This window comes from Lytechinus pictus, chromosome 17 (assembly GCF_037042905.1).
Source record: "Lytechinus pictus isolate F3 Inbred chromosome 17, Lp3.0, whole genome shotgun sequence".
Taxonomy (NCBI): Eukaryota; Metazoa; Echinodermata; class Echinoidea; order Temnopleuroida; family Toxopneustidae; genus Lytechinus; species Lytechinus pictus.
The window spans coordinates 2,048,485-2,112,948 of NC_087261.1; the positions used below are offsets into that span (position 1 = coordinate 2,048,485).

General features: G+C 36.2%; 2 protein-coding genes across 2 annotated transcripts; both read left to right on the plus strand.

The window, feature by feature from the left end:
- The first annotated feature begins 7,173 nt into the window (after window positions 1–7,173).
- Window positions 7,174–20,784, plus strand: LOC129280767 (zinc finger protein 91-like). Its single transcript, XM_054916773.2, has 5 exons — window positions 7,174–7,351; window positions 8,615–8,719; window positions 10,572–10,651; window positions 12,730–12,997; window positions 14,073–20,784. Exons 1-5 carry the CDS (start codon window positions 7,231–7,233, stop codon window positions 17,282–17,284), a joined length of 3,786 nt encoding a protein of 1,261 aa, XP_054772748.2. The 5' UTR covers window positions 7,174–7,230; the 3' UTR covers window positions 17,285–20,784.
- Window positions 17,953–45,132, plus strand: LOC129280556 (uncharacterized). The gene is made up of 5 exons (XM_064112147.1): window positions 17,953–18,893; window positions 35,326–35,687; window positions 41,456–41,543; window positions 42,036–42,322; window positions 42,988–45,132. The coding sequence occupies exons 1-5, from the start codon at window positions 17,953–17,955 to the stop codon at window positions 43,554–43,556; spliced, it is 2,247 nt and encodes a 748-aa protein (XP_063968217.1). The 3' UTR covers window positions 43,557–45,132.
- The last annotated feature ends 19,332 nt before the right edge of the window (window positions 45,133–64,464 follow it).

Below are 64,464 nucleotides of genomic sequence, written 5' to 3' on the forward strand. Positions count from 1 at the left end.
CTTTGTGCGAGGTTAGTACCACTCATCCTACGAACGAGGTTATAATATAACCTCGTTCTCGGCTGTATACCTCTCAATAGCTAAAATATACATTGCTCATTTCCCCCCCCATCCGTTGCCCAAAGCATCGCGAATCAGTTCATACTTGAACTGATCCGTTGATGCAAACTATTATTTTGACGGATATGACTTAAAATTAATTAATATGATATAAAAAATGAATAAAAACTCACCGATTTTTCTACGTGAACCTCATCCAACTGCCTCCATTACGTCTATGGTGTTTGACAGTGACAAATCGAAAAAGAAAAAAGATCTCACGAAACCATAGAGGCTCATCAACCCGTTTGGACCACTGACCGTTGAGGTTTCGACGAAACTTTGCTCGTAAAGCATTCTGGTAAGGAAGTCTTGATAGCCTCAATCAAGACAAATTTGCAATTTTGTTTCGTATTGATACAAAGTCAAAAGTGATTGATTCGAGTAGTTGTGAAACTGAATTGAAATAAGACATTTTTGTATTAAATAAAAAAATAAAGGAGAAATTCCGTTGTTTCTATTTTGTTAATTTTCTGTTATGGGACTCTTGATGAAGAAGCCCCTTATTCTTTTCTGATTAATGAACCTGACGATAGAAATACTTTTAACAAAGTTAGGCATTAATTTCCGAATTATTAATGTAACAGAAGTTCGGAATAACAAACTTTACTGTGGGTCTAATCAGGGGAGAATCCAGGATTTTCCAAAGGGGGAGGGGGTGGTTTCTTTTACAGAAAAAAATAACAAGCCCCCCCCCCCCCCCCGTGAAGGAGATTTATGTAACGAATAATTTCACAATTATGATAACAGCTCCTCGCTATACAGTATGAAGTTTCAAGTTTGTTTTCATTGATTTAAAATCCAAACCTAAAGGATTTTCATTAAAAAAAAAAAAAAAAAAAAAAATCTCTTACCACAAAGGCCTATTTAGGGGCAGATCAAAATTTTCAAGGGGGTGGGCGGGAAAGTTTCAAGTTAATTTAATTGATTTCAAATCCAAACATAAAGGATTACAATCAAATGAAATTAACAATTTATACAAATTATCAAACAAAATGGATGCAAAATAAATCTGTTCTATGGCTTTCGAGGGGGTGGGCACGAGCCTGATGTGCTACCCATCCTGGATAAATAAAAGAAACTCATTAACAAAATTAAACGTAATTATGTTCTGTTTTATCACTTTGTCTTGAGTGTCTTGCCCCGTTCATTCTTTTCACATTTCACCCTTTACCCATATTAATTCCAGGATGGTACAAAATGTGGGCTTACAAAAGTGATATGATGATGAAAATGAATATTCCACAACAATATGAAAAATGATATAAACCAAAATAATAATATTAATAATTAACCCTTACAATGATAGTACTCAACAAAAAGAGAGGGATCGGGGGATCGAGAGAAGAAGCAATAACCCCCCCCCCAAAAAAAAAGGCATCATATTTCCTTTCACCATACGACAAGATACAGTTCATTATAGAATAAACTAAGCTGATGGCGCTACAACAATTATTCTTGTGTATAAAATAATTTAAAAAAAATATAAAAATAATTTTAAAAAAATATAAAAATATAAAAAAATATTGTGTGTCAGGGGAGAAAGAGACTACTATCGCTGGATCTCGGAGATCCGAAATAGAAGCATCACCGGAAACAGGTATCTGTGGTGACAAGCATTTTTATACAGCTCTGTAGAGGTCAGTGGTGTGGTCGCTTCCATTAGCTTTCTTTAATTGAGCACAAGAGGGCGCGTTACATCCTCTACGTAGAAGTCTATGCGCTGCTGAGGATCATGACAAATTTCATCATACATTCCGACAATTTCCCGAAGAGTCTTCAAATAAATGACAATATATCGTTGAGTCCAAGATAAATTACAGTAACAATGGAAGCAAGATCATCCCCTACCTTTTGCTGTATGGCAAATGGAAGCAAGATCATCCCCTACCTTTTGCTGTATGGCAAATGGTCGGGGATGACGAGTGGTTAGTACAACTAACCTCGCATGCTTTTGTGAGTGATCAAGCCCAAGCCATCAAGAGGCAGAAGAGGACACACTTGACAAGGCAACAGCAGTACACAAACTCAGACTCATTTGCCAATTCCTTCTTCATCCTAACTATCAACCAGTGGAATGGCCTTCTACCAGAAACTGTAGACCAGCCATCAACGACAACTTTAAAAAATGCCCTTACCATTAAAGGGGAATCCAGCCTTGGCCATAAAATGTTGTGATGGAATGGAGAAAAATAAATTAAACAGAATGGTGAAAGTTTGAAAGAAATCGGACAAAGAATAAGAAAGCTACAGCTGCTTTAAAATTGAGATCACTAATACTATGTAGATTTCAAATTGGCAACTGGGTAAGTAAATTATGACAAGGGGCAAGGACAACTTTCCCATAGGCCATGTACTTTATTATCAGGGATTTGTGGTTTTCTCTAAAGTACCCATTCCCCTGGGGCAGTAATCTAAATATAACCCAGGTAGTATATTGTTTTATGTCTTCATAAAAGAAAAATATAATTTGAAATAAAACTTTTGGGAAAAATGACATTTTAGCCATAATATGTATTGGAGTACATGGAAGAGTAGTCCTTGCCTTACATCACTATGACATCCCATATGCGGCCAATTTGAAGTGTCCATGGGTATAGTGATTACCAATATTTACAACTTTTAAAAATTCATAACTTTCTTGTTGTTTGTCCAATATTGTTCAAACTTTCACATATCAACTTGTCTGATTTTTCTTTTCCTTATAATAACAAGTTTTTATTTGGGTTGGATTCCCCTTTAAGACCCAATTATTTACAAAAAACTAGACCACACTCTCCGGCACACCTCCAGTTAAAACTCTTCTTGGAGTATTTCGGAGGAACATCATACCAAGTACACCCTCTAGAGGTGGAAAGTAATATTTCAATATGGCAAGACAATTTTCATTTTTCAATCTCTATTTTTGATTAAGAAAAAATAATTTAAAGAATCAAATTTACCAGCTGTATTGGAAACTGACAGTGTAAGAAAATCAAGTATTTCTTCCATAGATAAAGAGAAAATAAGCCAAAATTGCCACTCTTATTTTGCCACACATGGAGATGTAATTGAGAACAAGGTTATATCTAACCCAGGGAGCCCAGGAGCTCACCGTGCATTTACTCATACTCACGGGACTAGGGTAGATTGTGGTCTCAATAACTAGGAAAGTAAATTGTGAAAACAGAAATTATGCACTTACATGTACCACGATTATATGGATGAAGGTCTATCGGTTGGCAGTATCCTGACATCGAGGCACAGACTGGAACCTCAAAAAACGAAAAGTTCTGTCGCGGTAGCTCTTCTTCTTTCAAAATTCAAAACAAAATGGCTGATCGAGACCCAGGCTATAGCACTAGCGCATGTAGACTTGGTCAAATTCGCGCATGCGCCTTACACCCTCGGTACCGGTCTCGATCGGCCATTTTGCTATGAATTCTGAAAGAAGAAGAGGTATCGCGACAGATCTTTTCTTCGTTTTTTTGAGGTTCCAGTCTGTGCCTCGATGTCAGGATACTGCCACACGATAGACCTTCATTCATATAATCGTGGTAAGTGCATAATTTCTGTTTCACAATTTACTTTCCTAGTTATTGTGACCACAATCTACCCTAGTCCCGTGAGTATGAGTAAATGCACAGTGAGCTCCTGGGCTCCCTGGGTTAGGTTATATCATAACCTTGCTCATTGAATGAGTGGGATCTGACATGTCTGAATTGTTTGTTACTTGATTATTGATAATGTTGTGCCTTTTTCTGAAAATATCTGTCATACCGCACTCAAGGGTTCATTACCATCTTGCCTATGGGGAATATACAGGTTGGACTATGGTATGCCAATGCTGTACACAGCACACAAGATAAAAAATCATTAAAATATCAATTTTGTGACCAAAAATACTTATTTCCATAGAGTTGCAATTTATTTTTCATTAGTAACTTGGGAGTAAGTTTTGTATTCACCAGAGCGCTCAAAAACATGAATTTTGGCATATTTTTGTGTACGCCCTCTATTGATGGAAATTAATATGGCAAGACAATTGTCATGTTTCAATCTCTATTTTTAATTAAGAAAAAATAATTTAAAGAATCAAATTAACTTAAGAGCCAAGTTATATGATGAATAGCTGTATTGGAAACTGACAGTGTCAAAAAAAAAAACAGCATTTGTCCCAAAGAAAAAGAGAAAATAAGCCAAACATTGCCAACCTTATTTCACCACACAGGGAGAAGTAGCAGAGAACAAGGTTATATCATAACCTTGTTCATAGAATGAGTGGTCATACCGTAGATTATTATTCTGATATTGATTTTAATACATACATTTTGTCACAAAAATATTTTTTCCTCCCAAGTTAAGAGGTGGTTGATTTTTCAATCATATGATTCATCATTTGGAATTGGAAACTGGATTTTCTTTTGGAAGTGGAATATCAATGTTGACTTTTTAAAATGCAAAATATATAAGCCTAGTGTTTATTTTTTTTCTTTTGCAGATACAAATATATATTTGGAAACTTTTGAATCATGTTTCATTATTTTGAGGAAATTTGAGACTAGATTTGCTTTTGAAAGGGGAATATCTGTTGTCTTGTTGACTTTTTTATTAAAATCAAATGCAAAAATTATGCTGCAAGGCCCTCGCTGCCATTGAGTATGCATGGCGATCGCGCCACACGTAATTTAATTTTGGAGATGTAGCACCACGCGTAATCATTAATTTCATTGATGAAGTGCCACGCCTAATTCCACGAGCGCCACGCCCGATTTGCGCGAAGCAAGTGCCGGGCTGACCGCTGCCATGCATGCCAGCGCGCTGCACTCCGCTCACGATCACACACTCCGGCACACCATGACATCACATTCACCGCCCTGACACTCTGACAGTGTAGGCATGGCAGTTGTGGTGAGCGCGTTTACGTTACTTGCCTGCATGGTGAGCTGGTATAGCTGTCGCTACACATTTTCTCTCCATATACGATGTATAACACAGGTACATGTAAACACACAATCAATGACTGAGAAAGAATGTATTACAGTGAATTCGAGTATCCTCGAAGTCTGTGCATGATTGAGTATTTCAAAATTAATTTTTGTCTCACCTGCATAGCAGAGTGAGACTATAGGCGCCGCTTTTCCGACGGCGGCGGCGGCGGCGTCAACACCAAATCTTAACCTGAGGTTAAGTTTTTGAAATGACAGCATAACTTAGAAAGTATATGGACCTAGTTCATGAAACTTGGCCATAAGGTTAATCAAGTATTACTGAACATCCTGCCTGAGTTTCATGTCACATGACCAAGGTCAAAGGTCATTTAGGGTCAATGAACTTAGACCATGTTGGGGGAATCAACATCAAAATCTTAACCTAAGGTTAAGTTTTTGAAATGTCATCATAACTTAGAAAATATATGGACCTAGTTCATGAAACTTATACATAAGGTTAATCAAGTATCACTGAACATCCTGCTTGAGTTTCACATCACATGACCAAGGTCAAAGGTCATTTAGGGTCAATGAACTTTGGCCGAATTGGGGGTATCTGTTGAATTACCATCATAACTTTGAAAGTTTATGGATCTGATTAATGAAACGTGGACATAATAGTAATCAAGTATTACTGAAAATCCTGTGCAAGTTTCAGGTCACATGATCAAGGTCAAAGGTCATTTAGGGTCAATGAACTTTGGCCAAATTGGGGTATTTGTTGAATTACAGCCATAAATTTGAAATTGTGTTGGTCTAGTTCATAAAACTTGGACATAATAGTAATCAAGTATCACTGAACATCCTGTGCGAGTTTCAGGTCACATGATCAAGGTCAAAGGTCATGTAAGGTCAAAGAACTTTGGCCACGTTGGGGGTATTTGTTGAATTGCCATCATATCTCTATAAGTGTATTGGTCTAGTTCATAAAACGTGGAAATAAAAGTAACCAAGTATCACTGAACATCTTGTGCGAGTTATAGTAGTTTTCAAAATCAGCACTGCTGCTATATTGATTCGCGTGATGCAGGTGAGACGGCCAGAGGCATTCCACTTGTTGATGGTTGTTTTGACTGACTTGATAAAAAATTAACTCCATCAAATGTTATATGTATAATTTTGTTTTCCCCTAATTCCAAACTACTTTTTCATCTTTGTCAAGTTCCACAACTACAGGATGTTTGTGTGTGTTTTCTTAATCATATCATGGGCCAATAGGGCACGATTCCAAAATTTTAAGGGGGTGGTTGTGTCCCCTAAATTAGACGAACCTTCCCCTCCACTAGATAATAATGATTTTTAAAAATGCCATCACTCATGAAGTAATTTTGCCCCCCCCCCGAAAAATGACAAGCAAATGAAATAAAAAAGGTCATCAATTCCAAACTTGTATGGGGTACATGTATGCACACACCCCACCCCTGGATCCGCGCCTGTCTTATTATAATAAACCTGAAAAAAAAAAAAATATTTGTTTTTTTTTAATGGTGACTTAAATTGATTTTAAAATTTGTCATGTCGCTAATCTTTAATTTCTCTTTCTTTGATGGTACCCGTGACGGTAATGAATTATCTGAACATTCACAAAATAGAAAATGCCGACTTATATATTTTACATGCAGTTGGCCTTCACAGGGTAGTACGTACATTTGTACACAGGTCACATATATCATCATTTCTTCCTAAATGTTTTTTTTTCTAAAGATTAATACAAAGAAAGTCGATGTTTGCAATTATTAGTGTATAGCAGGAAGAGGGCTTCTTAAAACGGTTAGTGGAGAAAGTAATAGTCTATGGTACGTATAGGAGCATGTAGATGTCTAAGACATTATTGTATTGGTCTATTTCGATTTGCTTGTTATTTCAGGGCCGCGGAACGGTTTTCAAAGTGGGGGGGGGGGGGGCTGAGCATGCAAAAAATCAAAATTGTATGGTCATTTTTACATTTTTGTACATGGTTTTAGAAACCCCCCCCCCCCCCCCCCCCGCTTCTGCGGCCCCTAATAATACCCCCAAATCATCGTGCACCATGAAGCAGGAGCGAAAAAAATTATTTGAGAACGTTTCTTTGCTTTCCTCATCCTCACTCCTCATCTGGTAGACTGATACAGCAAAGGTTTTGTGCTTCTAGTCTGAATTATATCACCATGTCCTGTTAGAGATGGATCAACAATTAGATGTCCAGGTTTACTTCACAGTTGAGGAATGGGCAAAGATCAGCTATTATGAGAAGATTTGTATCAAGAACATCAAAGAAAACTATGAGATGATGCTAAAAGTTGGTAGGTACAGTCTTTGTTCATTTGCGAATCTATTGTTGAAGGTAGTCCCATTCCACTCTTTCATGTAGGACTCGTTTTCATTCTTGCAATAACCTAAGAAATTATGTTAGAGCTTATGTGGCTCATGTTCTTATGTCATACTGTAGGAAGCTCACCGAACGTTAAAGGGGAATCCAACCTTATAGAAATCAAAAATAAATATCAGAGAAGGAAATATACCGTGTGAGTCAAATTCACAAATTCCCAAGTTAAGGAAAAAATATATCATCATGGTCATGAACACATAATTATTATACAGTGCGTCCCACAAAAAAACGAAACCGAGATTTAGCAATGATTTATCATAACTTCATCATGAATACAATAGACAAATGACCTATCATTGTAAAGCTTAGAATCTCCACTTTCAGCTGGTGTAACATACAGGATTTATCATTCACGTGTGAGTGAGTAAAGCAATTTGAAGAAAGGATAGCAAAAAGTAATTTGGCAGGGAGTATCAAAATTTCAAAAAGAAAATCACATGCCTAAAAAGTTCAATATCTGCTCTTTAATTTGATAGCTAAATCGCAGAAAATTGTCAAGAAATAACAAGGTTGTGTTTCTTTGAAACAATGCTTGTATTTCCATACATGTAGTTTCATGAAACAAACATGTTTTCACCGGTTTCCCACCTAAGCTATCACACAGTTACCAAAATCCTTTTGGATGGCTGATCGTCAACAAAACGGAGTGTCAAGTAAGTCTGAAAGCTATCATGTAAAACCTCTCCATTTTATGATATTATTGGAATTCAAGCCTTATTTTTTTAAACTAAATAGAACTTTGTTATTTTTTGACCGTTTTTGCGTAATTGAGATATCAAATTAAAGAGCAGATATTGAACTTTTTAAAAATGTGATTGTCTTTTTGAAACTCAGATATCACCTGCCAAGTGAATTTTTGGTTTCCTTTCTTCAAATTATTTTTGCTCACTCATGTATGAATGAGGAATAATCTAAGTTATTTCAAACAAAAGAGGAGACTCTAAGCTTTACAGTAGCAGGTCATTTGTCTATTGTATTTGTGTAAGAGGCATGATCAATCATTAATAAATCTCGGTTTTTGTTTTTTGCAGGATGTACACTACATGGCCTGAAAGAGTTTGTTCTCCCAAATAATATTTCTGTGTTTCTTTGATCCAAGTTCTCCAGGCCACATGGTTAAATCTTTGATATTTTTAAATAATGACACACTTTGCTTAAATTATTTTTGTGTACACAGGATTGGACGTCAGTCCACCAATGTTCATGCGACGACATCAGAAAGAAATTAAGAAAGAGATCGTAGAGGATAATGATGGCAAGAATGGGGACAAGAAATCACAAGGTTTGTGGAGCAATCCAAAACAATTGAGAAGTTACACAGTGGTAGTAAGAAAATAATCACTGTTGGTGAAGGTGATGATGGGCAAACTCTCACTTTTAAGGCAAGCTGGATGTCGCTATCTGTCCAAAGCAAAGCTGAGGAAAGATAGTTTGCCTCCTCACCACCTGAATTCAAAAGGTGATTATTTGCTTTATATTCCGCATCGGGATCCACTATAAATGAAGAAACCGATTTCAGTACTTTTCTATAAGAAAAGTTTTGATTTGATTTGAAAAAAATAAAGGTTTCCTTTGAAAATTAAATCCATTGAGACGATTATCATGCTTGTTTTAATGCTAGCGCATATGTAAATAAATAAAAAAATTGTGTGAAAGATGGTGCAAAGGTCAGTTCTTAGAAAACAATGTACTTTTGCCAATGTGCAAAACATGTAATTTTGTTCAAATCTGTCGGTACAATTTTATGACACACAATTACATTGTAAGCAATAATGACATTAAAAAGTTCATTGACATAAATATTGCATAGGTCTTTATCTGATTGTTTGTCTCTTTTGGTTGTGGGATGTAACACCATATACGTTCCTTCACCCATTTTGTAATCAGACAAAGAGCTCCCCTCGTATGTCCAACAATCTGAGCTTTTTGTAGTGCTCCCCTACTGCTCCCCTGAAAACTTTTAGGAGAGCTTTTTATTGCTCCTCTCATAATTATAAGTCCCTGCTAATCTAGACCTTTGCAGATACGAGTGATGAAGCCGTATCTAATTTGGGGTTAAAGGTTGAAAGAGGTCATTGGATATTGCAACAACAGGTCCAAATGATAGATTGAAATTGAACTTGGTTCATTATTTAAAGGTCAAGTCCACCCCAGAAAAATGTCGATTTAAATAAATAGAGAAAAATCAAACTAGCATAACGCTGCAAAATTTCATCAAAATCGGATGTAAAATAATAAATTTATGATTATTTTACAGTTTCGCTTATTTTTCACAAAACATTGATTTGCACAACTCAGTGACATGCAATTGAGATGGTCAATGATGTCCCTCACTCACTATTTCTTTTGTTTTCTATTGTTTGATACAATTTATCATTTTTTACGGATTTGACAAAAGGACCTATTTGACTGAACCATATAGTATTAAGCAATGCTAATTCCACATGTTCAGGGAGGAATTAATATTTGTTTCACTAGACAATAAGGAAAAAATTCAAATATCTCATATTTCATATTATAAAATGCAAAAGAAATAGTGAGTGGATGACGTCATCAGTCTCCTCATTTGCATACCGACAAGGATGTGCATATAACTGTTTTGTGAAATTAAGCGAAACTTTAAAATATCATAGCTTTCTTATTTTACATCCGATTTTGATGAAATTTTCAATGTTATGCTTGTTGGATTTTTCTGGTTTTATTCAAAACGACTTTTTGTTGAGTAGGACTTGTCCCTTAAGAATGATGATTCGCTAAAATTTACATAAGTTGGAAGAAAAAAATGAAGTTAAGGGTACATGCAGGGTTCGACATTAGCAGTGGCCCGGGGCAACCAGAAATGAGAGTCGGGCCACCAAATTTCTGTAAAAGCCCACACTTGGTGGCCCTTCACGCTACCAAAGTTTTGATAAATTGTAATTTGTTCTATTGTTTTAGGGCCACCAAATATGCTTTGTAGGCCACCAAGAATATGAAATTAATGATTCTGGTGGACCGATTGGGCCACCAAGAAAAATAGTTTGTGTAGAGCCTTGAGTACATAAATTTGATTTGCAATGGAGGAAGCATGAATTCAGATTTTGACCATTTTAATTGAATAATCCATCTTTTGTATTAATGTTTTAAATCTCTAGGATCTGCCGATGTTTATAACTATCAGGGAATTCTTAAACCAGGTCATATAGAGAAGAATGAGATTCCTGAGGAGAATACTGTAAGTATAAACAATGTGAGAAAACATGATTTACATACAGTGCGTCCCACAAAAAAAAGAAACCCGTTTTCAGAGATATATTTCACAATCATTAATCATGTTTTTACTATGAATTTGAAACTTACGGTAATAGAGGAATCGTATCTGAGACCAATAGCTTGGCACGTCTTTCATAAATACTATTAAGGCCTATATAAGAAACGATTTGCGCAGAAACTTGTGTGAATCTGAATGCACTCTCATTTCAGGGATCGGTGAGAGAATCGTAACAAAGTATACAAAACAAATGCTAATGAGCCAATCGTTGAATAAGCGCAGTTGTCGTAACACGAACCAAACTTTTCTGCGCAACTTGATTTTGACATTAAAATTTCCCTGCTCATGACTTTGTGAAGTGTTCGTCACGTATTAGGTATCAAAGTGTAGAGGAATAATTTTATTGTATGACGAAATAAATGAAATATCATAATTTGCCTTTGAAGAAAAAAGATGTGGGAATCCTGGTTTCTTTTTTTGGGACATGCTGTATATTAAGGGACCCATGCATACAAATAATGAATGTTCATGAGTGGAATGGACAGAATACTTCATAAAGTGAAAGATGAAATGATCCATTCAACGAGGCGTAGCAGAGTTGAATGGATCATTCATTTCATCTTTAACTGAATGTCCATTGCACAAATGAAAAGAACATTCATTATTTGGTTTATATGACACCTAAAAATTGAATCTTTTTCATATGAAATTTATGACTTTCGATGCAAAATATGGTCATGCAGTACGTGCTCGGTCTGCTGATTTTTGCGTACATACAACATGCGCACTTCAAACATGAGTAACATAGATTTTGTGGTGCCTGCTGTCTCGGTGCGCGCGTGCAATAGACAAAATTGTATGGATCCAAAGTTGCACGATGAATGGATCCTAAATTGCACGGTTGATGATGTAATTAAAAAAATGGGCTGAATAATCGATATTAAACAACCAATCAAATGACAAGGATCTACATGGTTTCATGCATTGGTATACTATATAGATATCCACCTACATGTACCTCCAAGTTCTCAATATGGATGATCAATATCATCACCACATTTTATGTGTCAAGGGTGAAAAATGTGAGGAAATGTCCTGTTAGGGCAAAAACCGAATCACCCTCGTCCTCAGCAGCAAAATTGTCATTGCGTAAAAAAAGCTTTTAGAAAATGGGTATGAATATAATTTGTGGTGATGCCATGTATACACTTCTGGCAGTGTAATGATTTCATGCAAAATTTGGTTTGAAAGGAAAAATATTTCTTGAGGATGTCAAATATTTTGGCATGTGCTTTGAATTCTTCGAACAAGCCAACTTTTGTGTGGTATTTTTCTAGCATAAAGGTGTAGTAATAAAAATAGATACTTGTTTTTTAGCATCATAAGACATTATTTTGAAATGTGTGATATTACTGTAATTTTGAAAATTTTGAATAGTCTTGTAACTATTTTATTGTCTTGCCCACCAGAGGTGAAGGCAAGACTTAGGATCCAAATGTTGTCCGTCCGTCCAGCCGTCACAAACATTTATGACACATAACTCCGCAACTGTAGGTCACTTTTGAACCAAACTTGGGAGGTAGATTTTGCTTAGTTGACCTGCATGTTATACTGCAGTCAGAGGTCACATGTGGAGGTCAAAGGTAATTTTCAGGTCAACATTAAAGTTTACATGCAAGACTCTTTTATGACACACAACTCCGCAACCAAAAGTCACTTTTCACCCAAACTTGGGCTTTTGATGAACTTAGGGGACCTGCATGTTACGCTGCAGTCGGAGGTCACATGGTAAGGTCAAAGGTCATTTTCAGGTCAACGTTAAAGTTTACATGCAAGATGCTTTTTATGACAAATGTTATTCCATCTCAGTTATCTCACAATGAAGTTTTGATATAATTCTGTTGCATACCCTCTCTCATTTTGATACAATTCTGTTGCGTGCCCTCACAAATCACGATATTTCTGCTTATTTTCATAAGTGGGCGAGACACAAAATCGCTTATTCCTTGTTATAATTTTTGTTTTGAATTTTGAATATTCAGTACACGATAAAAGTAGAGACTGAGTATGATGATGATGGCACTCCACTGGATGAGGCTAATTACACTGCAGGAGAACAAATCAATGATCTCATCGAATGGAGTAACTATGATGAAGCTACCCAGACACAAACCAAGCCAACATCAACAGGTGATCAGGGGAATCAGTCAGGTGATCTCAGCAGTCAGTCATGTGATCAGAAGACAGAAGGCATTTGTACGAGAAGTAAAAGACAAGCTGGTGGAAAGGTTAAATCTTTCCCAGAACCAGGTGAAAATAAAAAGACATTTGCCCAAATTTCCCTAGAGACCTGTTTTGTTCACATCCGATACTGTACACCACACTGTCAGAGCTGTCACAACAAATACTTTTTTACAATAATCATTACCAATTTTATCAAAATTACGGCATTATGGTTTTTCTTTTCAAATAATTTTTTTTTTCCATTTTAATAATGTGTGTATATAATGTATATTGTGTATGTCAGTGCGTGACACTAGCAGTGGTACGTCAAACAGTACTAGACCAGTAAAAATCGCTGTCGGGCCAGTAACTTTTTATAAATAGCCAGATTTAATTGTCCGGACATGACAAGTAAAAACCATCAATGTCGAGGAATCACTTGTTGATCTTCTTTCATGCCCTTGAAGAAGACAATTGGCGTTGTTTACAATGACAGTCATTTCCTCCACTACATCATGGTGATTGCAAAGGCCGCCGTGAACTCTTAGAGGTTGCATTACTTACATGTACATGTTCCTTTTGATTGCGTCCATGTTGAATTGAATGACTCGCCACTGCATACATTATTTTTGCATTGGATGTACATGTATATTGCGTGTGGTTTTAAGGTTCAAGTTGACACATTCCTTTTTTGTTGTTGGAAATTCCTTTTTTTTTGGTTATTATATTATGATTTCTTTTTTCTGCTTACACAAGATTGGCTGCTTTGCAGATTCATTTTGACTTCCTAAAAGCACTGTAGCTCTATTCAGGTATAAGAGGGGAGATTCATCAACTTTATGATAAAGATATTTTGATAAAAGAAAAAATAGAGAAAATATTGGCGAAGATTAATAAAATCCCATATAAGTTAATTTTTTGTATGGTTTATGAAGAAGAAAAATATTTTTCTTTAGTGATAAATAAATAAATAATAATGAAAAATAAATAAATAAAAATGAAGTTGGAGTGATGTGATGTGCCTGTTGATATAATGAATGCGAAATCATCCTTAACTTTCCAAGAAAACCATCTTCCAACCAGGGTAAACTTCCCTTCCAAAGAGTCATTCAAATTATTGTAACAAATTGATTATGTAATTTCTTATTCTCTTTTTCGATAGATTCTGGAATCTATAGATGCGAGTACTGTGAATCACCCTTTGCTATTCCTCTCATCTTAGCAAGGCATCTCAATTATAAACATGGAGTAGAAGGTATATTCCTGCCTTCATTTGCATCAAAGAAAGATATTCTACAGTTTTTCAAAGGAGACATACAAGGTCCGACCTGCAACACAAATAAATATTTACCTCATAGTAAAGAAATTACAGAATCAGAAAGAAACAGAGAAAATATGAGAGAGGAATCATGCGGTAAGATAGATAAGTGCCATGCACACGAGAAAAGTGATAAGGCATTTGTTTGCAAACAAAGTTTTACAGCACATAAACGTATCCACACTGGTGAGAAACCCTATGCATGTGATCAATGTAGTAAAGTTTTTCGTTGTAAACAGGATCTCAAAAGACATAGAAAAATGCATACAGGTGAAAAGCCCTATGCGTGTGATCAGTGTGGTAAGGCATTTAATGAATATAGTGATCTAAAAAAACATAAACTAGTCCACACAGGTGAAAAACACTACGTGTGTGATCAGTGTGGCAAGGCCTTTAGTCGAAATCAAGTTCTTAAAAGACATAAACTAATCCATACAGGTGAAAAGCCGTATGCTTGTGATCAATGTGGTAAGGGCTTTATTAGAAAAGAAAGACTTACAGCACATATACTTACCCACACAGGTGAGTTACCTTTTGTATGTGATACTTGTGGTAAAGCATTTCATAGCGGTGATGGTTTAAGAAGCCATAAACGGATCCATACAGGTGAAAAGCCGTATGTATGTGATCTATGTAGTAAAGCTTTTTGTTGGAAACGGGATCTCAGAACACATAAACGAATCCATACAGGTGAAAAACCCTTTGTATGTGATCATTGTAATAAGGCATTTAGATATTTAGGTAGTTTCAGAACACATAAACAGATTCATACAGGTGAAAAGCCGTATGCTTGTGATCAATGTGGTAAGGGCTTTACTCGAAAAGAAAGACTTACAGCACATATACTTACCCACACAGGTGAGTTACCTTTTGTATGTGATACTTGTGGTAAAGCATTTCATAGCGGTGATGGTTTAAGAAGCCATAAACAGATCCATACAGGTGAAAAGCCGTATGTATGTGATCTATGTAGTAAAGCTTTTTGTTGGAAACGGGATCTCAAAAGACATAAACAAATCCATACAGGCGAGAAGCCGTATGTATGTGATCAGTGTGGTAAAGCATTTATTCTGGAACAAACTCTCAAAAAACATAAACTAGTCCACACAGGTGAAAAACCCTACGAGTGTGATCAATGTGGCAAGATCTTTAGTCAAAATCAAGTTCTCAAAAGACATAAACTACTCCATACAGGTGAAAAGCCGTATGCTTGTGATCAATGTGGTAAGGGCTTTATTCGAAAAGAAAGTCTTACAACACATATACGTACCCACACAGGTGAGTTACCTTTTGTATGTGATACTTGTGGTAAAGCATTTCATAGCAGTGCTGGTTTAATAAGCCACAAACGGATCCATACAGGTGAAAAGCCATATGTATGTGATCAATGTAGTAAAGCTTTTCATTGGAAACGGGATCTCAAAAGACATACAAAAATTCATACAGACGAGAAGCTGTATGTACGTGATCAGTGTGATAAAGCCTTTGTCCATGAATATAGCCTTACAACACATAAACTAATCCACACTGGTGAGAGACCTTTTGTATGTGATCAGTGTGGCAAGGCCTTTAATCAACATCAAGCTCTCAAAAGACATAAATTAATCCATACAGGTGAAAAGCCGTATGCTTGTGATCAATGTGGTAAGGGCTTTATTCGAAAAGAAAGACTTACAGCACATATACTTACCCACACAGGTGAGTTACCTTTTGTATGTGATACTTGTGGTAAAGCATTTCATAGCGGTGATGGTTTAAGAAGCCATAAACGGATCCATACAGGTGAAAAGCCGTATGCGTGTGATCAATGTAGTAAAGCTTTTTGTTGGAAACGGGATCTAAAAAGACATCAAAAAATCCACACAGGCGAAAAGCCGTATGTATGTGATCAGTGCGGTAAATCGTTTATTCTGGAACAAACTCTCAGAACACATAAGCGAATCCACACAGGCGAGAAGCCGTATGTATGTGATCAGTGTGGTAAAGCATTTATTCTGGAACATACTTTCAGAACACATAAGCGAATCCACACTGGTGAGAAACCTTTTGTATGTGATCAGTGTGGCAAGGCCTTTAATCAACATCAAGCTCTCAAAAGACATAAACTAATCCATACAGGTGAAAAGCCGTATGCTTGTGATCAATGTGGTAAGGGCTTTATTCGAAAAGAAAGTCTTACAACACATATACTTACCCACACAGGTGAGTTACCTTTTGTATGTGATACTTGTGGTAAAGCATTTCATAGCAGTGCTGGTTTAATAAGCCACAAACGGATCCATACAGGTGAAAAGCCGTATGCGTGTGATCAATGTAGTAAAGCTTTTTGTTGGAAACGGGATCTCAAAAGACATAAACAAATCCATACAGGCGAGAAGCCGTATGTATGTGATCAGTGCGGTAAAGCATTTATTCTGGAACAAACTCTCAGAACACATAAACTAGTCCACACAGATGAAAAACGCTACGAGTGTGATCAATGTGGCAAGATCTTTAGTCAAAATCATGTTCTTAAAAGACATAAACTAATCCATACTGGTGAAAAGCCGTATGCTTGTGGTCAGTGTGGTAAGGGCTTTATTCGAAAAGAAAGTCTTACAACACATATACTTACCCACACAGGTGAGTTACCTTTTGTATGTGATCAATGTGATAAGGCCTTTGTTTGCAAACAAAGTTTTACAGCACATAAATTTATCCACACTGGTGAGAAATCCTATGCATGTGATCAATGTAGTAAAGCTTTTTGTTGGAAACGGGATCTCAAAAGACATAAAAAAATCCACACAGGCGAGAAGCCGTATGTATGTGATCAGTGTGGTAAAGCATTTATTCTGGAACAAACTTTCAGAACACATAAGCGAATCCACACTGGTGAGAAACCTTTTGTATGTGATCAATGTGGCAAGGCCTTCAATCAAAGTCAAGTTCTCAAAAGACATAAACTAATCCATACCGGTGAAAAGCCGTATGCTTGTGATCAATGTGGTAAGGGCTTTATCCGTAAAGAAAGTCTTAAAACACATAAACTTATGCACTCTGGTGAGAAATCATAAGCATGTGATCAGTGAAGTAAAGCTTTTTGTAAAAGGGTTCTTAGAAGATAAGAGCCAAACAAAGAAATCACAAAAACATGGCCAAGTGCAAGTCTTTATCCATTTGCATTTTGAAGGAAAACAAATCCCAAGAAGAGAATCAATCTTATTGGAAAGAGTAAAATGAAAGGAACAATTTGAAACAATTTTTATTAAAATCAGTTATGAAATAAGCAAGTTGTGGACGTATATTAGAGCTTGTTATACTTTCTATGGTTGTCCTCTAATTGGCATACATGCTTCAAAATGGCTGATTTTGTTGACAACTCTCCATTTGTTTTTGTACGTGCAAATTTTCAGATTTTCCCCTTTATTTTACATATTTCACATTATCTCCTCTTGACCTTGACATATGTGGTGTGAATTATATTTTCCCATGATGACATATTGTGCTCAGAAGGAGGCAAGAAGAATAATGAAAATCTGAAAATTTGTGTACAAAACAAATGGAGAGTTGTCCATGAAATTAGCATTTTTGAAGTACGTTTGCCAATTTGAGGATCCCCGTAGAAAGTACAACAAGAGTTTTCAAACTTCCATAATTCGCTTATTCTAAAACAAGTTTAAAATTGCTCCTCTCATTTTATTGTCTCGCCCACCAGAGGTGAAGGCGAGACTTAAGGATCCAAATGTCGTCCGTTGGTCGTCCGTCTGTCACAAACCTAATGACACATGTAAAGTGTAAAGATGAGAAAACCTATGTCTTTGACAAGTGTGAAGATGAGAAAACCTATGTATTTGGTAAATGTGAAGATGAGATAACCTATGTATTTGATAAGTGTGAAGATGAGATAACCTATGTATTTGATAGGTGTGAAGATGAGAAAACCTATGTATTTGATAGGTGTGAAGATGAGAAAACCTATGTATTTGGTAAATGTGAAGATGAGAAAACCTATGTATTTGATAGGTGTGAAGATGAGAAAACCTATGTATTTGATAGGTGTGAAGATGAGAAAACCTATGTATTTGACAAGTGTGAAGATGAGATAACCTATGTATTTGATAGGTGTGAAGATGAGATAACCTATGTATTTGATAGGTGTGAAGATGAGAAAACCTATGTATTTGATAGGTGTGAAGATGAGAAAACCTATGTATTTGATAAGTGTGAAGATGAGAAAACCTATGTATTTGATAGGTGTGAAGATGAGAAAACCTATGTATTTGACAAGTGTGAAGATGAGAAAACCTATGTATTTGATAGGTGTGAAGATGAGATAACCTATGTATTTGATAGGTGTGAAGATGAGAAAACCTATGTATTTGGTAAATGTGAAGATGAGAAAACCTATGTATTTGATAAGTGTGAAGATGAGAAAACCTATGTATTTGATTGGTGTGAAGATGAGAAAACCTATGTATTTGATAGGTGTGAAGATGAGAAAACCTATGTATTTGATAAGTGTGAAGATGAGAAAACCTATGTATTTGATAGGTGTGAAGATGAGAAAACCTATGTATTTGATAGGTGTGAAGATGAGAAAACCTATGTCTTTGATAAGTGTGAAGATGAGAAAACCTATGTATTTGATAAGTGTGAAGATGAGAAAACCTATGTCTTTGATAGGTGTGAAGATGAGAAAACCTATGTATTTGATAAGTGTGATATTAAGGTAGTAGTGAGAACATATTTTCACAATAGAAGGAAATTTATACAGATGACAAATCCAGTGGCCCGTATTCTGATGGTTTGATTTAAACTCAGGTTTAAAGTTGTGGTTTTACTATGGATAGCCAATAGTGGCATAAATCTCTATCAGTATAGTTTCAATGTATCTGCTCATTATCCTCTCAAACCATTCCTGCTTCAGAATGATAAATAAAGTAGCTTTCTTCACCATTCATGAGTTAGGAAAGAACATAGTACAAATAAGAAACACACAATGTATGACAAAAATTTGATAGATTTGGCCTTCCATAATTTTAGCACAGAGTGCGATTTATTAATCGAGACCATGTTTTTCATACAGCTGAATAGTATTACATTTATGTTCATTGTAATAAAAGACACTGAAAGGTCAAGTCCACCCCAGCAAACTGTTGATATGAATTAATGGAGAAAAATCAAACTAGCATAATGCTGAAAGTTTCATCAAAATAGGATTTAAGATAAGAAAGTTATGACATTTTAGAGTTTCGATTATTTTTCACAAAACAGTGATATGCACAACTCAGTGACAGGAAAATGAGACAGTTGATGCTGTTACCATTTCTTTTGTTTTTTATCGTTTGAATTATACAATATTTCATTTTTTACAGTTTTGACAATAAGGACCAACTTGACTGAAACATGTAGTATTAAACAATGCTAATTCCACATGTTCAGGGAGGAAATAATTGTTGTTTCACTTGACAATGAGGAGAACTTTAGAATATTTCATATTTTCGTATAATATAATATTTACAAAAGAAATAGTGAGTGGGTGACATCATCAGTCTCCTCATTTGCATACCGACGAGGATGTGCATATAATGTTCTGTGAAATCAAGTGAAACTTCAAGTGAAACTTTAAAATTTCATGATTTTTTTATTGTACATCCAGTTTTGATCATATTCTCAGTGTTTTTTCTCTTTTTATTTAAATCAACATTTTTGTTGGGGTGGATTTGTCCTTTAATAGAAGTGAGATTCTGAGATTGGTATACAGATCCTTGTCCCAAAAGTTTGTTATTCCAACTCATGGTTCATTTATAGTCTGATTGTTTGTTTAAAAACAAAATTATGTTTGTTTTTTTGAAGGTTCAATTGTCAGAAAAAGTAGAGCTTACTTATTATGAAGGTGCAGTTGTTTGGAAATGAAGTAAGTTTTTTATGGGGGAGGGGGGTGGGGTGCTGTTCATTTATTCATTTTTGTACGAATGAACCTAATTTCTAGACAATCAAACCTTCAGAAAAGTTCAAGTTAACATTGAAATCTTAAAACTCTTAAATGTCATGAAACTAGGGCATAATGGTAATCACTGATCATCTTGTATTAGTTTCAGGTCACATGAACAAGGTTAATTAAGGTCATTCACTCTGGCCGTGTTGGCATTGTCAAGATTGAAATCTGAATCTTGAGCAACGTTAAGGTTTGAAATGTCATAACCTTAGAAGTATGTGGACTGACGTAGTTTATGATACTTGGATATTTTATGAATGTTCACTGTAAAAATGCATCTTGATCTTATCCATACATGTATGAGCACAGTATGATACCCTTTGATGAATGAATCTACTGCACAGTCATATCTAAATTTTTCCTTCTATTATCCATTGTTCTGTGAACAATACCCATGTTATAAATATTGTGGTCATTTTGACTTGTTTAATGCATCATTCACATCTCTTCATCTCTCTTGACAACGGGTTTTATAAATTGTTTAAAATGTTTCATTTTTGTACTATCAAATGTAATGTAATGACTGTTTATTATTTTTTATGTCGGAAATGAACAAGTACGATTTTAAAATTTGAATATGCATTTCTCCTCATTTTTTGTTGACCATGTGACTTCTTCATTTAATCCTTGTTGATGATGCTATTGTCCCTTCCCTTAGAAATAATTGACTAAATGGAAAGAGGGGGAGGGGGTAGGGGATGGGGAGAGAGATGGTTTCAAGGGTGAGTGTATGTAAGCCAGATTGTGTGTGTGTGTGTGTGTGAAGAGAGAGAGAGAGAGGAGGGGGGTGGGGATGGGGGAGAGATTGTTTCAAGGGTGCGTGTATGTAAGCCAGATTGTGTGTGTGTGTGTGTGTGTGAAGAGAGAGAGGGGGGGTGGGGGATGGGGAGAGAAATTGTTTAAGGGTGAGGGTATTTAAGCCAGATTGTGTGTGTGTGTGTGTGTGTGTGAAGAGAGAGGGGGGTGGGGGATGGGTAGAGAGATTGTTTCAAGGGTGAGTGTATGTAAGCCAGATTATGTGTGTGTGAAGAGAGAGAGAGAGAGGAACGGGGGGATGGGGAATGGAGGAAAGAAAGAAATAAATGAAGAGGATGTGAGTTATACACGTCATCAAAACAGTTTGTCGGTAAAAAGTATATACATGATGTACTGGCTTACCTATTATGAATAATGATAATTATAATTAATTAACAATAATACTGATAATAACCACAATATTGATCATAATAATGATAATAATTATGATATTGATAATGTTGATAATGATAATACTTTCAAAATTAATAATAATAATAATTATGATAATAATGTAGATGATGTTGATGATGATCAAAATGCAAGTTTGATAAATATGAAAATGCCAAAGGTAACCTTTATTTTTTTTAATTTTAAGTCGTTACAGCTAAATACATATGAGACATATTGTCACGTACTACAATCAGGGGGCCACAACACAAAGCTTAGAACTTGTAGAACTTCTACGATTGATTACATTGACTACAATGTACAGTTGATTGTGAAAACCAAGCGTACGTTAATCGCTAACATTTGTGTTAATCTCTAACTTTCTGGGGACCCAGAGTGATGTATGAGCAAAGATCATAAGTTGAATTGAATCAAATTGGTTGAACAGCAGTTATACATATTCATGAAGATTGAAGTTCAACGACTAGTGTTCGCATAGGCGGGGGGGACTGGGGGACCTGTCCCCCCCCCCCCCAAATTTGAGGTGGGGGGAACGACCCCCCCCCCTAAATTTTTGGTTGATAACTTTTTTTATTTTTTTGCTTGTCAAATTTTTTTTGGTGGTCCCCGTAAAAAATTTAGGCTGATAACCCTTCTTTTTTTTTTTTGCTCGTCAAAAAAATTTTGTGGTCCCCCCTCAATTTTTGGGCTTCCGCCGCCAATGAGTGTTCGAGAGAACGACGACGGAATGGACGGACGGGTCCTGTAACACAAAGCTAAGCGAATTGATTGAGGCTGATTTTTTTTACAATTATGGTTACACACAATAATCAATGCAATCAATCGTAATATCAACCCCATGATCTTTCGCTAATCGTTGTGATACGGGGCCGAAAACCGCATTTCTCCCTCTACCACCCATCTTTAGTCGTCTTAAGTGGGTAAATAGGCTTATTGAATTCTAAAACACCTTTTTATAAATTATTTATTGCCTCCGATTCAGTTTTAGTATTTAGCAAGGTAAATTCGTCATCTCATCCACTCATCACCATGTCTACATTCATTTGTTCTACTGCCATTCCGTCCAACATTCCGTCTAACAACCATTTGTTCCAACAACCATTTGGTCCAATAATCACTTCGTCTAATCATATGGAGCTATTATAGCTCCATGGTCTAATCACCAGTTCGTCTATACCCATTTGGTCTCATATCCAGTTGTACTTCTTTTTATTCATTTCTCCCAATTAACACTAGTCCGTTTAGACCAATTGGAGCAATTTAGTCATATCATTTGAAATGATATAAATGGCTATTGGCTAATGGCCACTAGCGGATCCGCCCCCCCCCCCCTTGAGAGGCACAAATAAAAATTAAATTTGTAATGTAATTTGTAGAACTAAATTTGTAATATAAAAATGCCTTTAAAACAGACTTTCGAAAATGAAGTCCTTTTTTTTTGCTTGTCAAATTTTTTCTTGGACGAAATCACCTTAATTTTTGGTTGAAACCTTTTTCTTTTCTTTCTGTTGCTTGTCAAATTTTTACTCGGGAAAATGTGCCTCCCGGCCCCTTCGAAAAATCCTGGATCCGCCCCTGTAATGGCTATTGGACCAACTGGTTATTAGACGAAAATTGTGAGTGGACGAGATGGCAATTAGATTATGTGGATAGTGGACGAACTGATGATCGTAGACGAGTTGGAAATCGGACGAAATGGCATAAGACCAATTCAAAATAAACATTTAGCAACTTATGACGTCATTTTACCATTAAAACTACACGGTGCGGCCGGTCACGCCTACTCGTATAATGTATCCTTCACTCCAACTATGTTGAAGGAAATCACTCTCGACTGAATCCTCCAGACGGTAATAGGAATCTAATTCAGTTGGCTTTACCTTTCACTCTTCCTTTTCATCACTGATAAAACTTGCCAAGATTATTTTCCAAGTTCGAGTCTGTGGACTGGAGCCGCTTGTCTCTTATTTGAGCTTTTATTGTCCTTGGAAGAGGTTTCGGTCAACATATTTGGATCTTTGCTCAATTTAAATAGGATAAACTTGATATCAAGGTAAGCTTTCCATTTAATTACACATTTTCAAAACTTTTTAATACCCGAGTAAAATTTACTATAACGTAGAGAATGCATCACATGAGAGTCAACTGACTGAACTTTTTTTTTCTCGTCCTCTTAATGAGTTTTGACCTGCAATGGTCAAGCATTACCTGAGAATCTACTCAAATTGAGACAAATTCTGGAGTTCGCTATCCGAGTCATTTTGACTCGAAAATAGTCGACTCCAGCTCAGCCATGCATTTTTTTTTCGGGCGGGGGGGGGGTGAGAGTTTATATTCACAACTATATTTTATCCAGACGGTACAAGGCTGGTTATTTTTACCAAACTGCTAATTGCAATCAATTGCATTTCAATCGCAACTTTGAAAACGGTAGATCGAATTACATGTAACTATAATCAAATTTAACCATACGTGTGTCAATTATGCGTTAATGTGTGTTAATTCTTGGTCAATGAGAACACAAAAACAATTTCACTTACTCGACATGACCAACTCAGTTTTGGCAATAAGTGCACGAAATTTTAATGAACACCATACGACTTCGCGTAGAGTAAAAATTGCTTAGAACATTGACCAAGAGTTAAATTTTCATTACAGCTGATGATATATTTACACTGTTCAACAATGAATGAGTTTTACACCATGCACTCGTAATTTCAATGGTGTAAATATTGGGGGTTGCATTATTCCGACACCAAAGTAGCTTAGTAAGAAATTGTTATTAAAATATGAAATCAACAATAACTTAAAAGGAATAGCCATGCATGGAGTTACAGTATTCATCTTATCTGTATTGTGCACTACATGATTTACATCTTGCGTTTTGAAGTTTTCGCTATAATTATGTACTGTGCCAGTTGAAACCAAATTCATATAATGATTTATTCAATTTATCTTGTATCTTTGGAAAGGTGTCATTAGCGCAATGAACCAAACATTTTGAGGGGCAGACTTGTTGTAGTGGGTATTTTTTTATATATATATATATAAAAAACTGCGATCGAGCACTGAAAAATTATTTATTTTTTTAAATCAAATTTTATGACAAATTTTGACAGAAATAATATCTCATTCAAAATAATGTTTAAACTTCTATCATCAATATTTACGGCGAGCTTTCATCCACTCCTGTGAACCTTCTCAAGCCAAGTGATCAGTCACACACAATATCATATTTACCCCATTTCCCTTTCCTTTTCTGCCCTTTTTTCTTGGTCGTGAACATTCTATGGGGTTCATGGCCTCAAAATTTTGTTCGCCAGTGGATGGTACTTTTACAGGTCTAAAAGCCACCGCACGACTGGGCTACGATCCGATTTTGCACAGCAAAAACGGTGGTGTTAACCGGTGTACATAGAGGACCACACCAGTGATTTTACACCGGTGTTAAATTGGTGGTGTTAGTTTTACACCTATAGGTGTTATTACAACACCTATGGTTGTTACATTTACACTCTTTGGTGTTATGTTCAATATCTAGGGTGTGGTCCTCTATTAACACCAATTGCATGGTGTCAGTTTTAACACCACAGTTTTTACAGTGTGGAACAAATCGCATTTATTGCTTATTTTCTGAAAATGTGAATGAAGAGTATCTTTTCTTTAAATTGAGGTTCAAATTAAATGTAAGGATACTTATAATAGTTTTGGATGATTAAGCCTTTGTTTTAGAGTAAAGGTCAAATGAGTTTTAAATCGTAGCCAATCGTTGGTACAATTGCTCTGACGTCATTACGACTATAAAAGAGGTATTAATTTTGCTTTTTATTCTAATAAAGATGAAAGCATAGTCACAGATTTATGTATTCGTACGATGATTTAGAATATTACACGTACCGTGAGATATTCCATATCTCGATATTAGCATCAAATTCTACTACGTTTTATTACGAAATCGGGTCGCAGACCAATCGGAAGACGTAGGTGACCTTGTGTGAATAATAATCCGGCAGAATACCCGGATGCGCTGGATAATAATAAAGTTAGTTACTGGGTTTTTCTCGTCTGCCTCACGTCCCCATTGTTTCCTGCTCGCAATTTTAAAAATCACGTGCAACTTGATTTTTCAACCAATCAACAGCGCGCATTTTGGATTTACGATTGATTTTTGACTTGCGTTTAAACGCAACTCTTTCTGCAACGGACCTCTGGTCTGTCTGTTGTTCCTTCATTCTTACCCATTACTGCTGTGATCCTAGACCCCCTTCTCACAAAGACTTAAAACTATTGTAACCATATGTCACTATGGCAACTACCATGGTAACATGGCTCAGCAGCCAATCACAATTAAGGTTTTCCATGGTAGTTACAATAATAGCAAATTTACAATTAGTTATTGTTAGCCTTTATGAAACGGGCCCCTCATAGTCCGATGATATGAAATGGAAGCAGTTGTTATGGTTGTCTGTATTTATTTTCCCTCAAAGATTAACCAATGTGTAATTAAGATTTGTTAAAGAGTACTCTCACTTTTTTATGCATTTCGTTCTTGACTTACCTCGGAATGATTATGATGTTGAACTGGAAGAACTTGACCTATTAAGGAAAAATCGTTAATTGCCTATAAATCATTAATGTGTGTATAATGTATACGGGAGTCATAAAAAAAACTCGAACAGTAAGACCTGCATGTATTAGAAGTGTCCACGATGTCCAACCCTCACTGAACCTAAACCCACTTCGAGCTAAACAGGGCTCTCTCGAAAAGCAGTTTTTATGTACTGAAGAGAGTACGTACCCTGTTTAAAGAAAACCGAAATAAATGAATAGATAGATAAATAAATAAATAAATAAATAAGCACTAATGATTATGAAGTTTATTACAATTATCACTTACAAATTATACTTTTCAAACAAATTTACTTGTATGATATTTACGGTCTTTTTTTAAACTTCTAAGAAAACTGATCTGAATCTAATGTTATGATTACATGTTTATATAACAATAATAACTAGGATAAAAAAAATTATATCGTATGACATCTTCGAAACAAGGAGAGATTAAAGAACAGTGCCATATAAATAAAAATAGTGAAATCTATCCGAACCAGGAACTAAACTGTCAGACAATAACCCAATTAAGAGAACAATAATTTTAAAAAAGCACTTCACATATTGTTTTCATGGCTGAGAAGTACTCGTCTTTCTACTCCATTTAAAGTGATTCTTTTTTCGTTTGATTATATCATTTTGTGAATGTATAACACTTCCAAGCTTTCACAAAACAAACAAAAGGGAAACGTTTACAACAAATACTGGCAAATCAGCAATATCTCTTGGGGGTGTGGGCATGAATAGATCCCGTGAGAGAGAGGAAAGGTTGTGAAGGAACAATATCATACTACAGAAGAAAAGATGATGAAGAATGAAATGAAAGACGACTATTGATCGACAAATCATGGATCCTGCTATAAAAGAGAGCAAGTTTAACCGTCAACTTTCTTTGCAATTCCTCTTGGATTGGATATATCGATTGTCTGAGGACTTCCTTAGAAAAGATGACAAATAAAAATTCAAAAGTTTCAACAAATTTTCACTCTCAAAGAAATTACGACAGGTAACATTATGTTTATAGCTACTGATTTTTAAATATGATCCAGATAAATTCATACAGTTTTATCTCTACGCGCCTATATATTCCGAAGCATCATTCTTGTTTAACTATTCTTCCAGCGCAGTAATCCAGATCTTCATTTAACTTTTTCGAAAAGCACCTACTGACCTGCATGGGGCGCCTTCTCCCCCAAAAGGATCCACCAGCAAGAGAAAAAAATAGAAAGAAAAGGCTGAAATATTTTATTGTTTTCTAAACATTATGGTGAGAGTCTATCACAACTTAGCGCTTCTAATTTAAAAAAAAATGCAAATTTCTTCTTACTAGCGACTTTTAAAATTTGTTCTTTACATAGTGTTTGACCCCTTTAAATTTTAGGCTCATCATGCCACTGCAAGCACCTCTGCGTGAATTATGGATTCGTAAAGAGTCTGTCAAGATTAATGTAGCCATGCACTTAATTGGTAGGAGGAGGGCTTTGACAAAAACATATTAATCAATTCCACAATACATGTACAAAACAAATGCCCTCTAATTACTCAAACTAACTTCATTTCTCTAGTATAATATAGTCTTACAATTAAAAAAAAAAAACACACATCCATGATGGACCATGTATATATACACCTTTAATAATTTATTCATTTTTACATTTATTTTTAGAGACGTAATAACATCGAACATTTGTCCTTGTGCTGCTGCCAAGTCAAGTATATATAGCAACGGTTATTTCACATCTTCATTCTTAGAAGTTCCAAATAGTTGATGATATTATAATTTTGACAAAATTCCAGAAAACACCCTTCAAATCTTTAAAGGCAAAGTAGGTCGCTTTGAATCTGAAAACGACATTATTTTCTTTTTTAAAGATGATTTACGCCTTTTGATAGAATATTATTAGAAAATGATTATTATAGGCAATTCGCAGCCCCCCCCCCCAAAAAAAAAGGAGACAAGAAAAGGATGAGGGGTGAAATTTGATATTATTTTCTGAATATTGTGTTAAAATATATCTCAAAACAATATTTTTCATAAAAAAGGTCAAAACAAGTTCAGTCGCTTCTGGTTCTGGTACTAAACATTGTAAGTCCTACAATAGGCTCAAAATCAGCGATAGTAAAACTTATTTTATTCATTATAGCCATGTTAACCGGAAGATTTTCTCGCGGATATCCTTTCAATCGCCATTGAATAAAACTAAAACCCGGAACCTACACTGGCGTGTAGATGGGAGGTCCTCCTCCCCCAGATAATAACGATGATGATAATAATAATAATGATAATAATAATAACAATACTACTACTAATAATAATAATATAATGATAATAATGATAATAGTAATAATGATAATGATAGTAATACAATAAATGAATAAGGTAAAATGAATAAATAAATGAAATTTAAAATTAATAAATAAAAATAAAATGAAATAATAAATATAAAAATAAATAACAAATCAAGATTAAGAATAAAAGGGAGGGACGAAAAGAAAAGGGAATGGAAAAAGGGTGAAATATGAAATTATTTTCTGAATGTTACGCCAAAATTTATCACAAAATTGGATTCTTGCTTCAAACAGGTCAAAAATTCGCTCGCTCGCAGCTTTTTAGAATTTTTTGCCCCATAAGCCATAATTTGGCTCCCTTAAAAAAGAGATTATTACGCTACTGATAGTATTCACTGATAAGGATAGTGGTATCATCCCACCCCCTCCATCTCCTTCATACTAGTATGGCGCAGTAATCACTGTAAAAACGAATCAATCACGTAATTAATCCACTTCGTGATTAACTTGTTTCTATTCAGAATTTGAAATATCATATTCATTCTCTTTTTATGTAGATCCTGCTCAGAATTAATCAATATTATGAGAAATGATTATAGGACATATATATATTTTTTTCAAATCTGTTTACATTCCAAGTGATCTGGGGTCCGTTTCATAAAGAGTTACAAGTGTTGTAACTTTGCACTACCATGGAAACATAGCTCAGCAGCAAATCAAAATCAAGGTCACCATAGTAGTTGCCATTATGGCAAAGTTACAACAGTTATAAATCTCTCACTCTCTGTAAAATGGGCCCCAGATCCTCATCAAATTGGATAAGCGTGTTTTAAGAAAGTATATATGTATATCAGCAACTGAACTAGTTCCTTATGTACACAGAAAAAAGTTCACTATTTGATGTCGGTAAACAGACGACATGGCCGAAACTTAATCTATACCCAAAGAGTGTTTTGAGAGGGAAGCTGTGCTAATTTCGCTTTCCTGAATTTACACTGGTCTTGATATATATATCCTGTGTTGACTTTCATTATGCATCAACATATCTTCATATCGCTCAAGGAAAATTGTGATATATTGGATTTGCGTTGTCAAACAGGTTATACATCTAGAAATAAGCATTTCGCAAGAAGTTGACTTAACAATCTAAGAAATTGTTACCAAGCATAATTTTTGTATATTTTGAAAGATTGATTCGAACACTCTTAAAAATGAAATGTAACATCGTCAATATAAAGGTTGGAAGAGTGACAACCTATTCCAATTGCCCGGGGGGGGGGGGGCAGTCAAATGTATTGCTGTACACACGCGTGGTTAAATTATTTTCAAACACCCCCTAAGCGAGTTTTTTCTCTGTGTGCAAAATAACCCCCTAAACAAGTTTTTCGCGGGCTTTATTTACATATTTTATCCCCTAAACGAGTTGTCGCCAGAATATGACCCCGGGGAAAAAGCTTGGGAGAAAAAACATACCCTAAACACGTTTGGCTAGTCTTAAAAAAAAGCTTTGGAAAAAACATACCCTAATTACGTTTGACCCTGCGATTGACCATTGACCAGTCTTTCAAAACTACCCTTTTTTTAATCGGTGTTTTTGATACCCTTAACGAGTGCGCGCGCGGCCCGCGTCCAAAACTGAAAAAAGGGTTGTCACTCCTCCATCCTTTCATTCTTGATTTAATATTTCATTTTGATTTAGAGTGAAGTTTGAAAATAGGAATGATGGGGAATTACAGGGATGTGAATATTTGCAAACAGGGACGGGACCAGGGTGTTTTGATGGGGGGGGGGTGGGCTTTGGGTGACGTTTTTCCTCTTTTCTTTCAATATTGAATAGCAGGGGTACTATACAATCACTTCCGTACTTTTCTACTTACACGTGTATACACTTTTCTTCCCTATTCTCCTATCCCCTCTTTTTTCATTCCTCAAAGATTCCCAGGGGTGCTTGCCCCCGCCCCGTGAAGTGACCGCCCCTTGTTGGTTGTCCAACTTGCTATTGTTTACGACAAAGAAGGAAGAAAATGTCTTAAAGAGGAAACAAACTTCATAAACTTGCATGATGTATATGCAAGAGAAGGAAAATAGAGATAGGAATTTCAAGATGGAAAGAAGGGATGAAAGAAGAAAGAAATATTAGAAGGATATCAGCTGTGCAAGTTTCCTCCTGGCAAAAGCGTTGTGCTATTTATGTAAACTGATGATGGATAAGATATGGGATGCACATTACTCCAGTCAACATGCTTGCAACATGCACTTGAAAGAAGTTTAAACCCCGGTTATATCAAGGTTTTTAAATTGAAATAATCTCTGTTTTCTGAGACTATTACTTAATCTTAAAGGTTTGTATATAGTATAAGTAGAGACAGTAATTACCAAATATCACATGAATGCATTGATTTTTTTCACTAAAATAAAATCGAGTTGTTTCATTCGATTAAAAATAATATTTAGGCATACTCTTATTTTTTATTCGCCCCATGCTGTGTTGAATACATTTTAAGATATTAATTTTCCATATACATAAATAGTTCAAATCAAACAGCTTTTGGAGGAGCCGTGGTGTAGTGGTTCTGACTCTCGCCTTGTAAACAGAGGGTCGTGTGTTCGAATCCCACCACGGTCTGGCGTCCTTTGGCAAGGCGTTAAACCACACTTTGCCACTCTCGACCTAGGTGCTAAATGGGTACCCAGTAGGATGTGAAAGTCATTGTAGCTTGTCCAGTACTGTGTGCGCCTTACCGGCGACTGACTGGAATACTCCCCAGGGAGTGAAGGATGTGCACACATTGCGTGCGGGAATGACTGATTATTGAATCCGATGACCGGGGTAATAATATATCTGTAAAGCGCTTAGACACGTCGTTCAGATGTATTAAGCGCTATATAAAAAAAGCGGAAGCGGATACCATTTTTTCCTCGCTTTTTTGCGTTTACTCATTTTGTCTAAACCCTCCCCCTCTCTCACTCTAGATATTCCGGTCTCTCGCCATCTCTCTGTCTTTATTTTCTCTCTCCCAAAAACGTTAATCATTACGACCCCACCCCCTCTCTTGCACTTTCTCTCTCTCTTATTTCCATTTAGATAGAAACAATAAAAATGTGAGGAAAATGAAAGATATATGTATCAAATCTCTGAAAGTGACACAATTACGATGTGACTTTGTTGCACGTGCATCGATTGTACATTGGCATCTTCAAGACGTAATAGGGTCAATGAACTCACTAGACTGTCCATGATTTATAACACGGAAATTGTTATTTTAAAGATTTATACTCTCCAAAACACGTAATTTTCTACGTTTTCATAAACTATTGTGTATGTAGAATCCACACGAAATGATATGAATGAGAATTAAACAGTCTTGAAGAATTTTCTTTTAATGCCCGGTAATATAATTATTTCTATGCTTTATTGTAATTCTACATTATTACCATGAAGTAATAGCTTCATGTTATTACAATCGATGAAAAAAACATCTTAAAAGTCTTATCTATTTTAAGCTATTTTGTACATTGTGTGTTTCTTCTTTTTCTTTCACATCCGTCCACATAACCGAATTCGTACACCTATATATTACAAAAAGAAGGCATAATACATTGGCTAAAAGGCATTACAAGTCCGATTCAATGGAATTTTGCAAAATTGAAGCAAAACAATATTTTGAATTTTGTTTTTATATGTTTAGATATTTATTTGGGGGCGTCGTGGTCTAGTGATTACGAATCTCGTCTTTCAATCAGAGGGACGTGGGTTCGAATCTCAGCCACGACGCGTTTTCCTTCAGCAAGAAATTTATCCAAATTGTGTTTCACTCAACCCATGTGAGGTGAATGGGTACCAGGCAGGATTAATTTCTTGAATGCACCAAGCGCCTTTAGCAGCTGGAGCTACAGCCGGGGTAATATATATATAGTGCGCCATTGAATAGGAAACTATAGATAATCGGCGTCTCATAAATGCTATCAATATATTATTATTATTAGTAGATTCTTATTTCAGCCATCAGCCAAGAATAGATAAAACATAATTTTTGACTTGATCGCAAAATTTGATATTAAGGTGCGGATAAAGGGGGGGGGGGGGTGAGAAAATGTACGCCCCAGATTTTTCTGTTAGATGATTGTCTCCATTCAAAAAAAAAATTGAAGACTGATGACCACCCCCCCCCCCCCCATATTCTTTGTTTACCCTTAACAAGATACTAATATAAAAATTTGATTTTAACATTGAATTTTCCCGTAATCATTAATACTTCTCGAATCGTTGCTCACAATCTTCAATGGGTAAATCTTATGACGTCAAATTTATAGGTTATATTCCAGCCATAACATTTCCGTCCGGAAATCCAACCGGAAGTTGTCTTCTTCTGAGTGAGAAGCGTTATGTTTTACATCCGGTTCAACCCGTTGTTGCTGTGGTTAGTTAATAAACATTGAAAGTCAACATTCATACTTTCTCGCTTTGATATTCTGGACAGTGGCGTAATGAGCCAACAATTTTGAGAGGGCCAGATATGGCGTATGGTGTAACATTTTTATTTAAAAAAACTGCTGGCGAGCAAAGTGAGCGAGCAAAAAAAATTACATTTTTATTAAATAAACCAAATTTTGTGATAGAGTTTGACATAATATTAAATAATATCATATTTCACCCTTCTCTCTTTTTTTCTTGGTCGTGAAATTTGTATTTTATTATTTTTTTTTGGGGGGGGGGGCAAGCGCCCCAAAGCCCCCCATCTGTACGCCACTGATTATAGAGGAGATAATAATCAAGAAAAGAAATCAGTTTTTAAATATTAGCAATGCAATGCAAAAGTATGTTTGATTTCCGTTCTACATAACTGGATTATAAAAACAAATAAAGACGTATTTGGCACACATTTTCAAAATAATTGGTAAATTTCGTTTAGCAACAAATTGTTCGTTAGATTCCCGTACACTGCGTTGATCATGCCCAGTGTAAAAAAAACTGCTGGTAGTATTCTGACCAATATTTGTCACATTAATGTTGGATAATGTTTAAATTTTGATTGGTTAAATTATTTTCAGAGCTACTCTGGCAAACGTAGTTACATGCGTTTCGTTGTCCAATAATAAGCACGATTGATACTTCATCGCCAATTATTGGTCAATAAAAAATAACACATGCATGTTTGGTAGTTTTCACTTACACACGACTCGGTATTCTCGTGACCACCATATAGTTTGAACATTAATGTCAAATGTTTAAAGGACAACATAAAAAAGGACTCAAAGACGGTTAAGGATTTGAAAAAAAAAAACACTGATTGACCATTTTAAAAGTGCAAAAGAGTTCAGTATAAGAAGAAATGGATTGCCCTTAAGGACGTTCCACAGTTAAAGTGAAATCCATGTCATTTTCACCAAACTTTGCACATAGATACTTTAGAACCTTAATATTCGAAATTTGCAAAAATTAACATAGGTCCATGTGCTTGATTTTTTGCTATAGAGCTTCAAAGTTCACCCAAATTGATGTTCTTAAGAATTGCGCATTCAAAAGAATTTGGCATTTTTAGACCGCCCAAGATTACTACAATGAGTTTAAACCTCTATTACTCAGTCAAAATACATGAAAAAGTCATCAAATTTCGCAAGAAAGTTGATAATTTTATCGTTAGAATGGAGAATCTATTTATAGTGCTATTTGTTTGCAATTTTAAGTTTAACAGCACTGTCAGTTCTTAAAAATGGCGTAAAAGATAGCAAAATCCCAATCTAAAAAATGTAAAATTTCAGTAACAAACTACAAACGTACAATAAATGCTGCACTATATTCAAAATCCATGTCATTTTCACCAACATTTGCAGAGTTGTAGAGGAAGGTATGCCTAAGAGGTACAGACATAAAAAAATAGGGGTTCATGTGCTTGTTTTTAAACTATCAGCATTTTCATTAGAGCAAATGTGCTTTTTAAAACACCAAAAATGCGCCGAATGCTTAGTATCTATGTGAAGAAAAAATCAAAACCACTCTACCATTTATTCAAACTCGGGGTAATATTCGTGATGCTTGGCAGTACTGCAGAGTGAAGTATTTTGAAATTGTAGAGAATATTTTTTTGAATGGTCCATGGAATAATTTCATTTTTTAGCTTCATGAAATAACGCATCGGATCTGCAGTTAAAGTGCAGAAGATGAGAAAAATCAGCTAATACCCGCAGCTAATTAATCACCTGTTCATCCATTGTGACGTCAGCGCGCAGAGTGTAAACTATGCGCAGATCATAATGCGCACAAACATAACTGTGGAACGTCCTTAAGGATATTTTCATGTTAATTAAAAGCTAAACAAATATTAATTTCTAAACTTGACATTCAATTTCATTCAAAGTTGAATACGGTATATAAGGAAAACACACCATGGCTGGGATTCGAGCCCGCGCCCCTCTGATTGAAAGACAAGAGTCGTAACCACTAGACCAAGACTTCCATCACACCCATACAAGCGTTTTTTATAAGGGGTTCTTTTCGGAAAAAAAATTGTTTTCGTCAACAAGACAGTCCATCATGGAGGTAGAATGGGCAATCTGCCACACAAAGCTTGAAAAGTGTTTTCTACTCCAAACAACATCAACAATTCTTCCAACAAAGTCTGCCAAGCAAATAAAAAACAGTCTAAATTTTCCTCCCCCAAAATCTGCCTTGTAAAATGAAGGTTATCAACTCCAGAAACGGTAAACATTTTTTTTATGTATTACTTTCCAAGGAAAGTCTATATAATTAGAAGCTAAAGATTAAATGATGATACTTATTTTGACATAGCCTCTAGTTGCAAAAGTTATATGTAGCTATATTATTGTTTTCGGTTAGAGTTAAACTAGTTAGAAACAGTTTCAGCGATTAAAAAAAGTTGATAAAGATATTGGATAGACACAGAGTAAATAAGAAGTTATCAACTAATTACTTAATTCTCATGAGTTCAATGTTTGATAATTTTGGTAATAGTTTTTTGTTTGATTTCCCTTTCTGTTATATTTCATCAGAGACATGGGGAATCTGTTTGCCAAACCAAAAGTCGTGGTGACCACCTCGACTCCTCGACCCACTACCACGAAACCTACAACCAAACCCACTACCCCTACGACTCCGACTACGATTGCCGCCACCACCACCACCACCACATCGGAACCTACTACCACTCCGATGACGACCACCCCATCTCCTGGTCAGATCACATCTGAAGGTTTGATAACACACTCACCCATCACCCATCAGATAGAGAGTAAGTCACGTGCATGCTGCACCACGCCCACATTCATTAAGTCATGGAGCACGATCCCTTTGCACGCGACACTTCCTTCTGCATTTGGAACGCCTTCTCCGCCATCAGCAACGAGCCAATCCAGTAAGCATGATTTGCCTTAGTTTTCTTTTCAAGTTTGCATCAAATACTAGGTAAACTAGGGCACTGAATGTTCTGTTTACATTTAGTCTATAATCATCGTAATGTCCGCCACACGATTCGATTCCGACGCCAGTTTTGAACAACTCGCAGTTTGCAATAAATAGTGAAAGTTCCAAGAAGTAAAATAATTTTATTTGAAGTTCGATAAACTGTGAATGTAAAAAAAAAAAAAAAGAATTCTGCTCTACTCCAATTAAGTCGGAGTAAACTCCAAATCGGCTTAAATTTGCAACCGTTTATAACTGCTTTTCTACAGTGGGGCCCAAAATGCATGGAAATTGTATTTTAGTGTATTCATGCCATTATTCGGAATTTTGCGTGGTTAAAGACTTCATAGGTTAAAGGGTTCATATCAAATTCTATTACAATTTCTGTAAAAAGTGGATCGCAACAGACCGTGTGGTGTGCACCGGGCTTTGAACCATTTGCATCATTTCATTTGCACGATCTGAGTATACGTAGCGTGCGATGATTGTACGATTTCCGTACGAGTTCTCGGTCTTTGTAGCCACTATGATATTGTTTCCAAGATCGTAGCATTCAAAATACATTGTCGGTGACATTATTGTACGATTACACATCCTCTCTACGGTGATCACACGATCTTAGTCCAGGATAGGCCCCATAGAAACTTGACCAAACCTTGTTTTTTTATATATACAATATTTTTTGATGGTTTCTTGTCAATTCGAGGGTGCTGATTACGAATCTGGATGATGCCACTCGTGTAACCTTGAGCATTTTCCGCAAATTGGCAAAATCCAATATGGCCGCCAAAATATGCAAATTACCCATGAAAATCATAAAATTGTCCGCACATTGGCTATGAAATGCATGAAATCGTGTGGCAGGAGTGAAATACTCTCTCAAAAAATGATTTTTGACAAAATATTTATTTTCCTGATATTCAAAATGGCCGCCATAGGCCATTGTATACTCTATTATGTACAATATGAATAGGAAAAACTAATTTTCACAAAAATGAGCACCAAACTGCAAAAAATCGCGATGTATGAACGAAGTAATATATGCAAATCAACATTACTAACGAGATATATCATTTATTATGTCATAATGGGAACATTGCTGTATTTTGATATCTAAAATAGCCCACTGGCCCAAACAGTATTATGTACAATGGCAATGGCCGGGGCCAAAAAAAAAAGACAATTAAGAGTGAGCACTAAAATGCATATTATTAAGATAAAGAGTGGAATACTGACTAAAAACATAATTGTTAATATGCCATTTATGTGATAAATGCTGCATTTTGAAATTCAAAATGGCCGCCATAGGCCATATATTTATCATGTACAATGCGAATGGAGAAACTAATTTTCACACGAGTAAGAAACATAAAATGCATGTAATTGTGATCTACGAGTAAAATATTGTCTGACAACATGTTTCATAGCAAGACATATCATTTCTTTTGTCATGCATGAGATAAATGCTGTATTATGAAATTCAAAATGGCCCCTATAGGCACTAACAGTATTATCTACAATGTGAATGGGGACATATAATTTTGTAAGAACTTGGATTTGCTTGACTATATCCATATAATCCTGTTGTATGAGTAAAATGTTATTTGAAAACATATTTTTTTAAATAAATTATAGCATTTCTTCTGCCATATAGGTAATAAATACTGTATTTTGACATTCAAAATAACCTCTACAAGCCCTAATTATATTATGTAACATGCGAATAGGGAAACTAATTTTCACAAGAGTGAGAATCATAAAATGCATATAACTGTGATGTACGAGTAAAAATATTGTCTTAAACATGGTTTCTAACTAAATACATCACATATTGGTCGTGGAGGTAATAAATGCTGTACTTTGAAATCCAAAATGGCTGCCATAGGTCCTAAAAGTATTGTGTACATTGTAACATGGGACATAGAATTTTGACAGAATTTGGCTTTGCTTGACTCTAAATATTGCATATAATTGTGAATTGTGATCTAAGGGTGAAATATTGTCTAAAACCATGGTTTCTAACGAGATATATCAAAATGTTGTGTAATTAAGGTGATAAATGCTGCATTTTTAAATTGAAAATGGCCACCATAGGCCCTCATCGTATAATATGCAATTTGAATGGAGACAAATAATGTTCACAAAAAGGATATATGGCAGCCATTTTGAATGTTGAAATACAGTATTTATCACCTAAATTAGATAAGATATGATACATTTTGTTATAAATCATGTTTTCAGACAATGTTTCACTCATACATCACCAATTGGCCAAGCAAAGCCAAAATCTGTTGAAATGATTTGTTCCCATTCACATTGTGCATAATACCGTAATTAAGCCTGTAGCGGCCATTTTGACTTTCCAATAACAGTATTTATCACCTAACTGGCAGAATAAATGATATATCTTAATAGAAAGTATGCTTTCAGACAATATTTTACTCATAGATTACTATTACGTGCATTTATGGTGCTCACTCCTGTGAATATTGGTTTCCCACTTTGCATTGTACATAATACAGTTAATGTCTATGGCGGCCATTTTGAAAGTCAAAATACAGTATTTAACACAAACTTGAAACCTGAATGATATATTTTGTTAGAAAATACGTTTTTAGACAGTATCCCATTAATTTATCACATATATATGCATTTTAGAGCTCACTCTTGTGATTTCTTTGCTCCTCTTTCTCATTGTGCATAATACTTTTAGGGCCTTTGGCAGCCATTTTGAATATCAAAATACAACATTCATCACATACATGGCATATTAATAATATATTTTGTTAACAATTATGTTTTTAGTCAGTATTCCACTCATTTAATCTTAATAATATGCATTTTAGTGATCACTCTTGTGAATTGTTTGGCCCCCATTGCCATTATACGCAATACTGTTTGGGCCAGTGGCGGCTATTTTAGATATCAAAATACAGCAATGTTCCCATATATGACATAATAAATGATATATCTCGTTAGTAATGATGATTTGCATATATTACTTCGTTCATTCATCGCGATTTTTTGCAGTTTAGTGCTCATTTTTGTGAAAATTAGTTTTCCCTATTCATATTGTACATAATAGAGTATACAGGGGCCTATGGCGGCCATTTTGAATATCAGGAAAATAAATATTTTGTCAAAAATCATTTTTGGACAGAGTATTTCACTCCTGCCACACAATTTCATGAATTTCATAGCCAATGTGCGGACAATTTTATGATTTTCATGGGTAATTTGCATATTTTGGCGGCCATATTGGATTTTGCTAATTTGTGGAAAATGCTCAAGTTTACACGAGTGGCATCATTCAGATTCGTAATCAGCACCCTCGAATTGACAAGAAACCATAAAAAAATATTGTATATATAAAAAAACAAGGTTATGCCTCTTCTATCCTGGACTATCTCTTACGAGTTTGAACGTAATATTGATCACGCAAAATCATACGATCTCCTTACAACCCCAGTGCAATTGATGAAAGATCTCCGTACATCATTTTTACGACTTTTCTTTGGTCCCTTTGTATCGTCCAATGTGTAGATGAAATCGTACGATGACCGAAACTTGCAATTTGCAACCAACTACAAAAGCCCCACATTTAGAGGAAAACGAAATCGTTTGTTTTACTTAAGCCCCTTGGCCCTTTCACAATTGACGTACGACCATTTGCGACCTTTTGGTCGTGCGACAGGCTGCAACAGGCATCAATCGCTAGTCATCTCATAAGATCGCACAGAGGCTTTCACAGTTGCAACAGCTGTCGTACAACAAAACAACCAGTAAACCCCGTTGCACGAGTAAGTCGCATATGCTCTTATTGTGCTCGTGCGATCACATGCGAGTGTTGCACGAGGGATTGCGAGTGGAACGGTCGCATAGTACATGCGAATGAAACGGTAGTGCAATGTTGTAAGCCGTTGCGATCGGTCTTGCAACAGTCTTATGGCCCATATTATTATCGCAACCAGTCGCAAGACAGGTCTCTGTACATGTAGGTCGCTTGCACATGTGCAAGTGTTGCACGACCTCCAGTCAAGTAAATGCGACTTCTTAGTTGTGCCACCTCTCGCACCAAGTCGTACAACGTTGACACTCGCACGATGATCGCCCGACCGATGGTACGACCCCGGGTACGGCCTGATGCGAGTGAATCGATCGTATTCGATCGCGTTCGGATTTTAAACATGTTCAAAGTTCAGATGTGACCAGTCACGACCACCTCGAGTTCGTGTGACCGTCTACAACGACTGCGAGTGCTCGCAAGACACCAAGAGATCGATCGTGCAACAACAAGAAAAAACTATTGCAGGCGGTCGTAAACTGGTCGGACGTCAATTGTGAAAGGGGCTGAACGGTCGCATACATGCGAATGCGACGGTAGTGGAATGTAGTAAGCCGTAATTTCGATCGGTCTTGCAACAGTCTCATATTATCGCACCCAGTCGCAAGACTGGTCTCTGTAGGTCTCCAGCACATGTGCAAGTGTTGTACGACCTCCACTCGACTAAATGCGACTATACTTAGTTGTGCCACCTCTCGCACCAAGTCGTACAACGTTGAACAACACTCACACGATGATCGCCCGACCGATGGTACGACCTGTTGCGAGTGAATCAATCGTATTTGATCGCGTTTGGATTTTGAACATGTTCAAAGTTCAGATGCGACCAGTCACGATCACCTCCGACCACCTCGACTTTGTGCGATCGTCTACAACGACTGCGAGTGCTCGCAAGACACCAAGGGATCGATCGTGCAACAACAAGAAAAAACTGTTGCAGGTGGTCGTAAACAGGTCGTACGTCAATTGTGAAAGGGGCATTAAGAAGAGCTAGAATTGTCTTTCATCTTACCATTTACTAGTACCCATCCCTTTTCCATTTTTTCTTTGCCAACTGAAACTATGCCGATGTTTAAATCTCACCTTTCAATTCAAGGGGGTCCTGTAAAGTTAAACTGCTTCTTTCAAACTAAATTCAGACTAAAATGTCACTTGGGTTTAGACTACATCATGCGTAACTTTTCTTTTAACAAGGACATTCCAAATCTAGTCATCTTTTTTGACAGCTAGCAGTCCTTGTCTTAATGTAATCGAATGTTGATGCCGGGGTCACGAGGCACGTGGGAACGATTGATTGTGTATGTTTCTTGATTTGCAGTCATCAGTGTTTATATTAAATCATGAATTTCGTTATCAGCACGCATGTTGGCAAACCATGTTTTCCCCACCTATAAAGCTAATACTAAATCTGACTATTTTTTAGAAGACAAATAATTTAAAACCCCGGAACACACTATCGGGTGAGTGTGATGGCCCTCGCTTGGAAATGTGAATAAATTCAGGTGCAAATGACACAACCAATCCATACACAAACGAGGACATATCTAAAGGGCACATGGGTAACACCGCCCACGCTATACACATTAATGAAACAGTAATAAGATTGAGCAAAACAGAATCAAAGCTATAAAAAAAATAATAAAAAACTGAAGTATATTTTTTGTTGGGCTTTATATATGACTTGGAGGCTTATTTCCACCAAAAAGAAGGCCAAAGGTCATTCTCATTTCTGGAATCACCTTTTCTTTCAAAAAAATTCTAACAAGCCACAAAATGGGGGAGGGGTTGTGCACCGTGCCTTCTCAAGTACGTATCATTATGATGATTTGAAGTAACGCCGACACATTTTGTGTCTTTTTGTTACCATTTCTCTGTAGCCTATTTGCTTCCTCTGGCCATTGTCATGTCGACATCCTTTCTCATCGTCGCCTTCATTCTCCTCGTTCTGGTGTTTCGACGACGTCAGTAAGTGATGTTTTCTTCTTGTATAGAGAAAGTGAAACCTTCGACGCACAAGCGTCTTCAGGACGCTACACGAAACAAAACCGTCGTCATCGTGAATTGCCAAAGGCGAGGCTGTCCAAGGTCAAAGGCAATTCGTCATCGGCTAGTAAAGTGACGTTATTAACTTAATATAGGCCTACAGCTGAACGTTTAGGTTAAACATTAAACATGATAAGAGAACCGTTCCTTTGGTTTAAGTATAGTTTTATGGCTATGTAAATTTTCAGTATGTCCTAATAGTACATATATCTCTGACACATTCTCGTCACCTTCGGGTAAATTTGTTTAAAAGTATTTTTAAAAGATGAAGATACACATTTTGATAGACGAAGGTTAACGAGTAGTAAGATTACGGTAGAAAGATACCAGTAACAATAACACATTACTTATTTACTATGCCTTAATTATAAATAAAATCGTAATCATTAGGAAACTCTATCATTTTCAATTAAGTCACTCAGGTAAACACGGGGAGAGCGGCACCCATCCTGTGCTGGCACAGACTCAAGTATTTTCCAACTCGTCCTTCAACGCCGAGAGCTCAGTGGAATGTTCCTTGAACCACATCTACGTCGAGCACGGGGAACGAGATTCGAAGCTCCACGACGGCCTCTACACTTACGTCACCAAACCTTCCGTCATGGGTGGACTTCCAAAAGGATACGCCCCTTCCGTTCAGTCGCCAAAGAGAGTTTTTCGAGGACACCCGGATGGAAAGTGTAGATCGGTCCAAACGAAAGGTGATATTTTTATTTCACAGGTTATCTGAGTAAAACACAAACAGGAAAACAATGAACTGAACAATTTGTTCTCTATTTGTGCTAAATTTGCAGGCTGTATACAATATTCAGCAACGCAGTTGTAATTTATGATCAGGCCTATGTCAAACAAGCATTTCTGAAAATCATTCTGGGTTATAATCACAGCAATCAACATGTTCAATGTAATGACCCAAGATCCTATAGATAAATCGAAATAAAGAACAACTTTTAATAAAATATCTGAGTTCTCCATTAATCATATTGGAATGATATAGCCTTATCCATTATTGGCCTGTATAGTTGTGAGAATAGATGATAAAATTTTCGGTTTCACCTTAGTCCTGATAGTCCTGAAAGGGATTGCTGAGTAATTTTCCAGAATTCAGATACTAGTATTAGTTCTTGGAAAAGATAATAGTTCATAAAAGAACTGTTGGTGAGACCACCAGGTTTTTTTTCTTGAACTTCTATCCGAATGATAACACAAGAGCCTTTCCGGGACTATCTTACACGGTGAGACCGAAAACTTTGTCATCTACTATCGTCTCCGTTCTCCCCCACATTTGTTGTTTAATCGGTTTCTACTTCATTTCCCAATCCTCATTGTCTTTCACACATGTCATTTGAATGGTTTCCTATCGTAGGTTTTACCTCAGAGGACTTTGGTGATGAGGATCATTACAATCTTCTGTTTGAGGACCGGCCTGCGGTCGTCAACGTCATCGTCATGAACCCTTACGAAAATCACAACCCCAACAACTGTTATCAAAACTACGCTAACGTGACGGAAATACCCGAATCGACTATCGGATTCTTAGAAGCCCCACCCACCAGCGCAGAAGATACAATTTCCGTCAAAAGTTGCACGAGTTCAATGAAAAACCCTGATTCTTCAAATAAAACTGTAATCGCAGACTCGCAGCCCGATATCCGACCGGGTAATGCTCCTCCAATCCATCCGGATAGTCCAGCAGTCGATTACGAGCCTAACGGATCGATCCGGGTGCTGACACCGAATGACCCGGAAGTGATTACAGAAACCAAACAGGAGTCGTTGTATGAGAACACGCCCAGAAGCCGAGGAGATTCTGTGAAGAGCCCAAAGAATGGAGAACCAAAATACTATGTGCTAGAAAGACAGTTAAACCAAGATCCCGATGATAATGAGAGTGGGATGGTAGAAAATATTTTATATCAATCGATTACCGAATAAAGCTTTTTTGTGTGGATACAATAAGAAACTTATGGATATAGGATGAGCAACGGCATATATATATATACTATGAAGAAATCAATTGGATCAGAAGACGAATATACCTTGGAATATGCATGAACCTTTGAACTTTATCAAAAAGATATTTCATAAGAAATGTAAGATCAGTCAGTTGGATAATCCAACATTCTTTCCAGGGCCTTGCCTGGAACGTTTCTTTTAAATGAGGTGCTGATATAAATTTCACAACCCCCCACCCCCCCAAAAAGAAGGGGCGGGGTCACTAAAATGGAGGTCACTTTGGTCCCAAGAAATTTGACAAGCCCCCCCCCCCCCCCCCTAAAAAGGGGAGTTTCACTAAAAAAGGTCATTTCTCTCCCGAGAAATTTGACAAGCAAAAAAAGAAAAAGTTTATATTCAAAATGAAGGTCATTTTGGTTACATTCCTCCATTTGATCCCACCTACCAGAATTCACGAAGCACCCCAAAGGAATATCTTGGCGGTATTTCAGCACCCCCAGGGCCATAATTATTTCCTTGTACAGAAACTTATCAACAAACGGTAAACGAACCATCGCTACTTATTCAGTATTTGCCAGTTAGTTACAATGTTAATACAAATATGCAACTTATATAAGCGCTCATATCCACTTTGCAGAGTATTCAAGACGTTAATAAACGTATATGAGAGTAACCATCTAAGATTATACTTTGTACATATTAACTTGCAACAGATAAGCTCCTTAAAGGACAAGTCCACCCCCAAAAAAAATTGATTTGAATTAAAAGAGAAAAATCCAACAAGCATATCACTGAAAATTTCATCGAAATCGGATGTAAAATAAGAAAGTTATGACATCTTAAAGTTTTGCTTAATTTCACAAAACAGTTATGCACATCCTGGTCGGTATGCAAATGAGGAGACTGATGACATCATCCACTCACTATTTCTTTTGTGTTTTATTATATGAAATATAAAATATTCTAATTTTCTCCTCATTGTCAAGTGAAACAATTAATTCCTTCCTGAACATGAGGAACTAACATTGCTTAATACTATATGGTTCAGTCAATTTGGTCCTTATTGTCAAATCTTTAAAAAATGAAATATTGTATAATTTAAACAAGAAAAAAAAGAAACAGTGAGTGAGGGACATCATCGACTGTCCATTTGCATGTCACTGAGTTGTGCATATCACTGTTTTGTGAAAATAAAGCGAAACTTTAAATTGTCATAACTTTCTTATTTTACATTCGATTTTGATGAAATTTTCAGCGTTATTGTAGTTTAATTTTTCTCTATTTATTCAAATCAACAGTTTTCCGGGGTGGACTTGAACTTTAAATATATATTAAAGAAAAGCAATTATTACTGTTATAGCTTAGGAAAGTAAAACCTTTTTATTTTGCCATGTAAATATAAAAACATTATACCAAGATTAGATTAATAACTATATATTTACACAATTTGTTTGTGGGGGTTTATTAAAAATATCAAGAAAATAAAAAAAATATCGAAGTTTGAATATTTGAGCTTATTTTGTACTGTGTATGATAAATGAATAAAAATAGAATAATTTCAATGTTTTTCGTGCCTTATATTTTCGTGTAACTTCTATATCATTTTTGTTCCCTTATTTTCTTTCAGTGTAAGCACACGAACACGTAGAATCCTTGATTATTATTTCCCTCAGAATAGCTTAGCAACTTTGGACACAAATGGAAACATTCTAATTTTCGTTAACTTGTTTTTTATTGGGTTGCAACCACGGGCCCGCATGGGAACGATGGGAATGACCCCTTTTTTGACTGGGGGTGCTGACGGAAATTTGACAAGCAAAAAAAAGATTTCCCTCCAAAATGTAGGTCATCTTCGTTACATTATTTTTTACATTTTTTTAACACATATCAGAAAGTGTACAACTAGTTGATGGAAGGAAAAATAAAAATTATTCTCTTCCTCATTCAGGAAACATACAGACAGGTCATTGCACATTCATGTTCGGCAACAACAAAAGGGCAAAAAGGTTCTTACATCGATGAGAGATCTGTTAGCTGTACATGTATACAGGACAGGCACAAAAGCTTGCTTGTTGTACCTGTAGGCCCCTCCTGTATTTATAATATTTTTCATCGTTTGGAGATTATAGTGTGCAATCCTCTTTAGTTAGACTTACTGTACAATCTGTTATTTTTGCGTACAGAATGTTTCGCAAATCGCGGGGGTCCCGACATTTTTGCGGGTTGTTAAATTTGTGATCGGAAGATGTACGGTACACTTTCACAGCATTTTAACGAAGCAAAACTACAATTGTATTGCACATCATGTGCAAAACTATGCACTCCAAACTTTCCATGCTGATGTGTCTTTTGTACATAAATATGTCCCTGTAAAAACAGTTACAAAATGTGGAAAAAGTGGCTTAAATTTCACGTTTTTGTACCTTTAGATCTGAAAATTCATCATTCAGTATTCTAGGGGGTGCTGCCTATGGAAAATAATACGCGCACAGCACCCCCAAGGAAAGTCTTGGGGGTGCTGAGGGCGGTTGCAACTATTAGAGTATTACTTCATCTGCCTAAAATGACTTCGTATTTCAAAAATAAGATTGCCCTAATTTCTGTAACGTGTCGCTTCATTTCCAACGTTTTACACAAAATTAACGTGGTACTGAGTTACATTTCTTGCTTAGCGTCGCCCCTTTAAAGTTGTTAATATTTCTCTACTAACTATCTACCAAAATTACAATGCTTTATTAGTAGTGGTAAACAGGGGGAGGGGTGGTATTTAAAGGTCAAGTCCATCCCCAAAAAATTTGATTTCAATTAATAGAGAAAAGTCAATCTAGCATAATGCTGAAGATTTCATCAAAATCGGATGTAAAATAAAAAAGTTATGACATTTTAAAATTTTGCTTTTTTCACCAAACAGTGATATGCACAACTCAGTGACATGCAAATGAGACAGTCGATGATGTCCCTCACTCACTATTTTGTTTTTTATTGTTTGAATTATACAATATTTCATTTTTTTAAAACAAATTCCATAATAAGGACCAAGTTGAATGAACCATATAGTATTAAACAATGCTAATTCCACATGTTCAGGGGGGAATAAATCGTTGTTTCACTTGACAACAAGGAGAAAATTAGAATATTCAATATTTCACATAATAAAATACAAAAGAAATAGTGAGTGGATGATGTCATCAGTGTCCTTATTTGCTCACTTACTAGGATGTACATATAACTGTTCTGTGCAATTAAGCGAAACTTTAAAATGTCATAACTTTCTCATTTTACATCCGATTTTGATGAAATTTTCAGTGTTATGCTTGTTGGATTTATCTCTATTTCTTCAAATCAACTTTTCATTGGAGTGGAATTCCCCTTTTACTTCGATATGTTTCCGTAATAGGTTTGCTGGAGTTTTCCTTAGGCCTATATGGGTGATATTGGTGGAAGTGGCTCTCGTGTAGGGATCAACACTGTGTAGTAGGCCTAACCGGTTTATTTCCATTTCGCCTCATGACAATTCGTCCAATTGCCAACTCGTCTATTATCATTTGGTCTACCATCAGTTCGTCCACTCACTATGGTCTACTTTCATTTAGTCTAATGTCATTCCGTTGATAACCAGTGGCAGTTGGTCCAATAGCCATTTAGTCCATATATCATTTGGTCTATTGGACTAGGAGTTGAATTGTGCAAAATTAATAAAATTAAATGGATATCAGACCAACCGGTTGTGAGACGAAATGGTCATAGACAAAACGGTGATTACACGAAGTGATGATTGGACCAAAATTTTAATGGACCAAATGGCTGTTAGACGAAATGGTGATGGACGGAATGAAAGTAGACCATGTGGTGAGTGGACGAGTTGGCAGTGGACGAATTGGCAATTTACAATCCTAACCCTCTCTCTGAATGCATATAAATAAGTTTGTACTTTTGACGTTTTTTATTGAAGAGTGTGGGCTGAAGCCCCCCCGCCCCCTCCTCGTAATTCAACTTAAGGGGCTAGTACACCTTAGATTACATAACATACTTATGTTTTAGGGATTTTTCATTTGAAAAATTTCATTTGATGTACAATATTGAGATTTAGTTGAAATTATTTTTTAAACTATGATAATGACATTATTTAGAGCTAACCTCGATTAGCATCTTGCCCGGCATCTTGCTATTATGTTAGCTCCAATTACTAAATGTTTTATTTATGTGTGATGTACTATTCCATGTAATTGTACATGACAGTGATATTTGGTAATAAATTCGATTCGATTCAATTCAATTCAATTCATAACAAGCATTCATGAGGTAACGTTCTCTTATATGGCCTTGGCGTTGCGCACAACCCTTCGCGCGCATGCGCTAAGATGGGGCGGGGCTTTACAAACTTTTTTGCAGGTGGTTATGTTTCCATGGAAACGCGCGCTTAATGAAATTCGCGCACGTGTTTTGTATTTACATTTTTCCGTTTACATTTTTCGATCGATTGATTGGGCCGAGAATCTCTACAAAAATATTTGTCAATTTTGTCAAAATGGCATTTTTTATCAATATCCGTTTCATCCCTCCATAATTATTGAGATTATCTTCAAGAATTATCAATCTGTTTCGACGTTAACCAGCATAAAACAGTGAGTACATTCTATTAAAAATATATCGTTCTCATGATTGTAAAAAGTCAGTTTGTTTAGCTCAAGGACAAGGAGATTGCCAATATTCTAAAAACTTAAGTTTACCGGTAAGTAGGATGGGGGGTCGGGTGTCCGGACACTTTATATTTTTGAAGCCTTCTTTTTTGTCTTTGGATTACACTAAAAATATGAATTCAATACTTGTAGGCTAATCATCTTCTATTTTGTTCTTTATAATATTTCCTAATATTTTGTACTAAAAATTTATGAAACTTCGCTTTCAAATTTTTCCAAATGACTTTCTAATATTGATCGTCCGGACACACAACCTGTCCGGACACACAACAACTGGGTATACCGGTATTAGGATGGGGGGAGGGTGTCCGGACGCTTAAAAACTTTGAAGCCTTCTTTTTTGTCTTTGGATTAGGCCTACACTAAAAATATGCATTCAACAGATCGTTGTAATTATCTTCTATTTTGTTCTCTATAATGGGGGGACCTAAACTTAAAGCTGCGCACTTTGTTTTCAAACGATCAAAACTATGCCAATTTCAATATCTGAACAAATTATCTTTCACTAATTTGTGGCAAATATTCTAAAGATCACTAACGCAAAACTCATGTAATACGAAAATTCCGCCGTGTTTTCCAAACCCCTCTTGATTTCGCCGCCCGATGTAGGATGGGGGATCGGGTGTCCGGACACTTTATATTTTTGAAGCCTTCTTTTTTGTCTTTGGATTACCCTAAAAATATGAATTCAATAGTTGTAATCATCTTCGATTTTGTTCTCTATAATATTTCCTACATTTTGTACTAAAAATTGATGAAACTTCGCCTGTACATTTCTTCAAATGACTTCCTAAAATTGATCGTCCGGACACACAACCTGTCCGGACACACAACAACTGGGTATACAAGGGGTCCTAAAGCTACGCACTCGATTTATCATGCAAAAAATAGTATTTCCTGTGCCTCAATTTCTAAAATATGTTCACATTATTATAGGATAGGCCCTATATGAAATTATAGCGAATATAACTCCGAAATTCCTAACAGTTGTTGGTTTTCTCTGCATTTAGAGATTTATTGCAGCCTCTGTTGAAAAAAAAAATGAATAGGAATTGTTCGTCACTCTGCAGTCACAGTTCCACACACAGAGTGCGCATTTGCCATTGAAAACTGTTACCTTTTGCGTCCGCTCCCAGAAAATCCGATCTTCTCAACAAGCATCAAGAAATCGCCAGTTTGCAAGCAGAGGTCTCGAAATAAGTAATATGTGATACCAACCGAATTTATGGCATTTTAACCTCCATCTGATATAATTATCTTACCTTTGTCTGCTTGATATCTGTTCTAAAGCTTTGCAAACCGATCGTGCGCAAATTAAGGTCACACTTTTTTATGACACTTTTTCAGCTGAGCGCGCACTAGTCGATCGCCATGGAATTTTGAGATCACGATACGAGCGAAACCCTTGACCTACTTTATAATTCCGTCAAGCGAATTTGACTTTAGGATCTTGCCTTCCGTCTGGTATTTATGATTTTGATTATTTTTTTGTGAACTGTGAGAAATTTTTTGATTGAAAATTAACTTCAAGATAAGTTTTAAAATGTGCGCAAATTAAAAAAATAGAGTAGAATTCACTGAGCAAAATGTCAAAAATTTCATCAAAATCAGATAACAAATAACAAAGTTATTGAATTTTAAAGTTTAGCAATATTTTATGAAAACAGTCTTCATGAATATTCATTAGGTGGGCTGATGATGTCACACCTCCACTTGTTCTTTTGTATTTTATTAAATGAAATTAGGTTTATTCAAATTTTTTCCTCCAAGAACTAGAAAAATTGGATTGACAACTGATTTAGTGCATTGGATATTTATTGCTGCAACTTATTTCATTATAAGGGAGACATATTATTCACACGAGTATGAAATAATAAAAAAACATGATTTTATGTAATAACATAAGAAAACAGAAAGTGGAGATGTAACATAATCAGCCCACCTAATGAATATTCATGACGACTGTTTTCACAAAATATTGCCAAACTTTAAACTTCAATAACTTTATTATTTGTTATCCGATTTTGATGAAATTTTTGGCACTTTGCAGAGTGAATTCTACTCTATGTATTAAGATATAAATATTTTCAGCCCGGACCATCCCTTTAACAGTTTAACAGTCTCGACGCCCGACCCCGATGATAAAGGCGCAGATCTAGGTCTAGATCTATATAAACATATGTGATTTTTTATATGTTTATTTCAAGAATCTTTTCTCAAAAACTTCCTCCAGAAGATGGGGACTTACCTTTTAACCTGCGCACAAGTGATCATATTCATGCTCGTATCTACCTCCACCGGGAGCTCATCCGCCTGTCCTACCGGGTGCATCTGCCGTGGGAGACCAGAGAATAGGGACACTGCTGTCTGCTACAAACCATGGTCAAACACCCATAAACCAGTTCATTTTGACGAGTCCATCACATCAATGTAAGAACGAAAGATAAACTAGATCAAGTCTAAAATCAAATCAAATCAATCAAACTTCCAATTTCGACCCTCGAACTTTGAACTTCGAAATTCAAACTTTAAGCTGAAATTACTTCAGACTTCTTCCTCAAATTAACTTTCAATTTCTAGTCCAAACTTCTAACGTTGAACTTCAACGCCAAACATCAAACCGCAAAGTTTACCCTTTAAATAATAGGTCTCCAATAATTTTCTAACAATAATTCCGATGTACATAATGTAGTATAAATGTCGACCACACAATAATGCATATATAATTGGTAATAATTATTGCCCCGTTGATTTATTTTGATCCAGTGAGTTTCGTCAACTCTTATTCCAAGACTTGGAACCATACCTATCAGGAGCGAAGGATATCAATAATATCATGTAAGTATTATGGTAATACTCGTAAGGGCGTCAACAGGTGGGGCGGGGCATACCCGGTATACTTTATTCAAAGTGTGGTAAATGTCATCATGTAATTGCCCCCCTACCTACTTTTAATCAGAAGTATGACTGAATAGTGCTTTAAAAAATATTTCAATCTGGAAAATTGTGTGAATTTAGCATTTTATGATGTCCCAAAATAGTATGCAAAATTCGTTAATATATTAATGAATGCAAATCCCTTCATTTTTTTTGTCAATGATTCGCCCCTTCCCCTCCCGCATAAAAGCATGTAAATTTGATAATGGTTCTTTTTTTATTTAGTGATTTGAATTTATCTATTTGGGTAACCATGCTGACTGAATTAATACATAGTGTCATTTAAAAACCCATATGTATTTGGTTGATTTACCTTCTTTCAGCGTTTAAAAAGGGCGGCATTTTTTTTTTATTCACGAAACGCCAAAAGGACATCTCTATTATGCATGGAACATGAATAACTCTGTTTCTAATGCACTTGGCAATTATAACATTGGCATGATCAGTCTCGTTGCGGAGTCAACCAAAAACGAATTGTTCAAAATTATCCGTATGTTTAGCCCTTTTATAGGCTAACTGTGCATGATTAATGGCATACTATCGCCTCTTCTTTTATACCCCCGCCAAACGAAGTTTGAAGGGGTTTTTATAAGAATTGCAAATGTTGCTCATTGAACTACTTCCTCAGTTTTCAACCAGTTCTCATGAAACTTGGAAGACATTGATGTTTGGGTATAGATGTGCAAGACACAATTTTTCGCATGTGTCAGAAATTGCGTTGCCATGGTAACGGTATATTATGGCAAACATATGGTAAAAATCTTGCGTATTGAACTATACTTCCTCAGTTTTTAACCAATTCTCACAAAATTTGGAACACATATTGGTGTTGGGGTATAGATGTGCAAGACACATTTCTCGCATGTTTTGGCTTATTGCGTTGCCATGGTAACGGTATATTATGGCAAAAGCAGTAACAATCTGGCAGTTCGAACTACTTCCTCATTTTTCAACCAATTCTCATGAAATTTGGCTCACACATATGTATTATGGTAAAGATGTGTGAGCCACATATTTTTTTTTATAGGAAATTGTGTTGCCATGGTAAAAACATAATTTCTGCCCAAATTGGGTAAAAATCTAGCGATTCGTACTACTTCATCAGTTTTCAACCAATTTTCATGTAATTTGACTCACACATTGGTCTTCACGTGAAGATGTGCAGGACATTATTTTTTTACACGTGTCAGTAATCGTGTTTTCATGATAACAACATATAATATATTTAAAAATAAGCAAAAATCTTAGGGTTAACTACTTCATCAGTATTTAATCAATTCTCATTATAGCTCAGACATTGGTATTGTGGTTAAAATAGGCCAAAATGGTGAAATGGTGACGACGTGCGGCGGGGGTATAAATCACCTTCAGTGGTAGTTCAATGTTTTTAAAATCTCTATCTTTAACAGTATTTACCCACCTAAGAAGTCCCCGGATGATAATCCACTACCAGAAGATATGTTCGAGAATGTAGAGAATCTAAAAGCTCTGTGAGTATAACCTTACTCTATTAAGTTTTATAATTAAAAAATAAAATAAAACTGCATTTTGAAATGTATGAATGTATAAATGGGAATTGAATACAAAAGTTACATGTACAGCAGTTGACTTTTTCAGTTTTTAAATTGAATTGTCAGAATAACACGTGTCAATAAAAAAAATGTTTATTTCATTTATTTATGCATTTTTTCATTCTTTCATTCATTCATTCATACTGATTTATTCATCAACATGAGGGAGTATACGTTTACACCCCCCCCTTCTAGCGCCCTTAATGTAACTATGATAACTTTGTAGTATTTGTATATCCTATGTTTCTTTTCAGGACAATCCATCAAACCATTAATAGACGAGCTCCAGTGGGCCTAGCAAAGGCAATCAAACATCTGAACAATCTGAAGACAATGTGAGTATACAAATATATCAAACGTCTTTATAAGTATCCTTATACCTCGGTCACAATTCCTCTACGGCGGCCGTACGGTGAGTCGAAAACAGCCGTTTTAACATTTTCTGCCATAGCTACATATAGGTAGCATGAATAATAATTAATAAAACGGCTGTTTTCGACTTGCGGTACGGCCGCCGTAGAGCAAATGTGACCGAGGTATTGATGCCAGCGCACCCCTTACAAATGATCTGGGAGCCGAATTAGGAATAAAACCTAGTAGAATTTAATGATAATATTGAGACATAGAATATCTTACTGTATAATGTTCTAAATCATCGTACGAATACGTACTGTGCTATCAATCATCCTTATTAGAATGAAAGCGAATTTTATCCTAATGACGTCATAGCAATTGTACGATTGGCTACGATTCGAAACTAAATTGACCTTTAACTCCAAAATAAAGACTTGCAATCATAAAAAATTGTTGTATAACTATTCTTAGATTCAAAAGCCTACGCAGGGGGTTCAACCCCTCCTTAAATTTTGTTGATACCCAGAATCCCCCCCCCCCACCTCACAATAATTCGAATGCCCCCTGAAATTTGTTTTAAGACCTTTTTTTTTGCATGTCATTTTTTTTTTTTGGGGGGGGGGGGGGGTAGGAAACGACTTAAAATTGGTAGTGAAGCCTTTTTATTTTATATTATTTATTTATTTTGTTAGGGGGGTCTTCAACATTTAATTCAGCTTGAACCCCCCCCTCCCCTTTAAGAAATCCTACGTTCGCTTATTTGACCTCAAATAAAAAGAGACTTTTCATTCACATTTTAAGAAAATGCGACTTGTTCCAAAATCGGATGTTAGACCAGTAGGTGTCCAACAGGGGCGTCGATCCATTTTTCAGATTGGGGGGGCAAAATCATAAATCAACGTTCCAAAGGCGTTCGATCACACAAAATGAACAAACCACCCCCACACACACATAGGCCTATATATATATATATATATAGGCCTACATATATATGTATATATACATATATATATGTACATGATTCATGAGAAAGAGACACATATCTCACCGACAAATTAATATGCGAGCGCGAAGCGCGAGCTGAAATTTTTTAGTATACTGACCTGGAAACGGGAAAAAGGTACCTGTTTAGGACTTTTTGTAGTAACTCATGAGGACGACATGTATCTCACTAACAGATAATGAGAGTGCTGAGAGCGAGCTGAAATTTATTTATATTCTGACCTGAAAGCTTGATATTCTAAGCGTTTTGAGTACCAATAATTAAGATGGGTATTTAAATGAACAATAGATGCGAGCGCGAAGCGCGAGCTGAAAATTTTGACATTTCTAACTGAAAAAAATGACAGGTTAATGGACGTTTCTAATAAAGAACAAGATATATATCCAACAAAAGATTGTTACAAATCGAAGCAGGAGTTCTTTTGAGGTTAAAAACTGAAAAGGGGACAATTTCACCTATTTAATAACGAAAAGTATGGGTTTTTGCTACAAAAATGATGCGAGCGCGAAGCGCGAGCTGAAAATTTTTATATTCCAATTTGAAAAGCAGACATTTTGAGCACGATTTTAGATAAAGAACGAGTTGTGTATTTCAATCTCGCTTGCTGATTTCTGTGTAACATTATAATCTCATTATTTTATTTTTGCACATGCAGAATTATTGGGGGGGGGGGGGGGGAAACGATATGTTTGCCCCCCAATATTTTAATTGGTGGGGCGATCGCCCCCCCCTGCCCCCCCAGGATCGACGCCTCTGGTGTCCAATGCCTTGCCTTTATTCATACATTAGATGCATCCATGAACACTCCCAGGCTCATTTTTTCAAACAAATCGGACTGAAATTATTATACATGTAGTGCTCAAACTCGTTTCTGCAAGCAGTCCTAACATGACGTCATTGTGGCAATTTATGTTCCTTTATACTGCACTGACAAAGAAAATACACACTCTCAAAATATAGTTGTTCAAAATGTTACAAGATCGCTTCTATTTGGGCTATCAAAGTTGCCTTTTTTATATATACCAAAGTGAGATAATATGTTACTTTGATATGCTGAGATTGATCGAGAATTTTTAGATATGAACCAGAAGTTACCAATAATCAGTTTACTTTTGAACTTTATTTTCATATTTGATTACACCTAACCACAAGTTGGAGATATTATCATATTTATAATCATTTAAAACCACTTTACGTATTTTTTTTTTACAGAGATCTGGTGGGAAACACTCTCAACTGCGACTGTTCCTTACCGGCGATAATCGCTTCTGAAAATATTATGTTGCTTTCCAAATCACGCATGCCGACAGTAACTGGATGCATCCATCGTGGATTCTCAAACGATCAATATGCTATCAAGGATTTCCTCGAGAAATGCGGTAAGAAAAAAACATTTATGCTCCAGAATCCACAACAATATCAGGTTATTTCTTGGCTACATTGGATACGGGCCCTTTTCTCAAAATATTGGATTTCATTTCATTTTTTTCTTAATCACTTTGTCTTGGACTAATGATACCAAACAATACCAGATTACATAACATTGCTGAGGACCACCTCATGAAAATTGTCAGCGTTAACAAAATAGTCATTCTCTGACAGTTGATAGAAGAATAGAAAATGATTTTTTTTTTCAATAAAAGAACAAGGATTTTACTGTAATTGTGACATTTAAAGGTGACATTCAGGGGCGGATCCAGCTTTCGCCAATAGGGGGGGCCGACAAATATTTTTATCAACATTTTTTTCGATTGGCCGCTATAATCTGATTTTGTTGGTTTTTTAGGGTGTAGTTCTAACTAAAGACCGAAGTCTTCAGTATATGTTAGTTTTTATTGTTATAAACAAGATAAGGTATCTCATGTGGTCTTAATATATAATGCGAGCGCGAAGCGCGAGCTAAATTTTTTGATATTTTATGTCCTTAAAATTGAATATTCTGAGCAGTTTTTGTAATCATGAACAAAGATAAGTATCCAACGAAACAATGCGAGCGCGAAGCGCGAGCCGAAATTTTATTGTAGGAACGTGAAAAGGGACTCAATTAGAACTGTTTTTAGTGATTAATGAAGAGGATACAAGTATCACCAATTAAATAATGCGAAGCGCGAGCTCAAAATTTTTGATATTCCGACCTGAAAACTGAACAGTCTAAGCGCCTTTTTATTTAAAATTAAAGAACAAGCTTTTATGTCTCAAACAATTAAATGCGAGCGCGAAGCACGAGCTTAATTTTTTGATATACTGACATGATAAAGGAGCATTTTGACACATTTTGGAAAGAATTTCCAAAGAGGATAGGTATCTCACAAATCAAACAATGCGAGCTGAAAATTTTGATATAACAATTTGTGTAAATCAAACAAATAATGAAAGCTTGATGTGCGAGCTAAAATATTGTGTGTAAAATTGATATCAGAACTGGATATATGAAGTGTCATTTAATCCTCTTGAATGGGATTCATTACATAGGTAAAGCGAGCGCGAAGCGTGAGCGAAAATTTCTATATAAAGTTTATTTTCCAATTCTTCCCCTTTCAGGGGTCGGGCCGGCCGTTACGAGGCTGTAAATTGCAAATCATTATCATAATACCTATTTCTTACTTTTCTTTCTGTTTTTCGTAGTTTCTATCAAGATAAAGAGTACACTTTTTTTCTGCAGGCTGTCAAAAAATAGGGGGGGCCGGGGCCGGCTCGGCCCCCTGCTGGATCCGCGCCTGACATTTACATGTATTTCGAGTCGACGTTGATAGGGAGTTTTGCGCCGCGACACAGCACAAATTAAAGATTATAGCAAAATCATTAAAATGCCCGTCAGATGACAATGAACAGCTTGGAGGTCTTTGTCTAAAATGGGTGAACATGAACAGCAGTTTTGTTCCAAGTTTCGGAGCTGACGAAAGATTTTGTTTGTCCGGAGTCCAGGTCGAAACACCTGCTTTGATTCAATAACTTTCGACAATGTCTTCTTGGTTGCTCTTTCAATGGCATTTTGTTGCGAAACTTCCCAATGACGATTTCCCCCAAATCTTCACTTTTTTATAAAAGTCTGAACAATGCGTTAATGAAGCACAACGTTTTGAAGCAAAATACTTTAGTGGTTATTGTGGTAGGAACACCAGTTTTGGCATGGCGGTCACATTAAAATCATTCACATCTCCTATTTGAATTTCATATTTTCCCATCTAGCTGAACGCGATGGCTACAAACTAAGCGAACCAACCCACGGCGTGGGGCCACAGGTCTCCTCGACATTGTCAAACAGAAAGTTTGGTAACATCAAAAACAAGAAGTTATTCAACGCTGGCGTCAAGTACACCCGGATCAACACGAATGCTGTGAAACCAGGCTCTGCCAAGATGGTACCTGGGGCGTTTTCAGGAGCCATTGGGAAACCTCCCAGCATGAATCTGCAAAAGAGCGCTCCTGGATCAAAAAGGGTTCTGCTTCCGGGCGGCATGTCAGGGTTTGCCCGGAAGAAGCCATCTATCTTTGCAAGCCAATTAGCCAATCGGTACCACAAAGCAAAGAAGAAGTGGGGACGCAGAAGACTCCTATCTGTTGATGAAGCAGAAGACGCCCATGACGTCATTGAATCTACCCTTTCGGAGGCAACAGGGATGAAAGAGGATGGAAAACTCTCAGTTGAAAAACTCAGCGACTCGAGCGAGGATCGCGGTCAAGAAGTGCTTCAAAGACACAAACGCTTTAGCATTAGCTATCTCTTCCAGATTCTTAGTAAAATCCGACGAAAGAAAGGAGCTGAACGATTTGAGAAGGAAAATCCACGAGGTCATAAGTTTCTAAAGCGTTTCGAGGGAGGGAAAATAAGTAGCCGGGGAAAAAGATCAGATAATGAGCAAGACGATGATATTCTCTTAGAAGATGAACTCAGCGAAATGGAAGATGCTAACGAAGGTATACCAATGCTTTTTCAAAATCATTTTATTGAACGTACTAGAAAAGTAAAAGGTAGACATTTCGCACTCTTAAATACAGTTCTGATAAGAACCTTTGGGTGCAACTCTGCACCAAGTTCGAGTTCTGCACCTTCAAAGACAAATATGCATCGTTGTGGGGTGTTTTGTACCCTACATGTAGCTTGGCAGATTTGAATCTTTTGAATGTAACAATTATCATGTACCCTAAAAGCAGAGAAGTTGTAGCTAGAATGCAAACAGGAACAAACAGGTGCACATTTGCTCCTTTTCATTCAAGGTGCAAGATTGTGCCCCCAGAAGGTGATGCGAGTGATGCCTAAAGGGTGCAGACTTGATTATGTATTCAATGTGAACGTAACAACAGGGGGTTTTGCGTTGATGTATCCTCATACGTTGAAGTTAGATATCTTTAATGTTTCAGTAATTTTCATCATTTATTGGCCATCGCTTAAATGTAATTATGATTTCCTTTACAGTTATGTTCCACACAATCGAAGAAAATAATATTAATTCCTAATGAATACTTTTGAAATATAAATTTTATAAGTTTTTATGCCAATAAAGGACTAATAGCCTCATCACATTGTCACATTTCAGTGTCATTTAGAAGAAAAAAAAAACTCGTTTTGCTTTTTATTTCTACTCCAAGCAGACGAAGAAGAAAGAAGCGAGGAAGAAGTGCTTCATAGAAACAAACGATATAGCATTAGCTATCTCTACCATGTTCTTAGTAAAATCCGACGAAAGAAAGGAGCTGAAAGATTTGAGAAGGAAAATCCACGAGGTCATAAGTTTCTAAAGCGTTTCGACGGAGGGAAAATAAGTAGCCGGGGAAAAAGATCAGATAATGAGCAAGACGATGATATTCTCCTCGAGGATGAACTCGGCGGAAAGGAACATGGTACGCCAGGTATAGTATGACTTTTCACTGACATTAATGTTGAAACGAACAACAAGATAAGAAAAAACTGGCAATTTCGCGCCCTTTAAATACAATACTGGAAAGAACCTCCCGGAGCAGCTCTGCCCCAAACACGATTTCGGCACCTTCAAAGACAAAATAACCAGTATCATGCATCATTGTGCGATGCAGAGTTGTACCCTTGGCAAATTTGAATGATCTGTTGAATGCAACAATGTATATGTACACTAAAAGATGCAAAGTTGTAGTGAGGGTGCAAACAGGAAAAAAAAAGGGTGTAGATTTACCCCTTTTCATTTAGGGTGAAATATTGTACCGCAAAAGGATGATGCCACTGACGCCTCAAGGGTGCAAAAAACTTGATTTTGTTATATGTGAACGTAGCAATAGCGATATCTTTCGTTTATTTATCGTTATACATAACGGTTGAATACTTGAAATGTTTCAATGATTTCCGTCAGTTTTCGGTCATCGCTAACCCTTTATTATGATTTCCTCTATAACTATGTTCCACATAATCTATGAAAATATTGTAACACTTTGTTCTATTATAAAGCAGTCACAACTACTTTTTAAACGTATACGATATCAGTGTTTTTTTTTTTGCCGTTAAAGGCCCAATAGCCTCATCACACAATAAACAATTAACATTTGAAAAAAAAATCATTTTATTTCTACTCCAAGCAGACGAAGGGGTCAAAGAACGAAGCGAGGAAGAAGTGCTTCATAGACACAAACGGTATAGCATTAGCTATCTCTACCATGTTCTTAGTAAAATCCGACGAAAGAAAGGAGCTGAGCGATTTGAGAAGGAAAATCCACGTGGTCATAAGTTTCTAAAGCGTTTCGACGGAGGGAAAATAAGTGGACGAGGAAAAAGATCAGATAATGAGCAAGACGATGATATTCTCCTAGAAGATGAATCTATCGGGTCAAACAGTACGGAACGCCAAGCGACAGGTATTCACCACTAGCATTAAGAAGTTGGAATTGGGGCGGGGGATCCTTCAGCTGCTTGTCGTCATTCTAGTCTGATTTCTTTATTTTGGCTTCTGTTCTCCTTTTTTTTAGGGCGGTCTTTTTTTTTTCTATCTCGGCGCTTCCCTCTTGAAAACTTTTAGATAATTATAATCTTATATCTGCCTTTTTTATTGTAATGTTTTATGATTTTATGCTTTTTCATCATACTAATCATTTGTAAATATTGTGATTGTTATGATTTATTTCAATAAAAACTTTAAAAAAAAAAAGAAGTTATTAAATGCGAGAATGTGCATCGATATATCGACATTAAGTAATAGGTATATAAACCTGTGTCATATCTATGAGATGTGATCATGCTACTGAGCTCAATATCAGAAGACAAAAAACATAATTGGGATAATTGCCCGCTGCCTTTGGACATGAATGTTTACCCCCAAATATTAAAAATAGCAAAATCACAAAGTCTTTACGAAACGGCTTCTTGACCTAATTTCTCTGAGTGTATCTTTACCTTGGACTATTTCATTGGCATACAGGTAATGAATCACCAATTAACAATGATGAGCAACAGACTGAGAGCACAAATTATGAAGAGATCATTGAAGAGTCTATGGATTCGGAAGGACTAGCTCCACTTCTGGTGAATGATAAACCTCAAGGGCATCTCCAAGGTCATCAGGGTCAAAAACAAAATCATCATAATCGTCGTATTACTGGTACGAAAAAAAGAATATCCTCAATGACGCGATATAAACGCTGTGGTCAAATATTATAAATTCATTTGTTGGCTCATTAATTTATTAATCAATATAATTGATTGTCCATGCATTTGTTTATCCAGCCATCTATACTTTCCTTTATTTTTTCTTTCATTCATTCATTTATTCATTCACCTTTCATTAATTTATTTGTTTGTTCATTTATTCATTCTTTCTTTCTCCATCTGTCAATTTATTTATCTGTAATTTGATCAACACTACCAAATTTGACGACACAATACACAAAATACGAAATATGTCACATATAGTATTTAGATAAGTGGACTTTGAAATCATAAATCACATTCAATTGTTAAGCCGTGCATCTGTCTGGTTGAAAATTAAATTGCGCTTGATAATGAAATTGGAGTTGTCATTAATTGCAACTCTTTCGGCAACAAACCCCTAATTGTTCATGATTATATTTTCTTTGGTTTACCAAGACGAATGTCTTGAGCAGATGTGAAAAAATAATGGGTGATATTCTGACCCTCACTCTTTTCTAGAGTGTATTCTCTTTCTTCACCCTGTGCACCTCAACAGTGCCAGTAAAACCCAGTTCCACACACTTATTTTATACTTCATTCGCAATCTTCATACAACCCGCCAATACCTCCTCAGCAAATTTTCTAGCTCTAACAACCCTCAGGAAGTGTCTGTATGAAGTCATTTCTACTGATACCAGTGATCGCCGACCTTAACAGAGGAAGAATACAAGAGAGATAGCCATTTTTTTTATAGATAAACCTGGGTTAACTTAGACCACACTTTTATGGAGTGCAGTTATCAATTTGTTCACTAATTAAACATTATTCTTATCCTGCTGCAATTTTAGCCACCAGTAATAGTTCCACACTTGCGACTGTAACCAATCAAAGCTCTTGAATCCGTATGGGTAAGATGATATTAATGATAACTATCATTATCGTTACAATGCTTGATATTGTCGGGGCTAAGTGGTCTAATGGTTATGACTCTCATCCTTCAATCTCAGGGATGTGGGTTCGATTCCAAGCCATGGCGTGTTTTCCTTCAGCAAGAAATTTACCCACATTGTGCTGCACTTAACCCAGGTGGATGTTTCATAAAGCTGTTCGTAAGTTAAGAGCGACTTTAAGAACGACTGGTGATCCTTTCTTGTGGTAAATGGTATATTCATTGGTGATGGTTTAGCGCGTAAGAAAGGATCACCAGTCGTTCTTAAAGTCGCTCTTAACTTACGAACAGCTTTATGAAACGGCCCCCAGGACTGGTGAGGTAAATGGGTAGGAATTTATTCCTTGAAACGCAGTGCGCGTAACAGCTGCTCTGCCAAATTCAGGATGATTACAGTATGCTGCATTAATGTAGAGCACTTAGAGAGCTCTGATAAAGTAAGCCTAAGTGCTATTTTTAGCAATTACAAGAATTATTATTATAATTATTCTTTCCATTCAGCTGAAGCAGCCCGTCAGCTTGCCATGTATCAGCTACCGATGAACGACCTGACCGTGAAGTTGAACCCTTTCGATCCGTTTGAAGTGGACCTGTTCTTCCAGTACATCCTTCACAAAGAAAACATCCCCGAACATCAGGAATCAACAACAAACCCTTGAACATTAACAGAATTTAAAAAATCTTATTTAGGGAATAGGAGGGAGATGGGAGGGGTTGGTTCAGTGGGCTGGGGGTCTGGCGACTTGGATGAGGGAAGAGTTCATCAAAATACAGACATACTCATTAAATCAAATGGGGAGATTTAAACCATGGACTGAAAAGTTGATTGTTTCGACCAAGGGCTAAATTCAAACTCTTGTGAATACGGACCCGTGTGTGTCCTATAATGAAGGAACAGATTCATGAAGCATTCATTACACCTTCCCAGTAATTAAAGAGAGTCATGTTAGTTGTGTTACTTGAAGAAGTCTCTTTGGGAACCAGGGTGCGGCTTTATATGACGTCAGGATCTGTGTTCACCAGGGGTAAAGGCGATATTGAGTGGAGGGATGGTAAAATACACTGGAGTACAAGGATCGATGCTCCAATTGCAATAACAAATAATCATTTCATTTTGTTTTAATGAAGGGGATGAAATCCAGTGGCGTTATCGTGTAAGTAATCATGATTGGTTTCACTTTTGGAACAATGTAAGTGAAGGATAGACATTATTTGATATATGGGATAATCAATGATTATTCAAATCCTGTAAAAAAAAATCTATTTTATTAAAAATGTTACGCGGCAAAGATATATAAACAGTTTGGGTAAGTCACATTTTTTTCTTTTGACAATTCGGACCTTGTCTTAAAAGCAGTTGCAATTGATTTTAATATGTGAAAACTTAAGTTTGATCTCGAATGTGTACCAGTGAGGTGTGAAGTGAGATCCTTTAAAAATGGCTAAAATACTAAATTCATCAAACGATTTTATAAGTATGGCAATACAGACCATTGCTGCCCGTGTATTCATCTCAAAATTTAAGTATTAGAATTTTTAAAGAGGAAGAGCAAGAAACCTTTTTTAAGAATGAAACTTTTATGCCTATACTCACATGCCAACTTCGCATGTTTTTCTTTTTAGATAAAAGAGAATGTTTATCTTATTCTTAATTTAAGTCAAGTTTCAAGTCGAATTTAAAGATGGATATAATGTCGACATAATACCTGATTAAAATTATGTCATTTCTATTCAACCTGGTTGTACTGGCTCACTTGTGTTGATTGTATATAAAATAATGGTTAATCCGTACAAGTGTCGTGTTATTCTGATATATTCATCCTCTCCCCCTCCCCATCTCTCCCTCTCTTTAATTTATCTCTTATAAACTTTTTTGAGGGGGGGGGGGGGGGGTTCTAAGGGGAAAAGTAAATTTTATGTAAGCATGGCCCTACATATTTTTGTGTGTGTGTGTTCCTTAACAATCTAACCATTGTCGATTTTTTCACAAAATGTTTAAAACAAAATATAAAAAAGGAAATAAATACTGAGAAAGAAAGAAAGAAAGAAAGAAAGAAAGAAAAAGAAAGAAAGAAAGAAAGAAAGGAAGGAAGGAAGGAAGGAAAGAAAGAAAGAAAGAAAGAAAGAAAGAAAGAAAGAAAGAAAGAAAGGATCAGGAAGGAAGAAAGAAAGGAAGGAAGAAAGAAAGAAAGGAAGGAGTATAGGTAGGAGTAGAAGGAGAAAAAGAAGATTTCACTAAGGTTGCCAGCTCCCGTGCCAGCTCTGACAATTCAGACAAATTAGTGTCTTTATTTGGATTCTTCTTCCTCCTCTCCTTTCTTTCCTTCTTCTTTACTTCCAACTTTCTCCCTCCACTAATTGTCAATTCCTTTGTCTTGTCTATTCACTTTTTTCTCTTTAATATTATTCATCACAAACACTCCGCCGAAAAACGGACGCAGCACGTCAATTTTGCCGAATTGCGTGTGCTGCTATGCTATGCGATATATATCAGGCCCCCGAAGCTCCGCCATTTTGTTGGCGACATTTGGGCAAATCCTAAGCCCCCATTTGCATATACATGAATAATTCATCAGTTCGCTGCTCCACACATCCCAATAGACTCTTTATATGACGAAGCAGAAAGTGGAGATCAGCGTCACGCATGCGCATTGAGCGAGGTCAACTTTGCGTTAATTATTCATGAAATTTAATATATTCATCACGTGATTAATCTACTTCTTACTACTATTGACCAATCAGCGTTCTTCACTACAATGAGTCATCATGCATGCAACGTTT

Coding starts and splice junctions, on each gene's coding strand:
- LOC129280767 (XM_054916773.2), top strand. CDS start 7,231: ATGGATCAACAATTAGATGTCCAGGTTTACTTCACAGTTGAGGAATGG. Junction 7,352..8,614: donor TGAGATGATGCTAAAAGTTG/GTAGGTACAGTC, acceptor TTGTGTACACAG/GATTGGACGTCAGTCCACCA. Junction 12,998..14,072: donor TAAATCTTTCCCAGAACCAG/GTGAAAATAAAA, acceptor CTTTTTCGATAG/ATTCTGGAATCTATAGATGC.
- LOC129280556 (XM_064112147.1), top strand. CDS start 17,953: ATGTCGTCCGTTGGTCGTCCGTCTGTCACAAACCTAATGACACATGTA. Junction 35,688..41,455: donor ATCAGCAACGAGCCAATCCA/GTAAGCATGATT, acceptor ATTTCTCTGTAG/CCTATTTGCTTCCTCTGGCC. Junction 41,544..42,035: donor CTGGTGTTTCGACGACGTCA/GTAAGTGATGTT, acceptor TTTTCAATTAAG/TCACTCAGGTAAACACGGGG.